Consider the following 72,089-nt stretch of genomic DNA (forward strand, 5'->3'; position numbering starts at 1 on the left):
GGAGGGGGCCAGACACCAGGTAACGGTCCTTACGGATCACAAGAATCTGGTTTTCCTAGAATCGGCCCGGAGGCTTAATCCTAGACAAGCTCGGTGGGCACTATTCTTTACCAGATTTAATTTCTTGGTTACCTATAGGGCTGGGTCCAAGAATATTAAGGCTGATGCTCTGTCACGTAGTTTCATGGCCAATCCTCCTTCTGAGAAGGATCCTGCTTGTATTTTACCCCCTGGTATAATCGTCTCTGCCACGGATTCTGATTTAGCTTCTGATATCGCGGCTGATCAGGGTGCAGCTCCCGGGAACGTCCCTGGGGACAAACTGTTTGTTCCCCTGCAATACCGGCTGAGGGTACTCAGGGAAAACCATGACTCCACTCTATCTGGTCATCCTGGCATCTTGGGCACCAAACACCTCATTACCAGAAACTATTGGTGGCCTGGGTTGCCTAAAGACGTTAGGGCTTACGTCGCCGCTTGTGAGGTTTGCGCTAGGTCCAAAACCCCTAGGTCCCGACCTGTGGGCCTACTACGTTCCTTGCCCATTCCCCAGAGACCTTGGACCCATATCTCCATGGATTTTATCACCGATTTGCCTCCATCTCAGGGCAAGTCGGTGGTGTGGGTGGTAGTCGACCGCTTCAGCAAGATGTGCCACTTTGTGCCCCTTAAGAAGCTACCTAACGCCAAGACGTTAGCTTCTTTGTTTGTGAAACACATCCTGCGTCTCCATGGGGCCCCAGTCAATATCGTTTCTGACAGAGGGGTACAATTTGTTTCCTTATTTTGGAGAGCTTTTTGTAAAAAGTTGGAGATTGATCTGTCCTTCTCCTCCGCCTTCCATCCCGAAACTAATGGCCAAACGGAAAGGACCAACCAATCCCTGGAACAATATTTAAGGTGTTTCATCTCTGACTGTCAATTCGATTGGGTCTCATTCCTTCCCCTTGCTGAATTTTCCTTGAATAACCGGGTCAGTAACTCGTCAGGGGTCTCCCCGTTTTTCTGTAATTTCGGGTTTAACCCAAGATTCTCCTCCGTCTCCCCTGGTTGTTCCAATAATCCTGAGGTAGAGGATGTTCATCGGGAACTGTGCACCGTCTGGGCCCAGGTTCAGAAGAACCTAGAGGCGTCCCAGAGCGCACAAAAGATTCAGGCGGATAGTAGACGTTCTGCTAACCCCCGGTTTGTCGTCGGGGATTTGGTCTGGTTGTCGTCAAGGAACTTGCGCCTTAAGGTCCCGTCCAGGAAGTTTGCTCCCCGATTTATTGGACCTTATAAGATCATTGAAGTCCTCAACCCTGTATCCTTCCGTCTGGAGCTCCCCCCATCATTTCGCATACATGACGTCTTCCATGCCTCCCTCCTTAAACGCTGCTCCCCGTCCTGGTCCCCCTCGAGGATACCTCCTGTTCCCGTTCTCACCCCTGAGGGGGTGGAATTCGAGGTGGCCAAGATTATGGACAGTAGGATGGTCCAGGGCTCCCTCCAGCAGGTTCTTTTCCTAAATATTATAACATCAGTTCATTTCTTATGCCAAGTACAAATTTCTGAAGAATAACAATAAACCAAAATGAGGAATTCAAAGAACTATTCATATGTACACCTGAAATATATGCCAGTAAGATATCAAAAATATACTCTTATGACTTGCAGTCTACAAACATACGGAATAAATTATATTAATATGATACTTTCATTCATACGAAACCATGCATGTCTGATTCCCTTAATACAACATAAACATACCTATAAGAGGAACATGATTTTTCATATTTCATACATACGCATATATGTTGAATTCCTAAACTCTAAGCCGAATTGGTCATAGTGGTAGGGAAAAAATTATTTTATTTTTTTTTTCTCTTTCCCCTTATTAATTTTATCTTTAATGACATTTGCCACCATAATGCTTGGTTCATATATCCAGATTTTATGTTGTATATGTTTAAATTTTTATGTGATTCAGAGAAGCAAGATTACCAGATCACGATCTGTAAATGTTCTTTTCACTTCTGTATTTGTTTTTATCCTTAATTTGTTAGTTGCATATTTGTTATGTTCCATTTACTTATGTTTGCCCCTTTTATGCTTAGTCTACATTTTCTTTCCAATGACTATTGTATTAGTTATTCCGGATTCAATTAGTACCAAAAGATCCAAGATTTGTTTAGTACAATCCGGGAAATAAAAGCAGTATAACAGTGCTTCAGTTTGCACAAACTCAGTTGATACTTAAAGTCAAACTCACTGTGCTATACTTAATAACACAAAGATACTCCTTCCGTTTTTAACATATGGGTTAAATTTTCCACCTGTGGAAGATAAGCATCAATCATTGTCAGCCTATGCCGACCTCTGAACGGCAGCTCGCTTTGTATATCAAGTAGACACAGCATTGGGGGCACTCATATTCTTTTTGCCATGATTAAGAGCAACACGCTTGCTCGAAACGCGTAGGCCAAGGCTATCTAGCCCGCTATATATACACACCTTGAGACTGCGTCTCCTGCAATTTTTAACCATTTTCCATAATAAACTTGGGAACGGATTTCCTTTTTAACGAAACACAGCGCCGGATCACTTTCTTCTTTTTCCTGATCTACTGACCGCCGGCCGTAGCGGGGATCCGTGCGAGGTGTTCGGAGACGCAATTACTGGTGAGCTGGAGGTTTCCTCCTTTTTTTCTTACTACAATCAAGTTTACGGCACATACCTCCGTGCCCACCGGACTATCTTTTACCTTTATTTGAATAATATTTCATGCATTATTGGAAGGATTTACACCAGGAATTCAACTGGATATATTAATCACTAGATGAATATTGTGAAATACGCATGAAATAATTGGAATACGTATTAAGGTGTCTCAAGGAGTTTATATTTGACATCTATTCAACTACTGCAATATATATAACTTAAATATGGCTTGTTTTTAACCACTATATGACCGACAGAATATATACTTGTACGAGTTATTTCTCTTCCAACAAATACTAGAACTGGTTTACTTAGGTGTAACTATGCCAACACTACCGAATCCCCAACGTTCCAGGGCTGAAATGGTTGCATTAGTATTTGGGGAACCTGGACACACAGATTTGTCCAGCCCCAACTTAAGTAGCAACTTCAAGGAATTGGAGAAACTCTCCTCACATGAAACCAGGTTATGGTGGGATCTCACCACCTTACGAAACTATATATCAAAGAACATGATCCCAAGAGGTCTCAGACTACGTAAAGTGCCAACCAACAAGTACTCAGAAGAATTCACAACTGATTGGAACAAAATTCTATCAGAATGTTCTATTAACCTCATGGTACTCATCACCAAACATGAGGAAATCAAGTTGTCCCAAATACAAAATGACATTTCCAAAATCAAGGAAGAAATAAATCTACACACCAGCTCACCAGATTTTTTGACCTTACAAAGAAGAACAGACGAACACCTTGCACAATTGGAAAAATCGATTGCGGACATCAAAAAATCAAAATTCTTGAGAGACAGTCAAGACTATAATAATGACGAGGTCTATACTTGGAACAAAGTCAGCTACCACAAACGTAGCAACAAGTCCATTCTCAAAAATCGCAACCATCCACGAAGATTCAACTCCAGCTCACACAGGGTGAGTTTTAGCTCCACAGAGCTGGAAACCACGGATGGGACAGAGGAAGAGTCTGATCAAGATTTCCCTCAGGGTCAACGTAAACTCAGATCCAGCTATGATGCCAACCCAGGTCCGTCAAAAAACGGGGGAAGAGGGGGGGCAAGAAACACAAGCACCCCGGAGAACGCACAATCACGGAGATTAAGGAACCACAGATAACCAAACATCTTGATGTGGTGAACCTATCCTCAGTGCCACTTTCCCCCGCACAAACGAAGGTCCTCTCATTAGGACTCAACTTTGTACCTAACCAGGACTTTGATATATTCAAAACCCTTTTGGATATAAATAAATTTGTCCGAAATTTAACGGTCAAAAGGCATTTTTTAACATCACAGCCTGAAAGTCCAATACAATCTGAGGAGACATCTACTACATCGGATGAAAATCATTATAGGCGACTCATGTTTGTGGAACAACAGACATTATTGCATTTAGAAGACCTTGCTGAGGAACACACTGAAGTTGCCATTAGCAACCAGTCAACCAAGTTTACAACCAAAAATCCTTATTACTATCCAGTACAGTCCCGTACAGAGTCCATGGACAGATTCCAATACATCATGGAAAGAGAGTTACACAGAATAAAAGATGGGACAAAAAATAACGCTCCTACCCACAACCTCACCTTGGCAGAAAAACACGCATTAAAATCTCTACAGGACAATGAAGATATCATCATAAAAATGGCAGACAAGGGTGGTTCCATCACCGTCATGGATAAGGACATATATATTGATCAAATCAACATACTATTAAGTGATACAAACACCTACACTAAATTACAACTAAACCCCACAAAGGTTTTTTCTTTGGAGTTGAATAAATTATTGGATAGGGGTTTGAATAGGGGTATACTTACCAAGAAACAATATGATTATCTGTTAGTGGAATCTCCCAGAATACCTATACTCCATGCCTTACCCAAGACACATAAGGGTACAAACCCCCCTCCTATGAGACCCATAGTCTCAGGTATAGGGTCTCTCACTGAGAAAACATCCGAATGGCTGGATTCCTTTTTACAGCCATTCGTATCCAGGGTACCGGGTCATTTGAGGGATACCAAGGATGTTCTATCCATCTTCCACAACAAAGTTTGGAAACACAACCATACATGGCTAACCTGTGATGTGGTGTCTTTATATACCAGCATTCCCCATCCAGTTGCCATTACAGCTCTCACCCATCACCTTCATAAATATAGCTCATTTGATGAAACACTACAAGAATTTTTGATAGAAATAACCTATTTCCTAATGACACACAATTATTTCAACTTTGCAGGTACCTTTTACTTACAACAACGTGGGGTGTCCATGGGAGCTAAATTTTCTCCATCTTTGGCAAACTTAGTTATGGCATGGTGGGAAGAGTCCTTTCTCTTTTCCCCCATCAATATGTATGCGGACAAAATCCACTGGTATGGCAGATGACCTTCTATTCATTTGGGAGGGAGATGTATCTGCCATTCCTACATTTCTGGAATTTCTAAATGGTAATGATCTCAACCTAAGATTCACCCACTCGTTCAATCAAAATACCATCAATTTTCTTGACATAAAATTTATATCTACTGTAGGTTCCTACATTGATACAGAAATCTTCCATAAACCCATCTCAGGGAACACTATCCTCCATGCCACTAGTTGCCATCCAAAACATACCATCATGGCAATACCTGTAGGTGAACTAACGCGTGCAAAAAGGAATTGTAGTACAGAGATGGGTTATGCTAAAGAGGAATCTGAGACGTGTCACAAATTACAAGCCAGAGGTTATAAACACTGGATATTAGACAGAGGCAAAAAAATTGTGGGTACCAAGACAAGAGATTCCCTGTTGGAGGTCGATAATAAAAAAGCTACCAAGTTGGTCGAATCTAATTCCAACATGCCGACCTTGGTACTGGAATACAGTAATCAATTCAATTTAATTAAAGAAACAGTGCTGAAATATATTCCGCTTCTATTTGAAGATTCCAAATTTGAACAAGTTTTGCAAAATGGGTGTAGAGTGGTATCCCGTAGAGGAACCACCTTAGGCAACAAATTGTCCCCGTCACTTCTGACATGTAGTGACACTAAACCTACTTGGTTAACACACAAGGGCTTTTTTAAATGTGGAACACATCCTTGCAAAACATGTAACATGTCCAAAACCATCAAACATTTTTCTAATTCCAAAGAAGATACGAAGTTTCAAATTAAATCATATATCAACTGCAACAGTACGAACGTGGTTTATATTATCGAATGCACCACATGTAAATTAAAATATGTAGGATGCACAACAAGGAAACTTAAAATACGCATATTAGAACATTTGGGCTATATTAGGAACCCCAATATAACCAATATATCTAACGCTGCCAGACATTTTATATCTTGTCACAACAGAAATATAGACTCTTTTAACACATATGCAATAGAGAAAATTAGGGGTACAACAAGGGGAGGAGACCTCAAACATCTTCTGTTGACCAGAGAGGCTTTCTGGATATACAATCTACAGACACGTTTCCCAGCAGGTTTGAATCTCAAAAAAGAGCTCATGTTTCATTATTAAACATGTCACTTGGTTAATTAACTCTATATAGTTTTAATACATGTCACCTTACCAACAAACTCTATATAATTTTTAGAGTCCCCGAGTGTCCATAAAATCCATAGGTTCCAAATACTAAGATAAATTATATCGCATAGATTTATACCTGACTAACCAGATTACAACCATTATCTCAAGTTTTTATCTCAATTGTCTACCTGGACAGTTTTTATATCAAGACACTCCTTTCCCCTCCCACCCCAGGTCTCATAATTTGGACATTTAGTTGCTATAATTTTGGTTACTTTCATAATTTGTCTCCCTGATCTATTGTACCACACAGATTTTTTGTTTTATATTAGGTCAGTGCCTTAATGTCTTTAAGATAATACTATATTGTATATCTATTCTCGGATACTTAGCAGCCACGGGTCCAGGTCTTGCACATTGGAGTCATCCCTGGTATCTTTTCCCTTGCCCTTTTTTGTATGTAACAACTTCATCGGAATTATGCCATAGATGGCCTGTTTCTATCCTTGATGTCTCATTGTTTGTTTTATGAAACTGAAAATGTAATAAAAACTCAATTTGAAAAAATAAAAATAAGGAAGGGAGGGACAGACTGGGGATAGAAGGTAGAGTAGTTTAAAGCAAAGGTGATGCCCTCGTTGCTCCAAAAAGCTCACTTGCATATAAGGAATAAAGTTATTATCGCTGCAACAGAGCCACTCATCTGAAAAATGAAAACAGCGTTATATTCAGGTGAGGCTACATTATATTAATGTGCTGCTGCTTTGACAGGCCAATTTCTGGTGACAGACTCCCTTTTAATGCACCAGCCCATAAGACTACTCAGACCCTGATAGATGGTCCCTTTTCTCCCAGGACTATTTATTTTGTGTTCAACCCGATTTAATTTCCTGCCAGTGTTATAGTATGTACTATATGTTCTACTCGAATGCACCCTTTCTTCCCTTTTATATTAGGTCAGTGCCTTAATGTCTTTAAGATAATACTATATTGTATATCTATTCTCGGATACTTAGCAGCCACGGGTCCAGGTCTTGCACATTGGAGTCATCCCTGGTATCTTTTCCCTTGCCCTTTTTTGTATGTAACAACTTCATCGGAATTATGCCATAGATGGCCTGTTTCTATCCTTGATGTCTCATTGTTTGTTTTATGAAACTGAAAATGTAATAAAAACTCAATTTGAAAAAATAAAAATAAGGAAGGGAGGGACAGACTGGGGATAGAAGGTAGAGTAGTTTAAAGCAAAGGTGATGCCCTCGTTGCTCCAAAAAGCTCACTTGCATATAAGGAATAAAGTTATTATCGCTGCAACAGAGCCACTCATCTGAAAAATGAAAACAGCGTTATATTCAGGTGAGGCTACATTATATTAATGTGCTGCTGCTTTGACAGGCCAATTTCTGGTGACAGACTCCCTTTTAATGCACCAGCCCATAAGACTACTCAGACCCTGATAGATGGTCCCTTTTCTCCCAGGACTATTTATTTTGTGTTCAACCCGATTTAATTTCCTGCCAGTGTTATAGTATGTACTATATGTTCTACTCGAATGCACCCTTTCTTCCCTTTTATTCATGGTGTTAATTATTATCTTTTTCTTTTTTTCCCCTTATAAAAATTGTGACATTTTCTTGTATCATCTTGTGCATGGAAGACCTGCTTGTTACTTTTTTCATGTGCCCAATAAAAAAAGAATTTACCCTAAAGGGGCCTCCTAACTTCACACATAATTTATAATACATGTGTCCTTCTATAAAGCAGTTGTTCTGCTGTGCCACCTTAAGCACCAGTTCCAAGGCGCAACTGCAACTCTTATGCAGTACAGGATGATGCAGCCAGTTTTCATGGTCACCTAGTTTACTATAGGATAGGAATAATGTGATATAGCCAAACGCAATTAACAAACACAGCGATGTCATAGTACTGGGATAATAAACACAGTGATGGCACAGTACAATGATAATAAAGACTGTGAAGTCATAGAAAATGGTTACTTATTGCACATAGTAAAGTCACAGTATGGGAATATTGTGAACAATGATGTCCCAGAACAGGAATAATGTCACAGCACACGGATAATAAACAGTGATGTCACAGTACAGGTATATTTAACAGTAATGTCACAGTACAGGTATAATAAACACAATGATGTTACAGTATAGACGTAATAAAGACAGTTAAGTCATAGGAAAGAGTTATTACACAAAGTGATGTCACAGGGTAGGGATTATAAAGACATCATCACAATACAAGGATAATGCAAACAGTGAGGTCACGTACAAAGGTAATAAACATAGTGATGTCACAGTTGTGAGATAAGAATTATAGAAATTACTCTTACACAGTATGAAGATATAGACTACAATGACGTCACAGTGATGCCCCAAACTTATAAATAAACCATTGTAGTCGGACTAGGTCTCGATTTATAATTGGTCACAATGTCTACAGACTGTGGAGGGTGTGAGAGCTCAACACTTTATATCCGGCACAAGATATATATATATTTTTTATTATTGTTAAATAATGTTAATCATCAGGAAGGCCGAAGTAAAATGTTATATAGGCAAAGCTTAATCATTGTATAATGAATTGTCCAGTAACTTTCTAATATACTTCCTCACCATTTTCAATATCTCTGTTTGTGTAATTTAAAGAGATTAACGAGGCTTTCCAGTTAATGACCTATCCTTAGTATAAGTGATCACTGACGCTAATCATCAGAATGAAGACGCATATCCCAGTTTACCTACTGGCGATTGTGTTGTGGTACAAAAAGTTCACATCATGGTATGTGGCATGGTATCCGCTGCTCCTCTTATAACACTGCTGCACTATTATACATACAAATATTAGATGTTGTTGTCCCTTTGATATTAAGATACATTAGAACATTGACTCTTGTTAAATTGAAGAATGAAGCGTCTATTTGGATGCAGATTAGCTTTAATTTTGTGAAATGTGGTCAGATTGATAATATGTGGTGGGGGGGGGGGGGGCGGACCAGAAGGGGATGGGAAGGGATAATAGATTCTGAATTCAGACTCCCTGATTAACATTCTCCCCTCAACCCTTGGCTGCTGCCGCCTGACAAAAGAGAACTCCTTCTAAGTTTTCCTTTTCCATATGCTGAGGCCTGATTTCCCGTCATTGTGCAGACCCCCTTCCCTTACAGGAATGGACACTCCACCCTGACACTGAAAGCCCTGACCCTCCGCAGCCTGGAGGATTTCACATCACACAGTTCTTGCCTCAAAAAGATAGAGTGTTATTACGGGAAATAATGGGAATTCCCAGTCTGTGGCTGCTGGTGTCTCTCTGCTTCCTCCTGCATGGTAAGCAAGAAATATTATTCTACAATAGTAGTAAAAACAATAATAATAATAATATGAAAACAATAGAATAGTATACTTGTTGTTATTAATATTAGTAGAAGCATATCATTATATTTTTTCAGTATTATACAATATTATTATTATGTTATTGTTATGCTTTTTAGTACATTATACAATTACATTATTATTCTAATTAATATATTGTTGTTTTTATTATTTTTATATTGTTATTATATCATATTATTTTACCTTGTTATTATTAGTATATTGTTACTGTTGTTTGTATTATTATTAATACTAGTAGTAGTTGAAGTCTTAGTATTTGTATTATTATTCCTAATATCCTATTATTATTAGTAGTAAAATTATTTATGGTATTAATCTACATTTACACAAAACCACACCACTGCCGCACCACAAAAAAACGCAGTAAAACCGAATGTGTTGTGGTTGTGGTCGCCTTGTCCATAGAGCTACTTCTTTTTTTTTTTTTAAATCAGACAAGTTTTTATTGAAAATACAACATGAATTATACATCTTTTTCATTTCTGATAAAGTACAAAGAATCAGTCAACAGGAGAAAAAGCAAAGTAACAGCATAACATCTTGTGCTTAGAACCAAATTCCCGTAATTTACGTTACACTTTGCCTTTCATCATCATTAGTTGTACCAGTATATATATCCCTTTCCCTAACCCTAACACCCGAACTCCCCCCCCCTTTCGCAGTACCTCCTCTGTTCCTTGATTCGCCAAGTCCCTCCACCTCTTCCCTCCTTCCTGTACGCCTACCCGTGATCCCACCATACTTTACACATATATATGCATCAGTCCACCTTCAAATCTCATCTAATGCGTCACATTACTATAGGTGTTCACCCATTTACTCCATTGCTTCTCATATTTATGCATTGCCCCTCTTTTTAGATATATTCGGTGTTCCAGTGATACCGTGTGATTAACATATCCAACTAGCTCAGTCACCTCCGGGGGATCCGCCTGTAGCCAATATTTTGCAATTAATTTCCTAGCATGGTACAGAACCTTTTTTATAGCCAGTAATTCTAGCCCATCTCCTCCTTCCCCCCCCATACAACCCAACAAAAAGATCTTAGGTTCCAGTGGGAAATCTCTACCATATACTCTAGATACCATTCCCTTAACTGCTTTCCAATATATATTCAGCCTTGGGCAACTCCAAAACATATGTTTTATATCTGCTCCATCAAACATACATCTGGGACACTCTTTTGTTGTTCTAATTCGCATTTGCCACAGCACCTTAGGTGTCCTATACACCCTATGCAGCAGAAAGAGTTGCGACCTCCTGTGTGCCACACTAATAGAGATTATTTTGGGCGATCCGATTAATTCCTCCCACTCTTCATCCGCTATCGTCCCTACATCCTCTTCCCATTTATGTCTAGTCTCTACCAACGGATCTCCTAGGAATTTAGCAAGTAGCATATTATATAGCACCGAAATAAGCCCCTTAGTGTCCTGGGCCTCCAGCACCCGTTCCATCCCTCCCATAGTGGAGCAGCTCAAATCCACCAGCCTCTCTTGTGTCTGCATCGCATGCCTGAGCTGAAGATATTGGTAGAACCGCCTATGTGAGAGTCCAAACTCTTCCTGTAGCTGCGCAAAAAGCTTAAGAGTACCTCCTTCATATATCTGGTGCACATACCTAATCCCTGCTTGTTCCCAATCCTGAAATCCTTCCAAAATATTAACCTCCCATAGATAAGGATTATCCCACAAAGGCATATAATTGGAGCATCCTGCAATCCCCAATATCTTCTTACTTTCCCACCAAACTTTATGTAATAGTAGCAGAGTCGGTTTCCCTCTCGCCTCCCTCCGTAATTTATGCGACTCCATGGCCTCTAATAAATTCGTTCTTTGACCCAGATAGTATACCAGTTTCCCACTAGAGTTCCAATCCTCCCTGTTCTTCCATCCTTTAAAGTGTTGTATTTGGGCTGCTAGATAATATATCCACGCATTTGGAATAGCTAACCCCCCCTGTTCTGCTGGTAATTGTAGCTTTTCCATTTTTATCCTGGGGACCCCCCTTTTCCACACTAAGTCTCTAAACAAGTTATGTATTCTCCTGAACCAGTATTTAGGTAACCACATTGGGGCATTGTGCATAATATAGAGAACCTGGGGCATCAGAATCATTTTGATGAGATTTGCTCGTCCCAGTGCTGACAGCGGCAACTCAAGCCAGACTTTGGTCCTATCTGTCAATTTATTCATTAATGGTATCACGTTCAACTCGACAAAGTCCTGCACCCTTGCTGATACCGTAATCCCCAGATATTTAAATTTCCGTACACACGGCACTTCAGTTCCTCCAATCATCAATGGTGTATTCACTGGCTGGAGTGGTAACAGCGCCGACTTACTCCAATAAATTTTTAACCCTGAAAACCTGCCAAACCTCTCCAATATCGTCATTATCACTGGCAGTGAATGATCTATCTCCCCCAGGAACAGCAGTATATCGTCCGCGTATAATGCTATACGCTCCTCCAACTCTCCACAACGAAACCCTTCTATCCCCGGATGTTGTCTTACCATATTTGCTAGTGGCTCAATCGCTAGCGCAAACAGTAACGGAGAAAGTGGGCACCCCTGTCTCGTCCCCCTCTCCAACCTAAAAGAGTCCGACATCCTTCCATTTGCTCTGATCCGAGCCACCGGTTCCTTATACAATAATTGTACCCACTTAATAAAATTCCTTCCAAAGCCAATCCGCTCCAATACAGCCCACAAGTAGTTCCATTCCACACTATCAAACGCCTTGGCGGCATCTAACGACAACACTGCTCTACACCGCATATCCGGGGCATCTGTCTGCAAATTTAAGAAAAGTCTACGTAAGTTAACTGCTGTAGAACGTGCTGGCATAAATCCCGACTGATCCATCCCTACTATTGTAGTCACTACGCGCGACAACCTATTAGCTAGTACTTTAGCTAAGATTTTTATGTCTGTAGTCAACAGAGATATCGGTCTGTAAGAGTCAGGTTGCGTCCGATCTTTCCCGTCTTTAGGAATCACAACTATAGCAGCTTCATACATTGTCTGCGGTAAACGCCCTCTGGCGAAACTATCCTGGAACACCTCCAGTAACTCTGGCAGAACCATCTCTCCATATGTCTTATACAGTTCAGTGGGTATACCATCTATCCCTGGGGCCTTTTCATTCGCCATAGAGCTCACCGCCTCCTGTATTTCCTCTAAAGTAATTGACTCCTCCAACCCCTCCTTTTCTTCCTCTCCCAAAGTAACCCATGTCATTTCTGCCAGATATTCTGACAGAAGATCCTCCGGATAGTCCACCTTAGTGCGATATAGCTCCTTATAAAATGATGTCAACACCCCTAATATATCTCCTGTTTCCTCCACCAGAGCCCCACTTACTGTCCTTAACTGATGGATGAACGCACTCTCCCGCGCCGGCCGTGCGATATTTGCTAACAATCTGCCTGTCATCTCGCCCTCCTCATAGTATTTTTGTTGCAGAAATAATCTTTTGTTAACTGCCTGCTCCATCTGATGTTCCCTAAGCAATTTTTGAGCCGCCTTCCATTGGGCTAAAGTTTCCGCATTATTATTGGTAACGTGGCTCGCCTCCGTTATTGTCACCCGGTCCGTCAAATGTTGACCTATTTGCCTTGTCTTAGTTTTTATGTGGGTAATCTCCCTTATATACACCCCCCTTATATTCGCCTTCATAGCATCCCACAGTATATCTGTAGGAACCGTACCCTTATTAAATTCAAAGTATTCTCTCAGGCTCATGGTTATGGTCTCCTCCCCCACCAAGCGTATCCAAAATGGGTTGAGCCTCCAGTGCATTCTCAGCCCCCCCGTCTGTACACCTGTTCGGAGCTTTAGCAACATTGGAGAATGATCAGACAGCGATCGTGACAAATATTCCACCCCCTCCACACATTCCATCCCTATTCCATTATTAAACATTAAATCTATTCTGGACAGCGATCCATATGTAGATGAAACACACGAGTATTGCATAGTAGACGGCCACTTTGCCCGCCAGATATCCGTGAGCCCAACTTCCGTCATGTATTTACCAAACCTTGTCAGACAAACATCTCTCCCCCCCCCCCCCCGTTTGGAAATTTATCCCACTCTTTATCCATTATATTATTAAAGTCTCCCATCAATATGGTCGGTATCATAGGCCAGCCAGCCAGTTTCTCCAACACCTCTCTCATTGGCACCACAGAGTACGGGGGAGGCACATACATTACCACAAGTATACATTCCCAATTAAACAATTTACAATGCACCCCAACATATCTCCCATCCCTATCTTTAAAGGAATCTAAACAGCTAAACGGTACATCTCTATGTACTAGGAGGCTAACCCCCCTCGAGTATGTAGAATGAAAAGAATGAAAGCTGTGTCGTATCCATACCCTATGTATCTGTTGCACCGTATCAGCAGTAAGATGAGTTTCCTGTAAGCCCATCACTCCAGCGGACTGCCCTTTCAAGTAATCAAATATAGCCCGCCTTTTAGCTATCTCCCCCATACCTCTCACATTCCAGGACAACAGATTTACCCTACCCTCCATCTGAACATTTCTTGCTTTTGACAGTGGCTATTCCTATTACCTCCAGTGGCTATCTGAGTGTACTGCGTTGCAAACTCCCTTTCCCTCCAGAACCTCTCCCCTCCCCCCACCCTAACCCTCCCAACCATCCATAAACATACCCTCCCAAGAGGGCCCGGGCCGATGAAGAAAACTTCACCTCTGCGACCATACAGCTTCCCACTCACTTTGCAAAAACACATTCTTTTTCCCTTACAGTGTTAACCTCAGAACCAAGAGCTTCCCGCTACCTCCTCCTCAATAAACAATTAGCATTTTTAATGACTCCAGCATCTCAGTCTGCCTTTGAACTGACAGCACTTTCCTCACCTCCAACTATCAATGACACATGAACTGCAGCCTAACCTTAGACCAACATAAAACTGCATAAAAACAAGGCCTTATGCCCTCATGTAACTCATCTTCCTCCTTTCATAGCAGAGTCCCTTCTTTAGCCATCCGCCTGTTGATCACGCCGCCGCTTCCTCACGATCGTGCCGTAGGCGATCATCATGACTGTCCAGCCATCTGAGTGCATCTTTCGGACTTTCAAAGAATTGCACGGATCCCAATGCCGCCACCCGGAGCTTTGCAGGATATAGCATAGAATATGGAACCCGATGATTCCTCAGCCGCCTTTTTATGTCCAGAAACTGCATCCTCCGCTTCTGGACTTCTGCAGAGAAATCCGGATAAAAAGACACCTTCACACCGTTCACCCGAATATCTTGCCTTTCCCGGGCCTGTCGAAGAATTATGTCTCTATCTTTATAATGGAGCAATTTTACCAGAACAGGTCGCGGTGGCCGCCCAGGTGGACCAGGACGTGTGGGTACTCTATGAGCTCTTTCCACTGCAAATAATGGGGTCAGTGACTCTTTTCCAAATACCTCCAATAGCCATTTCTCAAAAAAGGAATCCGGATTAGACCCTTCCACTTTTTCAGGGATTCCCACCATCCTCACATTATTTCGTCTTAAACGATTCTCCAAATCATCAGTTTTAGATAAGAGATACTTTACATCCTCCGCCACCGCATTTACATCCCGTCTCATGGGCAGCATGCCATCTTCTAAGTTGCTGACTCTGCCTTCCACCGCTGTTGTGCGTTCTGCCACCTTCTGCAAGTCATGGCGTATGATAGACAAATCCTCCTTAATTCCCCCCACCTGGCAAGTAAGCTTAGCCAGCGTAGTATTACTCAGGCTTACCGCCGAAAAAACATCTGCCAGCGTGGGGCCCGGCTTGTCCAAGTTCTGCATGCCTCCATTCAATCCTCCTCCTGAACCGCCTGGAGCGTCTCCTCCATTTTCCTCCTCCTCCTCCGACTCCATCTGTGCTCGCAGCGGCTCATATCTCGAGCCTGAGCTGCTAGCCTGCTCCTTCCCTCCATCCGACATTCCTCCAGCTGCCTCAGGTTTCATAGGGGCCTTCCTAGCAAAGCGTTCCAGCCTGGATGCTGCCGCCCCTCTCACATCCCTGCTCTCTGTATACGAGCACATGTCGGCGCCATCTTGCAGCCCCAGCTCACCGTCCTCTGCCGCCTTAGATTTCCTGGACCGGGTCATAACAGCTTCAATCAGCTCCAGAATTGTACCTGGAGGATCACCGTCTTCTCCCCTGTCACTACAGGTATGTCCGCGTTAGTATAGTGGAGTCTCAGGATAATTTCCAGGGTATCGGCAGCGGGAGCTCCGGTTCCTGCTTCCTCTCACATACGCCGCTAAGCCACGCCCCCCCATAGAGCTACTTCTATAAGAAACCGCAAGTGTTGTACCCATGACAAAATCGCAATGTGTTTTCCCATTTTATTTTTCTGCATTGATGTCAATGAGAAGAAAATTCTGTACAAGACAGGGAAAAACAGGGCATCACTACTGTGTAGGGGGCACAAACAGGGCATCACTGGTTGGGGGCACTAACAGGGTATCATTATTTGTAGGGGTTTCTAAGGGGGTGTGTGGGGTACTAATGGGCATACATCACTGTAAAGGGGCACTAAAGGGGCATTATTGCTGTGAGGGGGCACTAAGTAAACATTATTACTGTAAGGGGGCATTATAACTGTGGTGGGCACTAAGTGGGCATTATGAATGTGAGGGGACACTAAGGCGTCATGATTAGGGCCCCTAGACATAACTTTGCTTGGGGCCTCAGAAATATAAAATCTGGTTTTGAGCATATTCACAGGATATGCCATAAATGTCCAATAGACACCTCTGGAACCCACAGTTATCTCTAAAACATGGCCTCCTGTCCCCCATCCTACCTTGTCCCGCTGTCGCTGCTCTCCGTCCAGTGAGTTACGAGGTGCCCTGGAGTACGGAAATAGCTGAGCTGCGCTGTCTGTAACTCCCATAGAAGTTAAAGGAAGTTCCAGAAACAGCGTAGCACAGGGTGCTTGCTGTGTCCATAGCTTCTGAGTTCCAGAAACATCGTAACTTGTTGTGTTATGCGGTTTCCAGAACTCCCATTCACTTCTATGAAAGTTATGGACACAGCGTAGCGCAGTGAGCTCGGCTCTTTCCGTACTCCCGGCCACCATGTAACTCAGTGGCCAGAGAGCAGTGACAGCAGTATAAGGTAGGACGGGGGTCAGGGGGCCTTTTGGTTGCGATAGGTGCGGGTCCCAGAGGTGGGACCCGCATCTTTCAGCCATTTATGGCATATCCCATGGATGTCATACATGTCCAAGATGAGAATACCCCTTTAATAAAGACTGTTCAGCCGTCTACGGTATTGATTCCGACGGAACCCTTGCACAACAGAGACAAACGGAAACCATTGGCATCGGATTCGTCCCCATTGAAATCAATGGTGATGGAAACGGAAGCCTATGGTTTCCGTTTGTGTCTGTCAGGGTTCCATTCCGACGGAAAACTCAAACGGAACATCGGAACGGAGCTCTAGAGCAGATGTGAACAAAGCCTAACACTGTCCTTAGTAGACAGAAGGCAGACGGTGGGGTGGGGCTCCCGAACATTTTTGTGTATCTTAAAGCTGCACTATTATCTTGAATCCTTAGTTTGATCAGATGCAGCATTCTGGTTACCGACAAGGGATAGGGGACGGGAAGTTGCGGGCTCTCCGCTGTTAAGTTCAATTGGAGGAGGGATAACAGGAAATTTGATTCGACAGAACCTCCTGGCCCTCTTATTCCTATTTTTGGCAATCTATATTTCCTGCCAGGTTTACATGCTCAGGAGTATCTAGTACCTTTTAAGAACCGGAGATTAAATATTAAAGGGTTTTAACAGGTGGTTCTATTATACCTTTAGCTGAGTTCTATGAAGTGGGAAGGCTCGCATACCACCAGTTGCATATCCATGTGGCCTCTTTTACTAGGGGTAATTTTTTATCACTCCTTTTGACTCCCTTTGTAAACAGGCAGCAAAGCCGTCATGCTGTATGGGTTTCTTCTCTCAGAGTCTTCAAAGACTCTGTTGGCATTTATATATGGGTGGGAGAGGGAGCTAGGGAAAACGTTTTCTCTAGCAGATTGGGGCAAGCCTTTTCTTATCTCTTATCAAATCTATAGCCTGTAGAGTTCTGGGAAAATAGCTACAAAATATTGACCAGATGGGACGAGACTCCAGCTTGGCTGCATTCAATTTTCCCATCCCATCCCAATATGTGTGCTGGCGCTATTTGGGTGCTAGGGGGGGCCATGGAGCACATATGTTGGAGCTGTCCTCTTAGTCAACCCCTTTGGGGAGCTGTTATGGCTCTGCTTAACGCCTTATTTTCTTCAGGAGTCCAACCTTCCCCTGAAATGGCCCTTCCATCTATGCTCCCTTGTCCTGTCAAAGTAATTAAAAAGATTGGATTGCGCTACTGTTGACCATGAGAATGCTTATCCCCAAGTTTTGAAAGTCCACATCTCCCACAAAAAAATCAACCTATGCCTTTTCTGCTCAGTGCCTCCCTTGGACTACCTTAAGAGCCTCTGCTGGCTATCACTCCTGGTTATTCGGAGGCTCTCATCTTTAGTTTAGTGATACTTTTAGTTTTGCTACCTAATTTATTTTACTTCTTACAATTTTTTACTTTCCTTGGGATTTAAGGAATAGCTGCTGTCTGACTGAAGTTTGCCAAGTCATTCCAAATTAGTGCTACAACTTCTCGTTTCCCTCCAATTCCCTCTTTGTTCTTTCCTTTGTACTTCAGGGGTATTTGAGGTCTAACCCTTCATTTAATGTGGTTTAATGTATTTATTTTTGTATCTGTATAATTCTAGGCACTATCCAGTGTCATTTGTTTGTAACAGTTATTTTTATGTCAGTTTTCTTTTTCTGTATGCTGAAGACCAGATTGTTCTTGGCTGACTTTATTGTTTAAGTGCCTAATAATTGCTGATTTAATAAATATATTTATTGTATACATCAAAAAATTAACAATGTTTGCAATATATATGCTTTTGAAAAAGAACTTTCCAGTGAAGTGTTATGACATTTACATACATAGTATGGTGCCACCTGGTGTTCAAAGTGTACAGCAATGTGCATTGCTCAGTCACACTGCCAAAGGCAGTGCTCCTCATAGTGATCCTCCCTTCACTGCAGAGCAGCCAATAGATATAGCTTTCTACCCTGCTTGTCAGGGAAGGAGCAGAGCCTCTGCATGAGCATTGGAGTATAGCTGAGGAGACTCCTCAGCTTGCTAGGACCTTAAAGTTCTGCATCCTGGCAGTAGATATGAGACCCTGCACATAGCCCCTCAGCCTTTACTGTTTTATTTTATTATATTTGCATTGGTTTCTAAGGTAGTTCATACTATGGTTGTCCCACAGTACATATTTTAACTGTTCTGAATCCCATGTTACCTACCTTCAAGCAAAGGAATGAACTCTATTATCAGTTGTCAGAGGGGGAAGGAGACTAATTCTGGATTCTTTTAATCCTGTAAACATAAAAGCTGTATCGTTCGCTCTCAGACGATTCCATCAGTTCAGCTGAAGAGCGGGCCCTGCGTGTCTCTGATACACAAGAGCCACCTAATATCAATCACGTCTAAGTTAAAAAAGAAAATGCCATCTACAACAAGGGCAAGTTGGGCCTACAGTAAAACTACACAAGAACATAAACTAAGACTATGCAGTTGATACATATTCATACATTGTTTTATCAAAGCCCATTTGCCCATTTGAGTGGTCATCTTTTTCAGTTATGTCTGTTTCTGGGAAAGATGGCTGACAGCCAATATGGCGGCCATTATAGCTTACCCCGGATTTGTCACCCAGCTTTCATAGACACTTTCTGTATCCCTAGGGGTACTATTGTTTGGCAGTATTTAAGACACAATAGTGCTCAATATTGGTCAGTTGTGAACAAAACATTGGCAGGCATGCCATATAGTAAAATAAATTGAATGTGCTGCTCAGAAGAACCCAGATAAACAAAGCAGATAATAGAATGCAGAGGGGTTTTTCTTGCATAAAAAATATACATTTTTTATACAGTGACTTGGATTTATTGTTATTTTGCTATTCTGCGGAGTGTATCCAGGCAGGAGCAGGGATTTCCTGCCTGACGTCTTAATGTTACTGTTTTTTCCATGCTCTGAACGGTGAGACAATGGCTGTCCCTCTGGGCTCAAAACAACTTTAATCTATAGCAGCCAATGTTTCTATTTTATAGGAGTATATAGAAAGCTCACAATGTATGCCGCTGATATTAAAACAAATACATGCTTACGAATTATCACATGGGAAATTTTTTTCTAAATAAAAGTTTATAAAAAGAATTCCCATGTAGGCAAGAAAAACAGTGAGTGCATTCTGATATCACTGACGGTACATTGTAATATCAATCAGAGGTGGCACATGCTATTATCAACGATGGCGCATTGTGATATCACTGACGGGACATTCTAATATCAATCAGAGATGGCACATGCTATTATCAACGATGGCGCATTGTGATATCACTGACGGGACATTCTAATATCAATCAGAGGTGGCACATGCTATTATCAACGATGGCGCATTCTGATATCACTGACGGGACATTCTAATATGAATCAGAGGTGGCACATGCTATTATCAACGATGGCGCATTCTGATATCACTGACGGTACATTCTAATATCAATCAGAGGTGGCACATGTTATCAACAATGGCGCATTAGGATATCACTGACGGTACATTCTAATATCAATCAGAGGTGGCACATGCTATTATCAATGACGGCGCATTCTAATATCACTGACGGTACATTCTAATATTACTGACGGTACATTCTAATATCAATCAGATGGCAAATGCTATTATCAATGATGGCACATTCTGATGTCACTGACGGGACATTCTAATATCAATCAGAGGTGGCACATGCTATTATCAACGATGGCGCATTCTGATATCACTGACGGGACATTCTAATATCAATCAGAGGTGGCACATGCTATTATCAACGATGGCGCATTCTGATATCACTGACGGGACATTCTAATATCAATTAGAGGTGGCACATGCTATTCTCAATGATGGCGCATTCTGATATCACGGACGGGACATTCTAATATCAATCAGAGATGGCACATGCTATTATCAACGACGGCACATTCTGATATCACTGACGGGACATTCTAATATCAATCACAGGTGGCACATGCTATTATCAACGATGGCGCATTCTGATATCACGGACGGGACATTCTAATATCAATCAAAGATGGCACATGCTATTATCAACGATGGCGCATTCTGATATCACTGACGGGACATTGTAATATCAATCAGAGATGGCACATGCTATTATCAACGATGGCGCATTCTGATATCACTGACGGGACATTGTAATATCAATCAGAGGTGGCACATGCTATTATCAACGATGGCGCATTCTGATATCACTGACGGGACATTCTAATATGAATCAGAGGTGGCACATGCTATTATCAACGATGGCGCATTCTGATATCACTGACGGTACATTCTAATATCAATCAGAGGTGGCACATGTTATTATCAACGATGGCGCATTAGGATATCACTGACGGTACATTCTAATATCAATCAGAGGTGGCACATGCTATTATCAATGACGGCGCATTCTAATATCACTGACGGTACATTCTAATATTACTGACGGTACATTCTAATATCAATCAGATGGCAAATGCTATTATCAATGATGGCACATTCTGATGTCACTGACGGGACATTCTAATATCAATCAGAGGTGGCACATGCTATTATCAACCATGGTGCATTCTGATATCACTAACGGTACATTCTAATATCAATCAGAGGTGGCACATGTTATTATCAACGATGGCACATTAGGATATCACTGACGGTACATTCTAATATCAATCAGAGGTGGCACATGCTATTATCAATGACGGCGCATTCTAATATCACTGACGGTACATTCTAATATTACTGACGGTACATTCTAATATCAATCAGATGGCAAATGCTATTATCAATGATGGCACATTCTGATGTCACTGACGGGACATTCTAATATCAATCAGAGGTGGCACATGCTATTATCAACGATGGCGCATTCTGATATCACTGACGGGACATTCTAATATCAATCAGAGATGGCACATGCTATTATCAACCATGGTGCATTCTGATATCACTAACGGTACATTCTAATATCAATCAGAGATGGTACATGCTATTATCAACGACGGCGCATTCTAATATCACTGATGGTACATTCTAATATCAATCAGAGATGGCACATGCTATTATCAACGATGGCGCATTCTAATATTACTGACGGTACATTCTAATTTCAATCAGAAATGGAACAAGCTATTAGAAATGATAGTGTATTCTGATATTAATGATGGTACATATTGAAGGCACATACTATTATCACTGATGACACGTTCTACATTATAATCACTGACAGAACATTGTATTGTTACTTAAGGCACATTCTCATATCACTGACTGTACATTCTAATATCACAGGCAGCGCATTCTATTATCACCGACAGCAAACTATTATAACTGCACATTCTACTCTCACTTTAAGAGCATTCTAATATCAATCAGATGGCAAATGCTATTATCAATGATGGCACATTCTGATGTCACTGACGGGACATTGTAATATCAATCAGAGGTGGCACATGCTATTATCAACGATGGCGCATTCTGATATCACTGACGGTACATTCTAATATCAATCAGAGGTGGCACATGTTATTATCAACGATGGCGCATTAGGATATCACTGACGGTACATTCTAATATCAATCAGAGGTTTCACATGCTATTAAAAATGACGGCGCATTCTAATATCACTGACGGTACATTCTAATATTACTGACGGTACATTCTAATATCAATCAGATGGCAAATTCTATTATCAATGATGGCACATTCTGATGTCACTGACGGGACATTCTAATATCAATCAGAGGTGGCACATGCTATTATCAACGATGGCGCATTCTGATATCACTGACGGGACATTCTAATATCAATCAGAGATGGCACATGCTATTATCAACCATGGTGCATTCTGATATCACTAACGGTACATTCTAATATCAATCAGAGATGGTACATGCTATTATCAATGACGGCGCATTCTAATATCACTGATGGTACATTCTAATATCAATCAGAGATGGCACATGCTATTATCAACGATGGCGCATTCTAATATTACTGATGGTACATTCTAATTTCAATCAGAAATGGAACAAGCTATTAGAAATGATAGTGTATTCTGATATTAATGATGGTACATTTTGAAGGCACATACTATTATCACTGATGACACGTTCTACATTATAATCACTGACAGAACATTGTATTGTTACTGAAGGCACATTCTCATATCACTGACTGTGCATTCTAATATCACAGGCAGCGCATTCTATTATCACCGACAGCAAACTATTATAACTGCACATTCTACTCTCACTTTAAGAGCATTCTAATATCACTGAGGTTATTATATAATATCACTGGCGGCACAGTCTGATATCAGTTGCAGAGCATTCTAATATCATAGAACATTCAACAGTGCATTCAGTGGCAGTAAACCTTAATGCCACTAACCGCACATTGTGAATGTAATATTCTATGTTCAGGGTAATGTACCATCATCTATAAACTGCTGTTATCCATGTAAGAGAATTCTAATGTCATTGAGTGCATAATATACACTATATTGCCAAAAGTATGTGAACACCTCCCCTAATTATTGAGTTCAGGTTTTAGCCACACCCATTGCAAAAAAGCACACAGCCATGCAATCTCCATACACAAACATTGCTAGTGATATGGGTCGTACTGAAAGGCTCAGTGACTTTAAATTTAACTAACTGACTGGTGGCAAAGGGGGCATTGTCATGGAATGCCATCTTTGCCACAAGTCCGTTCGTGAAAATTCTATTCTGATAGAACTAAAGCTTCGTTCACATCTGCGTAGGGACTTCATTCATTGGTTCCGTTGGAGCTTTCTATCAGGGGCACCTATGAATGTAATCCAAACTGAAACAAACAGAAACCATAAGGTTTTCTCTTGCATCACCATTTATTTCAATGGTGACGGATCCGGTTCAAATGGTTTACGTTTGTCACCGTTGTTTAAGGGTTCCATCGTTTTTACGGAATAAATACCGTAGTCGACTGCGCTATTCATTCCATCAAATTGACGGAACCTGCCTGCCTCCGGCAGGGCTAAGCAGGGGCCTGTAAAAATTACAATATACTGCAATACATTTCTATTGCAGTGTATTGTACCAGCGATCTAATGATCGCTGGTTCAAGTCCCTTAGGGGAACTAACAAAATGTGTAAAAAAATAAAAAGTTAGATACATTTTAAGGGCATTAAAAAAAATAAAAATATTAAAAGTTTTTTTTAAAAAAACAGTCCAGTCCAGGAAGGTTGGACTACATTCCACAGTTTTTCTGCATTTTTGGGTTTTCCTCATAAACCGGATTTTTGATGTTGCCCCACAAGTTCTCTATGGGATTGAGGTCAGAGGACTGGGCTGGCCACTCCATTACCTCAATCCTGTTTGTCTGTAACCAGGATGTTTTTCACTTACTGGTGTGTTTTGGGTCATTGTCGTTTTGAAACACCTATTTCAAGGGCATTACTTTTCTTCACATAGGGCAACATGATCTCCTCAAGTATTTTGATATATTCAAACTGATCCATGATCCCTTGTATGCGATAAATAGGCCCAACACCATAGTTGGGCCGATATCATGATTTTTGCAGCACTATGCTCTACAGTCTTCAGGGTATGTGCACACGTAGTGACCAAAAACGTCTGAAAATCCAGAGCGGTTTTCAAGGGAAAACAGACCCTGCTTTTCAGACGTTTTTTGACCAACTTGCATTTTTCGCACCGTTTTCGCGGCGTTTTTTACGTCCGTTTTTTTAGCTGTTTTCATTGGAGTCTATGAGAAAACAGCTCCAAAAACGTCCAAAGAAGTGTCCCGCAACTTCTTTTGACGAGGCTGTATTTTTACGCGTCGTCATTTGACAGCTGTCAAACGACGACACGTAAATGACAGGTCGTCTGCACAGTACGTCGGCAAACCCATTCAAATGAATGGGCAGATGTTTGCCGACGTATTGTAGCCCTATTTTCAGACGTAAAACGAGGCATAATACGCCTCGTTTACGTCTGAAAATAGGTCGTGTGAACCCAGCCTAACAGTGTAATGTGGCTTGAATTCAGTGCTCGGGGTCGTCTGACATACTGTTTGCGACCACTAGACCCAAAAAGAACAATTTTGCTTTCATCAGTCCACAAAATGTTGCGCCATTTCTCATTGGGCCAGTCGATGTGTCCCTTGGCAAACTTTAACCTATTCAGTACATGTATTTTTTTCAACAACGGGACTTTGCGGGGAGTTCTTGCTGGTAACTTGGCTTCACTTAATCGTCTTCGGATTATAGCAATACTCACTGGTAACTTCAGATCTTCTTTGATCTTTCTGGAAATAATCATTGGCTGAGCCTTTGCCATTTTGGCTATTCTTCGATCCATTTGAACTGTAATTCCCCACTTCCTTCCGTGTCTTTCAGGTTTTGGTTGCCACTTCAAGGCATTTGAGATCATTTAAGCTGAGCAGTCTATAATTGGCTGCACTTCTCTATGTTTTCCCCTCTCCAATCAACTTTTTAATCAAAGTACGTTTTTCATCAGAACAATGTCTGGAATGACCCATTTTCCCCAGTATTTCAGAAGGAAATGAACTATAACCAACATGTGCAACATTTGCCACCCTCCTACCTTAAATAAGGGCCAAAACTGACACCTGTTATTCCACAGAATGAATGACTTCACCAATTCAACTCCTCACTGCTATTATTGTGAACAAGCCCCATTCAATTAATGAACAGGCCGCTTTCAATTAATGATTCAATTCCTCAGAATGAGCGGCATGCAGGTCCTAATTGTTGCCTCTGGTTTTTTTTTTTTAATGCTCTACTACACGTACAAGTAAATTATTTGCTTTGTAGAAATATAATTTCTACCAAAAACATTGATTTATCAGGTTAATGATGTTGGACTTTTTAACACTACTGTATATAGATGCGCACATACTGGAACATATATGCTGTACATACATAAAGGCACATAATTAAACATACAGGAAAATATATACACACATAAGGAAACATATACAAATACATAAAGGCACATATATAGACACACACACACACACATATATATATATATATATATATATATATATATATATATATATATATATATATAGCAAAAGAGAAGACAGAGGCACTCACACAGAAATCATTGACCAGGTGCCCAGCAAAACGTCCCGATCCTCGGACGGAATGTAAGATATAGCAAAAAGAAAATTTGCAGCACTCCAATATGACAAAAATGGTGGTTTATTCACTCCAGATACAACAGCAACGTTTCAATCCTACAATAGGATCTTTATCAAGCCTAGTGACACATCTAATACTGCAAACATATATAGGGTTGAGACCACTTTGCAAATAAAGATCATTTTTATTTTATTTTAAATGCCAGTGGCAGAGTGCAACATTTCGGTCTTAACGACCTTCTTCAGGCTCTGAGTCGTGCTGGGAATAAAGTATATACGAGCGCTCTGTAAAGTTGTAGCGGCTGGCCGCTGTATTGTGAGCGCCACAATACAGCGGCCAGCCGCTACAACTTTACAGAGCGCTCGTATATACTTTATCCCCAGCACGGCTCAGTGCCTGAAGAAGGTCGTTAAGGGTATGTTCACACGTAGTCAACCAAAACGTCTGAAAATCCAGAGCTGTTTTCAAGGGAAAACAGACCCTGCTTTTCAGACGTTTTTTTACCAACTCACATTTTTCGCGGCGTTTTTCGCGCCGTTTTCGCGGCGTTTTTTACGTCCGTTTTTGGAGCTGTTTTCATTGGAGTCTATGAGAAAACAGCTCCAAAAACGTCTGAAAGAAGTGTCCTGCACTTCTTTTGACGAGGCTGTATTTTTACGAGTCGTCATTTGACAGCTGTCAAACGACGACGCGTAAATAACAGGTCGTCTGCACAGTACGTCGGCAAACCCATTCAAATGAATGGGCAGATGTTTGCCGACGTATTGGAGCCGTATTTTCAGACGTAAAACGAGGCATAATACGCCTCGTATACGTCTGAAATTTGGCCGTGTGAACATACCCTAAGACTAAAACATTGCACTCTGCCACTGGCATTTAAAATAAAATAAAAATTATCTTTATTGCAATTGGTGTTCCGGATACTCTTTTCTTGCTGACCAATCAGCGTCATACACTTCTCATTGTTCCAGCCCAGCTTCTTTAACTGCACAGCGTGATTGTTACAGTGTGATTGTGCAGTGAAAGAAGCTGTGCTGGAACAATGAGAAGTGTATGACGCCGATTGGTCACGGATTGGTCAGCGTCATACACTCCTCTGTACAACACCCAGTTGGTAAAAAGTAAAAACACGCCCAGTTGTCTATTAAGAAATGAATTAGCATAAATCTAAAATTGTTTAGAACTTGCTCAAAAATGATAGTTTTTCAAAATAAAAACCACTGTTGTAATCTACATTACAGCGCCGATCAGATTATACAGGAGATAGGGCACTTATAATCTGGTGACAGAGCCTCTTTAACCTCTTCACGCGCTGCTCCGCAATAGTACGTCCTGCAGAGGGGTTGCTTCCCGCATCAGGACGTACAGTTGCGGAGTAGTTCCCGGCGCACACTGTCCTAGCGGACAGTGTCCGGGAACCGGTAGGTCAGCTATCCCAGACAGCTGACACTCCAGCCTTGCCGGTCAGCAGACCCTCGCTGCTGATTTTGGCAATTAACCCCATAAATGCGGCGACGATTGCGTTCGCCACCTTTAAGGGGTTTGAAGCACATCGGAAGCCCCCACAAAGTGATTGTGGGGGCTGCCGATGCTTGTCGTGGCAATCGCCGTTCCTCCGAGACTTCCTGTCAGTGTGACTGTCACGTCACAATGACAGTTGGAATGCATTACACTACGTAGGTAGTGTAATGTATTCCAGCAGCGATCAGAGCTGCAAGTCTAAGTGTCCCCTAGTGGGACAAGTGAAAAAAGTAAAAAAAAGTATACATTTTTTTTAAAAAAGTGTAAAAATAAAAGTTATAAGTTATATAAACAAACACTACATTTTTTTCCTATAATAAGACTTTCATTATAGGAAAAAAAATAAACACGTTAAAAAAAGTACACATATCTGATATCACCGCGTTCATAACGACCCCAACTATAAAACTGTAGTGTTATTTTTTCCCGCACGATGATCACCCCAAAAAAAAAAAATAAAAATAAAAACCGACACCAGAATCGCTATTTTTTGGTCACCACCCCTCCCAAAATAGAGAATAAAAAGTGATCAAAAAGTCCCGAAAATAGTACCGATAAAAACTACAACCTGTCCCGCAAAAAACAAGCCCTTACACAGCTTTTTTTGACTGAAAAATAAAAAAAGTTACGGCTCTCAGAATATGGTGACACAGAAAATAAATTATTTTTTTAAAAAAGTGATTTTATTGCGCAAACGCTGCAAAACAGAAAAAAAACTATATACATATGGTATCGCCATAATCGTATCGACCCGCAGAATAAAGTAAAATTGTCATTTATAGTGCACGGTGAACGCCGCAAAAAAGAAACTCAAAAAACATTGTCAGAATTGCTTGTTTTTGGTCACCCGGCTTGCAAAAAAATGTAATAAAAAGTGAAAAATAATAAATCGCACGTACCCCAAAATGGTACCGATGAAAACTGCAGATTGTCTGCAAACAAATAAGCCCTCACACGGCTCCGGTGGTGAAAAACTAAAGAAGTTCTGGCTCTTAGAGTATGGCGGTGCAAAATGTGCAGTGTTTTCTAAAAGCGGATAACATCCGACACCATTTATCAGTGCGACACATCTATGAATTATTATTTATTTACCGCATTATTATACCCTCTTATTATGCCCTGATGTTCTCCGCATAGATTACATATGCCCCCACATTATAAACTGAAATACCAGCGAAACCCAAAACAGAAAAACTACCAAGCAAAATCTGCGCTCCAAAAGCAAAATGGCGTCCCTCCCTTCTGAGCCCTGCAGCGTGCCCAAACTGCAATTTGTGTCCACATATATGGCATCGCCATACCCGGCAGAACCTGTTTAACGTTTTAGGAGGTATTTGTCTTCAGTGGCACAAACCGGGCACAACAAATTATGCACTAAAATGGCATATCAGTGGAAAATTGCAATATTCACACCATCCGCTGTGCATTAACCCCTTTGCGCACTATGACTTAATAGCACGTCATGGTTTGGGGGTTGGAGCAGGCTCACGTGCTGAGCCCGCTCCATACGCTGCGGGTGTCAGCTGTGGATTACAGCTGACACCCAGGACTAAACAGACACGAACAGCGATTGTGCGGTTACAGAAGCCTGTAAAAATAACAATATACTGCAATACATTAGTATTGCAGTATATTGTACCAGCGATCCAATGATCGCTGGTTCAAGTCCCCTAAGGGAACTAATAAAATGTGTAGAAGAATTAAAGTTATTAGTAGTGAGAAAGAAAAAAGTTTAAAGTTAAAAAAAAAAACCTTTTCCCATTTTTCTTCTAAAGTAATGTAAAAAAAATAAACAAAATTGGTATCGCTACGTCCGTAAAAGTCCGAATTATTACAATATACCATTATTTAACTCGCACGGTGAACACCGTAAAAAACGTAAATAATTTAAACCGCCAAAATCGCTGTCGTTTTTGTTTTTACTGCACTGCGAAAGCTGTAAAAACTAAAGCCCCAAAAAATGGAATCAGATTTTTCTCCTATATTACTATAATTTCCTATTTTTTTTCGGTTTCCAAGGAATTTTTATGGCACTTTAAATGGTGTCAATAGAAACTACAATTCCTCCCGCAAGAAATAAGCCCTCACATCACTCTACTGACGGAAAAAGAAAAAAGTTATGGCTCTTGGAAGGCGGGTGGTGAAAAACGAAAATAAGAAAGTAAAAAATGGATCAGTCCTGAAAGGGTTAATTCATTTCTAATGAAAAAAATGTATGACCACATATGGGGTATTTCCGTACTCGGTAGAATTTGCTTTACAAAAATTGGTTTATTTCTCCTTTATCCCTTGTGAAAATGAGAAAATGCAACATTTTAGTGGGAAAAAATTGTGATATTAATTTTCTCCGCCTAATTCTAATAAATTCTGCAAAAGACCCGTGGAGTCTAAATGCTCACTATACCCCTAGAAAAATTCCTTGAGGGGTGTTTCCAAAATGGGGTAACTTGGGGGGTTTCCACTGTTTTGGTCCCTCCAGGGCGTTGCAAAGGCAGCATGGCACCGAAAAACAATCCATCAAAATCCGTGCTCCAAAATCCAAATGGCGCTACTTCCCTTCTGAGCGCTGCCATAGGTCCAATCAGCAGTTTATTACCACATATGGGGTATTGCCGTAATCAGGAGAAAATGCTTTACAAATGTTGTGATTCTTTTTTTCCTTTATTCCTTGTAAAAATGTAAAATTTCTATGCTTTTTTTAGAAAAAAGTCGATTTTCATTTTCACTGTCTAATTCCACTAAATTCTGCAAAAAACCTGTGTTGTCAAAATGCTAACTATACCCCTAGATAAATTCCTTGAGAGATGTAGTTTCCAAAATGGGGTCTCTTTTGGAAGGTTTCCCCTGTTTTGGTCCCTCCAGGGTGTTGCAAACGCGACATGGAACCGAAAACCAATCCAGCAAAATCCGTGCTCCAAAATCCAAATGGCGCTCCTTCCCTTCTGAGCCCTGCTGTGGGTCCAATCAGCAGTTTATTACCACATATGGGATATTGCTGTAATCAGGAGACATTGCTTTACAAATGTTGGGGTGCATTTTCTTTATTATTTCTTGTAAATATTAAAAATGTCTATGTTTTTTTCAGAAAAAAAAGTAGATTTAAATTTCTACACAGACATTCTAATAAATTTAGCAAAAAAACGGTGTGGTCAAAATGCTAACTATACACCTAGATAAATTCCTTGAGGGGTGTAGTTTCCAAAATGGGGTAACTTTTGTGGTGTTTCCACTGTTTTGGCACCACAAGACCTCTTCAAACCTGACAAGGTGCCTAAAATATATTCTAAAAAAAAGGAGGCCCAAAATCCACTGGGTGCTCCTTTGCTTCTGAGTCCGGTGTTTCAGTCCATTATCACACTAGAGCCACATGTGGGATATTTCTAAAAACTGCAGAATCTGGGCAATAAATATTGAGTTGCATTTCTCTGGTAAAACCTTCTGTGTTACAAAAAAAAATGTATTGGAAATTAATTTTGGCAAAAAAAATAAAATTTGTACATTTTACCTCTACTTTGCTTTAATTCCTGTGAAACGCCTAAAGGGTTAAAACACTTTGTGAATGCTGATTCGAATACGTTGAGGGGTGCAGTTTTCAAAATGGGGATTTTCTAATATATAAGGCCCTCAAAGCCACCTCAGAACTGAACTGGTCCCTGAAAAAATGGCCTTTTGAAATTTTCTTTAAAATAGGAGAAATTGCTGCTAAAGTTGTAAGCCTTGTAACGTCCTAGAAAAATAAAAGGACATTCAAAAAACGATGCAAACATAAAGTAAACATATGGGAAATGTTAACTAGTAACTATTTTGTGTGGTATTACTATCTGTTTTACAAGCAGATAAGTTTAAATTTCAAAAAATTTACATTTGTGCACATTTTTTCTAAATTGTGGTGTTTTTCAGAAATAAATACCAAAATTATCGCCAAATTTGTCATTTTTTCACTAACATAAAGTACAACATGTCACGAGAAAACAGTCTCAGAATCGCTTGGATAGGTAAAAGCATTCCAACGTTATAACCACATAAAGTAACATGTCAGATTTGAAGAAATCGGCTGTGTCCTGAAGGCCAAAACAGGCTGGGTCCTGAAGGGGTTAAGTTCACTGGAGAGGTCAGTATAACTGGTTATTACACTCCAAATCTGGTTGTTACCAATTCAACTATCCAAATAATGTTTTGTTTCTGGTTGAAAAAAATCCTTGGTTGTATTAAGAGTGGACACTGTAAGAAGGTATTCACGTGTTTTATCTGAATATTTTTTTGCAAAAGCTTGAGATGATTACATTAGAGGTAAACTGGAATATGTTAGTGAAACATTGACGGAAAATACAGCTGTGTAGAAACCATCATCAGAAATGGGTTACAGTCATCCCAGCGAGCAATTAGTAACTTTTTGTTAAAAAAATGGAAATCCTGTAGATGAGATATTTTTCTCAGTAAAGTGTTATTATTTGTGAAAAAGTTTTTATAGAATGCTTTTTTTTTTTAATTAGATTTTTTTATCCACAGTCTCCCAGGGCCAGAATGTCATGATAAGAAATGCCCAGCTGGAGAAGTGTATCCATGCTGCTGATGACACTGGCAGAGTCTCACTGGCCAAGTGTAAAGTAAACTCCCATCATCAGCACTGGACCTGGGACCTGGGCACCAACTCCATCATCAATGTCCATAGTAACAAGTGTCTAACAGTGATGAAATCCCACAGCCTTCATACATTGAAGATAGATTCATGTGAGGGCAGAAGGAACCAGGTCTGGGTGTGTGACCAGAGGGGTTACCTGACGCTCTATGGTCATAATTTACATTTGACTGCCAAGCAAGGGACCAAAAAAGTGTTCATGTCAAGTGGAATGGACAAGTTCAGCAAATGGAAAACATTGCTGGATTCACCAGTTTGTGGAGAAACCCATACTCCGAGGAGCTTCAAACCAACATCTTATCTTGAGCAAAGTACCAGGAAAGATCCAGAGGAAGTTACAACTGCGTCTTATGAAAGTAAGAGGAGAAATGCATTATGGGGCCATCTTTTCAGCTAAACTGCATTATCATTGTTAGAACAAGCGTTACGATAATATACATGAATAGTCACCATGGACAATATTTCTCCTGCAGCGGACGCAAATATGTGGCTCGCCACAACTTCCCCTGTCAATAACAGCTGACCTGAGAGGGGGCTTAAATCACAGGGTTTTTCTGTGATTTGCACGAAATCCCGCCAAATGCTGCAAATTTGCCCTGATTTTGTCAAAATCGCTGCAAAAAGACGATATGACCCTAACCTTATGTGTTGGGCTACCAAATATTTCTTGCATCTTTTGACATGTATGGATGGTGGGCTTTTTTATACCATTTTACACAATAATATAATTTTCATGGTTTCATTAAAATATAGTATTAAAATGGATTTTCAAATCTATCCTACACTAGGTGGGGTTTAGTTGTCACATGTCTGGGCTCAGCTAACTTTTTAGGGAAAAGTCATTAACATGCAGCTGACACATTACGTTTCTTGGTATGGGAGAAAGTCTCTCTCAGAGATAAAAGCCAAGAGCTGCTACAATATAAGGCTGGGTTCACACGACCTATTTTAAGGCGTAAACGAGGCGTATTATGCCTCGATTTATGCCTGAAAATACGACTACAATACGTCGGCAAACATCTGCCCATTCATTTGAATGGGTTTGCCGATGTACTGTGCCGACGACCTGTAATTTACGTGTCGTCGTTTGACAGCTGTCAAACGACAACGCGTAAAATGACTGCCTCGTCAAAAAAGTGCAGGACACTTCTTTGGACGTTTTTGGAGCCATTTTCTCATAGACTCCAATGAAAACAGCTCCAAAATGGACGTAAAAAACGCCGCAAAAAACGCGAGTTGCTCAAAAAACGTCTGAAAATCAGGGGCTGTTTTCCCTTGAAAACAGCTCCGTATTTTCAGACGTAATTGCAGTTATCATGTGCACATACCCTGTCAGTCACTACAGGAAACACAAATCCTTTATAATGCTCCACTACGGGATCACATACACTCATTAGATGATCTTCAGACATTTCATTGTGACCGGAGACCCTCTTTTACCTCCCCTGGTCATCAGAATAAAATTTCATTATGTTTTTATGTTTTAAAAGCAAAATCCAGCAGCATCACAGATGAAATCAAATCTTCTCCCCGTCTTCCATACATGATTGAGAGGACCACCACAACGCAGAAACCTGGATATTCTTACACTACGGACACTGGTAAGTAAAACCTCTTTGAGACAACTAGCCAAAATTGTATTGAACAATTTTCTTCTAGGGGGGTGGTCTGCTCAAAGAAGATGGGCGGTATACATAGTATATAGTGGAACTAAACATCTGTCACAGCAAATCTAGTCTGGATAAAGGAATAGTCTTCTCAAATGGGTGGTCTTTTGGAGAGGTTTCACTGTATAAATCATATATAAGAGAGGTAATTGTGGAGCCAGGAGAGGAGCTGCAGGACCGGATGACCCTACTACAGATACATGGTAGGGTGGTCAGCTGGCCCTACATTAAACCCTCAACGCACCATGATGTAACTGCTTGCCATGGTGGGGGGGGGGTAAAGTATAGAGCGGGCTCTTGCGCGGAGCCTGTTCCATACGCTGCAGGTGTCAGCTGTGTATTACAGCTGACACCCCGCACTGACAGCCAGGAACATTGATCGCTCTGTTCTTGGCTGTTTAACCACAAAGATGCCATGGTCATCAGCAACCGTGGCATCTAAGCTGCTGGAAAGAGGGAGGCGGCAACGTCCAACACACCATTGGCCACACTGCGAAGGCGGGGTGCCGATGGTTGCTATGGCAGCCTAGGGGCCTAATGAAGGCCCCCAGGTCTGCCTTCTTTCTTCTCCTGTTAAAGGGGTTCTCCAGGAAAAAAAAAAAATCTAAAAAGTGTCCCACAGCCTTGGTTTGCCTTCCCTAATACCCCCTATTAAACTACTAACCAGTTTGTTTGATCTCCATCGTCACTGCTGTTCTTTCTGTTTGTTTACAACCCTTGATGTCCGTTTCCTGTCTTGTAACCCACCATACCCATGATCCTCTGCTGCATTTGAGGAGACAGTTGCACCCCCCCTTCCTCCAAAGCATCTCAGCTATTTGCATACTGCCACACCCCTCTATGTTCACTGGATCCTTCCCTGCTCTAGTTACAAATTACAGGCAGCCAGCTCCCTCCCTGCACACGGTCTTACACACTAATAATCATTTGGATGCCTCCAATTATCCCTGATCCAAGTACAGGCACTTATCTCCCTCCCCCGCCCCTTTCACAGCCTGATTAATGTAAGGCAGGGTTCACACTGAGTTTTTTGCAGGAGGAAAATCTCCATTTCATTTGGAATTTTGAGGCAGATTTTCGCCGCGGGCATAAAACACTGCCGAAATACGCTTTCTCTGCCTCCCGTTGATGTCAATGGGAGGTCAGAGGCGTAAATGCCTGAAGATAGGGCATGTCCCTTCTATCTCCCGCGAGCCGGTTTCTCCGCTCGCGGGAAAAAAATGCCTCCGAAAAATACCCCCAAATTTTGAGGCAGATTTTGACCTGCCTACACGTGGTTTGCCACGTTTTTTGCCCACGGCCATTGAGTGAAAAAGAAGCGACATGCCCTATCTTCGTGGTTTCCAAGGTCCATGCATGGCCCAGGAGCCTGGACCGCAGAAAGAACGGACATGTCTTATTACGGCTATTATGTTCTGCGGTCCAGGCCGACCCGAAAATCACGGCCGTGCACATGGCTACGGTCGTGTGCATGAGGCCTTAGTGTGTCTCACCATTATTTACTATATATATATATATATATATATATATATATATATATATATATATATATATATATATATATATATATATATATATATATATATATATATACACACAGATCAAGCAATATAACCACATCCTGTTATTGATACATATATATATATATATATATATATATATATATATATATATATATATAATTTTTTTTGTGTGTATATATATATATATATATATATATATATAAACCAGCATAGAAAATAGTAACGGCACCAGGACTTCAAGACGGATGAAAAACAGGGTGGATTTATTCACCTCAAACACAGCAACGTTTCGGTTCAACAGGAACCTTTCTCAAGCCATCACAAACTAACAATGGTGTCAAGTATAAATAGAGGGAACATACATCAGTTAACAGTCACATCATTAAATATGTAATACCCATTAAAAATGTGTGCAATACAAAAATATTATAGATTTTGGTATGAAAGTGAATATCTCTGAATTTTTGGAAAAAAAACGTTATATAAAGTGATACATATATATCAACAGTCATGTGAAAATATCACAAACAGTGTTAATAAGTGTCATTAGGGTAATATGGAAGGAGGCAGGGGCCAATTAAATCCAGGTGAAAGTTAAGTAAATTGAATAAACTTACAGTAAACAGTCTGTATGGAATGTCCACATAACCAGCGTGTGAATTCCGCGCGCGTCTCCAGTGCGCATGCTCAAAGATGGCGTCCAGACCGGATGTAAAATCCGGTGGAACGCATCAAAGCGAGCAGCTAACACTGCGCATGCGCGAACACGGAACTTGCGTTCCAGTGTCAATGCGCCGGCGCCAGCATCATCCGAAAGCGCTAAATAGATTACAAAGTACTGTAGTGTATAATATCTATACCTGCATATCGTTCACACCCTTCGTTTGGTGCTGCAATGCACCCACCATCGAAATTGGTGGAATATGCAGAGCAGCACAAAAAACACCATCTATAGTGATCTCCATACAGTGGCAATCAACGTCGGGTACATCATAGACCCCGTCCACAGATGTGATAATAGTCACACTAGGAGCATTTAAAGGGACCCCAATTGGAGAAATAAACATCATCCCATCAAGGGATGTAAAATATGTCGGACAGATAAGATGTCCAGACAATAGCAACCATAGGATCCCATATGTTTAGATTGCATGTTTGAAGCTGGTGTAATAAAGAACATTTTTTATTTTTTTACTTTTATATATAGAATCAAGCGGTGTAGAAGAAGATCTTTCAATTTTTACTTTGTTAATCTATGTAGCATGGGTTGCAAATGAATAATGTAAAGCAGCCACATCGCATAGTAATAACATCACAAAAAACCACGCAGGACATTACATAGAGGCTTATACTTGAATGACTGTAAGCTGATTTGATGATCCCGATGAATGGGCCTCCGCAGCCTTCCAATAACCTTTCATTGTTTGACAAAATACTGTGTATCTAAAAGTACAAAAAAAGATAAGTACACAAACCAAGATTACCAAACAATATTTGTAAAGACAAACACAGTACAATAAAGAATAGAGTTAAAAAATATACATATCTAAATATCGAGTCAAAATTAGACTCAAAAGGACTTATTTCCATAGTATATACAAAGGTAACACCAACTACACCAGAAAGGACACCGGCCGTAAAAATAACCCCCAAGATCATGGAGAACAGACCCCTCACTATATTAGATATGTGGGCCACAGGGATATTCTATATTCAATCCCTTGGGAGACATAGTATCTAACCTATAGATCCACTCAAGCTCTTTTCTTTTGAGAGCCAAACCTCTATCACCACCACGTCTCAACTGAGGCACAGAATCAATGACTCTGAATCTCAATTGTGAGAGACCATGTCCCTTCTCCACAAAGTGTCTAGACACCGGCAAATCCTGCCTCTTAGTTTTAATATTAGACTTGTGGTTCCTCAACCTGAGGCGCAATTCAGTTGTGGTCTCACCGACATATATACTATGGAAATAAGTCCTTTTGAGTCTAATTTTGACTCGATATTTAGATATGTATATTTTTTAACTCTATTCTTTATTGTACTGTGTTTGTCTTTACAAATATTGTTTGGTAATCTTGGTTTGTGTACTTATCTTTTTTTGTACTTTTAGATACACAGTATTTTGTCAAACAATGAAAGGTTATTGGAAGGCTGCGGAGGCCCATTCATCGGGATCATCAAATCAGCTTACAGTCATTCAAGTATAAGCCTCTATGTAATGTCCTGCGTGGTTTTTTGTGATGTTATTACTATGCGATGTGGCTGCTTTACATTATTCATTTGCAACCCATGCTACATAGATTAACAAAGTAAAAATTGAAAGATCTTCTTCTACACCGCTTGATTCTATATATAAAAGTAAAAAAATAAAAAATGTTCTTTATTACACCAGCTTCAAACATGCAATCTAAACATATGGGATCCTATGGTTGCTATTGTCTGGACATCTTATCTGTCCGACATATTTTACATCCCTTGATGGGATGATGTTTATTTGTCCAATTGGGGTCCCTTTAGATGCTCCTAGTGTGACTATTATCACATCTGTGGACGGGGTCTATGATGTACCCGACGCTGATTGCCACTGTATGGAGATCACTATAGATGGTGTTTTTTGTGCTGCTCTGCATATTCCACCAATTTCGATGGTGGGTGCATTGCAGCACCAAATGAAGGGTGTGAACGATATGCAGGTATAGATATTATACACTGCAGTACTTTGTAATCTATTTAGCGCTTTCGGATGATGCTGGCGCCGGCGCATTGACACTGGAACGCAAGTTCCGTGTTCGCGCATGCGCAGTGTTAGCTGCTCGCTTTGATGCGTTCCACCGGATTTTACATCCGGTCTGGACGCCATCTTTGAGCATGCGCACTGGAGACGCGCGCGGAATTCACACGCTGGTTATGTGGACATTCCATACAGACTGTTTACTGTAAGTTTATTCAATTTACTTAACTTTCACCTGGATTTAATTGGCCCCTGCCTCCTTCCATATTACCCTAATGACACTTATTAACACTGTTTGTGATATTTTCACATGACTGTTGATATATATGTATCACTTTATATTACGTTTTTTTTCCAAAAATTCAGAGATATTCACTTTCATACCAAAATCTATAATATTTTTGTATTGCACACATTTTTAATGGGTATTACATATTTAATGTGATTGTTAACTGATGTATGTTCCCTCTATTTATACTTGACACCATTGTTAGTTTGTGATGGCTTGAGAAAGGTTCCTGTTGAACCGAAACGTTGCTGTGTTTGAGGTGAATAAATCCACCCTGTTTTTCATCCGTCTTGAAGTCCTGGTGCCGTTACTATTTTCTATGCTGGTTTTTGTCTAAAAAGAGGAGGAATTGATTCATCCCCTGGTAACGAGCACATGGCCTGATGTTCCAGATTCGTGGAGTGCTGTGTTTTCTGCTCTTGTTGTATATCTGTTGAATCCAACACGTGCACCCTCTACAAAATGTTGTCTACTGAAGATGAATCGGATTTAGGTGTGATTACACCTCAAGTTTTTACCTACACCAGAGAGGACGCTGACCGTATCCTTCGGGGTCTATCGGGAGATGTTGCATTCCTAAGTGTACCCACTGTTGAAAATGTGAGGAGGAAATGGGAGGCAGATTCCAAGAGATTAATCTCCCTCGAATTACATCTTTCCACGCTTGGTGAATATTACAGATGCCTTCGAATACCACGCGGTATGCGTTCACATCTGAGACCAAATCTCTTCTCCACTAATGCTGCGTTTAAAGAGAGATTTGAAGCAATCTCTAATAAGTATTCTCAGGATCTTTTGCTTTTGAATCTTGAGTTTTTACAAAGAGAGATCGATGTGGTCAAAATACGTCTGAATGAGAGAGATGCTCAGCTGAAGGAGATGTTATCTTCACAAGATCTTGTAACCTTAAAGGATAAAGCTACCCTATATCTACAGAAATTCAGAGGGGATATCGAGAAGACAAAGCGCCAGAAATGGCAGCGCGATCTCGATGATTATGCCACGGGCAAAATTTACTGCTGGCAAGGAGAAGATGCTGACCTAAGGGGTCCTAGGAGGACCGAAAGAGGACCAAGAAGACGACAGAGGGGAAATGAGCCATACATCACAGATTCAGAACTCTCTGACGACCAATATGCCATGCCTTTTTTAGGCGACAATCTGGATACCCCTTTGGGGGGAGAAGGCGAACCCGCAGGGGCGGAAGGAAACATAGGAGGAAGATTGATTCACAACAAATCCAGGGGACGGATGACTTCAACACGGGGGACACGGCAATATCAGACCAGGAAGAGAAATCTCCAGACCTAGTGGTGAATATATCGTCATATGTGTTATCTGTCCCACAGGTCAAAGTTCTCAACCGTGGCCTGTCTTTCTGTCCCAGTTATCCCATTGATTGGTTTAAACTAAATCTTGATTTGGAAAGTTTCTTTAGGTCTTTAAGACTTAAGGTATACTTTTCAGATCAATCCAAATGTGTAAATAATTTGTCTGTAGATTCTACTAGTGAAATGTTCCATCTTAAGGATTATGGGCTATTTAATAAGAGTAAATTTCAACCACCCCAAAACATCCATGCTGTTGAGACCTACATCTCATTTGTTAGGGATCAGATCAATTCTTTGAAGAGAATACACAGTGGTCAATACATACATAGAAATTTGACACGTATTGAGAATGTGGCACTCAGGGAATTAATGGACAACAGCAGTTTGACCATTAAACCTGCAGATAAGGGGGGTGCCATTGTTGTGATGGACACCTCCTTTTATCTGCAGGAGATGACAAGACAACTTAATGATAACAGTATATACATGGCTTTATCAGGTGATCCTAAATTTACGTATCTACGTGAATTGGATACCCTGATTACCAAAGCATTTAAGAAGAAAACTATTGATAGAGGTCTTTGTGAGTTTTTACAGGTTAAATTTCCATTTACTCCTGTCCTTTATCTCCTGCCAAAGATTCATAAGGACCCTATTCGACCCCCTGGACGTCCGATTGTCTCGGGAAGTGACTCTTTATTTGTCCCGGCAGCCATGTTCAGTGATAAAATTCTTAGGCAGTTTGCCACTGGTGCAGACTCCCACATCAGGGATACCTCGGACTTCCTGGTCAGAATTCAGGATCTTTTGATCCCTGACCGGTCGGTCTTGGTTACCCTTGATGTGGGTAGTCTGTATACCTCAATTGTCCATCAAGAGGGCATTGATGCCTCCCTTTCTTATTTAGAAAGTTCAGGCTTTTCTGAAGACAAAATTGAGTTTATTAGGTCACTTCTTGAATTTATCCTTACAAAAAATTATTTCTTGGTGGGAGATAAATTTTATTTGCAGAAGAGGAACGGCTATGGGGTCCAATATGGCCCCGACTTATGCCAATATTTTCATGCGACGGATGGAGGAGGACCTTATCTATGTGTCCCACCACTTCAGTCAGGTTCTGCGGTGGTGGCGATACATAGATGATGTCTTCCTCATCTGGACGGGCTCTATTGGTCAACTACAGGATTTCCTTAGCTTTCTTAATAATCTTAACTCTACAATTCTATTCACTATGTCTTACTCCACTGATGCCATTGATTTTTTGGATACTCAAATTTCCATTAGTGGCAACAGACTGATCTCTGATCTTTTTTCCAAGCAAACGGATAGAAATAACCTTCTATACTATACTAGTGAACATCCGAGGGCAATGTTAAAATCATTGCCCTATAGCCAATTGATCAGAGTTAAGAGGGTGGTAAGTCAGGCTGACAGACTTCCCTCACGCCTTGATCAGATGTGCCAAAAAATTTCTGATCGGGGTTACCCTAAGCATATTTTGGAGTCTAATAGACGGAAGGTGGACTTACTTGACAGACAGGACCTCTTAGATGGGAAATTGACCAAGGTTAAGAAGGTTCGTTTGCCTTTTATCTCGACCTTTTCACATCTCAGTTCCTCTATTGGTGATATCCTGAGAAAGGATTGGAGGGTCTTGACTAGAGCATTTCCTGAGATTGTTGAATTTCAGGAAAGGCCTATGATGGCCTACAGGAGAGGCAGAACAATTAAAAATAATATTGTCAAAGCGGATATTGGGTCCAATCGTAAGAGTCAGACTTTCTTAGCACCCCCCAAAAATGGTTGCTACCCATGCCTTGGGTGCAATATTTGTGACAACATGATCAAGGGTTGCTCTTTTAAACATCCCCAAACTGACAAAATAATAAACATTAAGGGTTTTTTTACATGTCAGTCATCATATGTGATTTATCTCCTGAGCTGTCCATGTGGTCTACACTATGTTGGTGAGACCACAACTGAATTGCGCCTCAGGTTGAGGAACCACAAGTCTAATATTAAAACTAAGAGGCAGGATTTGCCGGTGTCTAGACACTTTGTGGAGAAGGGACATGGTCTCTCACAATTGAGATTCAGAGTCATTGATTCTGTGCCTCAGTTGAGACGTGGTGGTGATAGAGGTTTGGCTCTCAAAAGAAAAGAGCTTGAGTGGATCTATAGGTTAGATACTATGTCTCCCAAGGGATTGAATATAGAATATCCCTGTGGCCCACATATCTAATATAGTGAGGGGTCTGTTCTCCATGATCTTGGGGGTTATTTTTACGGCCGGTGTCCTTTCTGGTGTAGTTGGTGTTACCTTTGTATATACTATGGAAATAAGTCCTTTTGAGTCTAATTTTGACTCGATATTTAGATATGTATATTTTTTAACTCTATTCTTTATTGTACTGTGTTTGTCTTTACAAATATTGTTTGGTAATCTTGGTTTGTGTACTTATCTTTTTTTGTACTTTTAGATACACAGTATTTTGTCAAACAATGAAAGGTTATTGGAAGGCTGCGGAGGCCCATTCATCGGGATCATCAAATCAGCTTACAGTCATTCAAGTATAAGCCTCTATGTAATGTCCTGCGTGGTTTTTTGTGATGTTATTACTATGCGATGTGGCTGCTTTACATTATTCATTTGCAACCCATGCTACATAGATTAACAAAGTAAAAATTGAAAGATCTTCTTCTACACCGTTTGATTCTATATATAAAAGTAAAAAAATAAAAAATTTTCTTTATTACACCAGCTTCAAACATGCAATCTAAACATATGGGATCCTATGGTTGCTATTGTCTGGACATCTTATCTGTCTGACATATTTTACATCCCTTGATGGGATGATGTTTATTTCTCCAATTGGGGTCCCTTTAGATGCTCCTAGTGTGACTATCACATCTGTGGACGGGGTCTATGATGTACCCGACGCTGATTGCCACTGTATGGAGATCACTATAGATGGTGTTTTTTGTGCTGCTCTGCATATTCCACCAATTTCGATGGTGGGTGCATTGCAGCACCAAACGAAGGGTGTGAACGATATGCAGGTATAGATATTATACACTGCAGTACTTTGTAATCTATTTAGCGCTTTCGGATGATGCTGGGGCCGGCGCATTGACACTGGAACGCAAGTTCAGTGTTCGCGCATGCGCAGTGTTAGCTGCTCGCTTTGATGCGTTCCACCAGATTTTACATCCGGTCTGGACGCCATCTTTGAGCATGCGCACTGGAGACGCGCGCGGAATTCACACGCTGGTTATGTGGACATTCCATACAGACTGTTTACTGTAAGTTTATTCAATTTACTTAACTTTCACCTGGATTTAATTGGCCCCTGCCTCCTTCCATATTACCCTAATGATACTTAACACTGTTTGTGATATTTTCACATGACTGTTGATAGATATGTATCACTTTATATTACATTTTTTTTCCAAAAATTCAGAGATATTCACTTTCATACCAAAATCTATAATATTTTTGTATTGCACACATTTTTAATGGGTATTACATATTTAATGATGTGATTGTTAACTGATGTATGTTCCCTCTATTTATACTTGACACCATTGTTAGTTTGTGATGGCTTGAGAAAGGTTCCTGTTGAACCGAAACGTTGCTGTGTTTGAGGTGAATAAATTCACCCTGTTTTTCATCCGTCTTGAAGTCCTGGTGCCGTTACTATTTTCTATGCTGGGTTTTGTCTAAAAAGAGGAGGAATTGATTCATCCCCTGGTAACGAGCACATGGCCTGATGTTCCAGATTCGTGGAGTGCTGTGTTTTCTGCTCTTGTTGTATATATATATATATATATGTGTGTATGAGGGGGCGTGTTAGAGGAGAGACAAGGTGGCCAGGCAGCACAGAAAATCCTTGAGTGAAGGAAGAGGAGGTATGGACGACGAGATAGGAGGAGGGGGGCGTGTTCTGTGATTGATGACGCTTCGTGTCTTTGCTAAGACTGCACTTCCGACTGTGTAGAGACACGGCGCGGCATCAACTACCTTTAGGCTCTATTCACACGACAGGGTCCGAGTGTTGGTCGATAAAAACTGCGGTTTTGGTCCGTTTTTCTCTGCCGTTTTGCGTCCGTTCCGGGCCATGTTTCCGTTTTGAACGGCGGATTTTGACCTGTTTTTCATCCATTTTTTTCCTTGTCCGTTTTAAAAACGGATGAATTTCATTTGTAAATTTTCTACCACACACTGCCCTCTGGACATAATGGCGCACACTACCCTCTATATATAATGCCACACAGCCCCCCTGTAGGTAATGCCACACAGCTCCTCTGTAAGCAATGCCACACAGACCCCCTTGTAGGTAGTGCCACACAGACCCCCTTGTAGGTAGTACCACACAGACCCCGTGTAAGCAATGCCACACAGCCCCCCTGTAGGTGGTGACACACAGACCCCCCTGTAGGTAATGCCACACAGCCCCCGTGTAAGCAATGCCACACAGCCCCCGTGTAAGCAATGCCACACAGCCCCCGTGTAAGCAATGCCACACAGCCCCCCTGTAGGTAGTGCTACACAGCCCCCTTGTACATAGTCACCCCCCGTAGATGCCCCCCCCACTTTCCTGTAGGGAACGGCTCCAGGAGATGTCCCTCACTTCACTGTCCGTATGGACAGTGAAGTTTGGGGCTTCTCCTGGATCGGAATCCCCAGCAACAGTTGTGGGGATTCCTCTTCAGAAGTCCCTGACGTCACTGTGTCCATACATGGACAGTGAAGGCAGGGACTTCTCCTGGAGCGGAATCCCCGGCCACATCGCCAGGGATTCCGCTTCAGAAGTCCCTGATGTCACTGTGTCCATATATGGACACAGTGAAGTCAGGGACTTCTCCTGGAGCGGAATCCCCAATCCCCGTCACAGCGTTGCCGAAGCCATGGCCGGGGATCGGGGCTTCTGCTCCTACAGGGAGCAAAAAAACACCCTCCTCCTCACATGTACTTCACACTGTGAGGAGGAGAAGGAGAGAGCGAGTGACTGAAGACACGGCCGTCACACTACACGCCGACACCAAATAGTTCAAATTGAAGACGCAGCCATATCATTTAACAGAACATGCGTGGTGGAGTGTGTATCAACCACGCATGTTCTAAGCAGATGGAGAAACACGTGGTACAGTTACGTCATTTGTGACGTAACCGTACACTCTGAAAACCGGAAACAGGAAGTTAGCTAGCCGAGCTAATGGGCGGATCTGCAGAGGAAGTGCCAATTTTGGATTACCAAGCGGTCACGTGATTGAAGATGGGATACGCCGCTACATTCATCTGATCAAACATAAGTATATTGCAAAGTTACTTGTTTTCCATTGTTTAGTTGAACTAAATGTGATTTTTTTTGCTTCCAGAAAACCCCTTTAAAGAGGCTCTGTCACCACACTATAAGTGCCCTATCTCCTACATAAGGAGATGGGTGCTGTAATGTAGGTGACAGCAGTGCTTTTTATTTAGAAAAACAATCCATTTTTACCACTTTATGAGCGATTTTTAGCTTTATGCTAATTAGTTTCTTAATGCCCAAGTGGGCGTGTTTTTACTTTAGACCAAGTGGACGTTGTACAGAGGAGTGTATGACGCTGACCAATCAGCTTCATACACTTCTCTCCATTCATTTACACTGCACTAGCGATATAGCTATATCGTTATATGCAGCTACATACACACACTATAACATTACTTCAGTGTCCTGACCATGCCCTCCAGCCAGGACGTCATGTGTATTCAAAATCCTGACACGTCTGAATCTTTTCTGTCAGATTTCAAGCAAGGCAAACGTAATCTCGCGAGATTACGATGTAAACGAGATTACGTTTGCCTTGCTGGAAATCTCACAGAAAAGATTCAGACGTGTCAGGATTTTGAATACACATGACGTCCTGGCTGGAGGAAATGTATATTCATTATCAGGACACTGCAGTAACGTTATAGTGTGTGAATGTATCTGCACATAACGATATATCTATATCGCTAGTGCAGTGTAAATGAATGGAGAAAAGTGTATGACGCTGATTTTAAAGCCATCTACTGTCCCTGCTGTGACCAGCTCCTGCGGTAGACTATTCCATTGATTCACAGTTCTCACCGTAAAGAAGACTTGTCTCCTCTGCAGGTTGAACCTTTCTTTCTCCAGACGGAGGGAGTGCCCCCTTATTTTTTGAGTGGGTTTTACATGGAACAGGATTTCACCATATTTTTTGTATGTGCCATTCATATATTTATATAAGTTAATCATGTCCCCCCTTAGTCGTCTCTTTTCAAGACTAAATAGGTTTCATTCTTTTAATCTTTCCTCATAACTTAGATTCTCCATGCCCCTTATTAGCTTCGTTGCTCTTCTTTGTATTTTTTCCAACTCCAGGGCATCCTTTCTATGAACTGGAGCCCAGAACTGAACTGCAAATTCTAGATGAGGCCTCACTAATGCTTTGTAAAGTGGTAATATTATATCCCTGTCCCGCGAGTCCATGCCTCTTTTAATACACGACAATATCTTGCTGGCCTTTGAGGGTATGTGCACACACACTAATTACGTCCGTAATTGACGGACGTATTTCGGCCGCAAGTCCCGGACCGAACACAGTGCAGGGAGCCGGGCTCCTAGCATCATAGTTATATACGATGCTAGGAGTCCCTGCCTCTCTGCAGGACAACTGTGCCGTACTGTAATCATGTTTTCAGTACGGGACAGTAGTTCCACGGAGAGGCAGGGACTCCTAGCATCGTACATAAGTATGATGCTAGGAGCCCGGCTCCCTGCACTGTGGTCGGTCCGGTACTTGCGGCCGAAATACGTCCGTCAATTACGGACGTAATTAGTGTGTGTGCACATACCCTGAAGCAGCTGATTGACATTGCATGCTGTTATTTAGTTTATGATCTACAAGTACACCCAGATCCTTCTCAACAAGTGACTTTCTCAGTGTAGCTCCCTCGAGGACATATGATGCATGCAGATTGTTGGTACCCAGATGCATAACTTTACATTTATCTACATTAAACCTCATTTGCCAAGTGGATTCCCAAACACTCAGTGCATCCAAATCAGCTTGCAATTTACGAACATCTTCCATAGACTGAACTATATTACATAGCTTGGTGTCATCTGCAAAAATAGAAATAGTGCTATTAATCCCATCCGATATCATTAATAAATAAGTTGAATAATAGTGGTCCCAGAACTGAACCCTGGGGTACACCACTTATAACCGGGGACCATTCAGATTAGGAATCATTGACCACAACTCTCTGGATACGGTCCTTGAGCCAATTCTCAATCCAATTACAAACTATACTTTCTAAACCTATAGTCCTTAATTTACCCATTAGACGTCTATGAGGGACAGTGTCAAATGCCTTTGCAAAGTCTAAAATCATTATATCCACAGCGGCCCCTCTGTCTAGGCTTCTGCTCACCTCTTCATAAAAACAAATCAGGTTGGTTTGACAACTACTGTCCTTAGTAAAACCGTGCAGGCCATCACTGGTAATACTATTTTTGTCACATAATCCTGTACATAGTCCCTCAAACATTTTCCTCACAATGGATGTTGAGCATACTGGTCTATAATTACCCGGGGAAGACCTAGAGCCCTTTTTGAAAATAGGCACCACATTTGCCCTGCGCCAGTCCCTTGGCACTATACCAGTCACTAGAGAATCTCTAAATATTATGAAGAGGGAAACAGAAATAACTGAACTAAGCTCTTTAAGAACTCTAGGGTGTAACCCATCTGGTCCCGGGGCCTTGTGCACATTTATTTTATTTAACTTTGCTTGGACTATATCTACATTAAGCCAATTGAGTCTATGAACTGATATATTAACAGCACTGGCATCGGCTACATCAGCTGCTCTTTCTTCTTTTGTATATACAGAGCTAAATAACATACTTAGTAACTCTGCCTTCTCTTGATCCCCTGTGACCATCTCCCCATTACCAATATTCATGGGTCCTACATGTTCAGACCTTGGCTTCTTTGCATTTATATACTTGAAGAATTTTTGGAGGATTTATTTTGCTATCCTTGGCCACCTGCCTTTCATTTTGTATTTTTGCAGATTTCATTAAGCTCTTTATAATTTACAAAGGCTACAGCTGTACCCTCAGATTTGTATTTTTCAAATGCCCTTTTTTTTTGCCATATATTGCCCTATTTACAGAAGGTGTAAGCCATGTGGGGTTTAATTTTAGTCATTTATAGTTACCTATAGGAATAAATTTTGCACTGTAATTATACAAAGGGAATTTTAAGATTTCCCATTTATCATTTATACCATTATTTGACATCAGTTGTTCCCAGCCTATATCCTGAATTGCAACCCTCATCCTGTGGAAATTGGCCTTCTTAAAATTAAGTGTTTTTTTCCACCTACCCGGGGTTTGTTTTTTACAGTATAGGTAAAATATAACTATATTATGATCACGGTTACCAAGGTTTTCACGAACATTGACATTCCCAACAAGCTCCGCATTATTAGAAATGACCAGATCCAACAGAGCTTCACCTCTAGTCGGGTCTTCCACAAGCTGGCCCATAAAATATTCCTGCAACAGGTTGAGGAAATTTCTCCCCTTCAAAGTTGAAGCCGAACCATGACGCCAATTAATATCCCGGTAAATAAATAGATCTCAGCCCCAGCCTACCATCCCAAAAGAGGTCTGGAATTAGTATTTTAGCTCACACACTTTTGATCTACTAACAATAGACTGAAGGTCTGAAGATTAGAAAGATTCTTAGGACTAAAAATACTCTTACACGGGCCGACGTGGGCCATGTAAAAGAGCACCGATCAATGAGACCGCTCGTTGATTGGCGCTCATTTGCTCCTTCCACAAGGAGCTAGTATGGGGACGAGCGCTCTTTACTACGATCGCTCGTTCCCATACATTTCTACCAGGTCAGCAGCACATATCCCTGTTTACACAGGAAGATGTGCTGCCGACAACAATAATAATATCGGCATTTAAAACGATACAATCTTGTATCGTTCATGCAGCAAGAAATATTATCGTTGTCGGCAGCACATCTCCCTGTGTAAACAGGCAGATGTGATGCCAAACTAATAGAAATGTATAAGGACGACCGATCGTAGTAACGAGCACTCGTCCCCATACTACCTCCTTGTGAAAGGAGCAAACGAGCGCCAATCAACGAGCTACCTCGTTTGATTGGCGCTCGTTTTCACGGCCCATATTGGGCCGCGTAAGAGGACCTTTACGTCCACACAAATTATTATATGTTGGAGTCACATCTAGTTAAAACTTTTATAGGTGGTGAGCAGTTTGTCAGTTCCTGGGACAGGTTGACTGAAAGGATTTACGTCCTGGAGGAAGATGGTGAGTAATACTCTAGTTCACCTCCAAAATCATTGTTTCCACTGAAGGAATTAGCTAAACATGTAAAAATTGTATTAAAAGAGAACTCTAACCCAAATGCAGGATTGGCCTGATGGAGAGTTGGATTATCCATGCTTTACTCATGCAACTATTTCTCCCAAAATCCACCATGTTCACTAAGAGCGAAAGGGCCAATTAATTGTGACGGAAAAACACAACGGTTTCTCGAGAGATTGTAACAGCTGAAGTGTTTTAGGGTCATGATTTTATAGATAAGTGATAAATGTTCCAGGTAGTAAACCCACTACCGGGAACATTTATCACTTATCCATAAAATTAAACCTGTTGCGATCTGAGCCTGGGGATAGTGGTCACTTATTGACAGATGATAAATGAAAATTCTTTAAAATTCTGACATGTAAAACATATATAATATATGTGAAAACTCACCTGGAAAACTGCAGGCAAAAATGAGGATTTGTACTCTGCAGTCGCTGTTACAGTATGGTTTCCACATTGTAGCAATAAATTACGTTACCCTAAAAAAGAGTTAGTTGAAACATGCATCCAGTGATGTGACAACTAAGCCTCACCCAAGTGAAAGTTTTGCATCATAAGATGTAACTAAAATCAAAATAAGAGATACCGGTTTTTATTCTACGTAGTCCTATCATTATTAGTTCCCTATGGGAGCCAATATATTTATTTATATTATTATTTCTATCTTCTTTACGGTATGCACACACGTTTCCGCAGACTGTCTGCAGGGTTTCCGCAGCAAAATCCGCATTTTGCTGCAGATTCAGATTGGATTTCACCTCTTCTACATTGAAAATGGTGAAATCCGCTGTGGACATCCATAACAGAATGTAAAAATCTGCAGCACACCATAATTTCTATGTGGAAATTATTCTGCCAGCATCACTCACATCCTGCCGCCACCACTAGGTGGAGTTTACGCAAGACGGATTCATTATTGCATTCATTGGGTGCTCCCCCTAGTGGTGGCTGCAAGAAGACAGAATCATGTAACTTTATGACTATTTGAAGTAAAGTTTATTTTAAATTAATCAGCAAAGGCTAAACGATACTCATAGTTGGAAATACACTATCAAGCACCGTATTAGCTTCGAACAAAAAAAAGACACCAAAATGTAAGGAAAGGAAAATATAAGACATTTTACTACATTACATTTTTCTTCTCTTCAAATCCGCTTCTCTATGCCTTTTGAAATGATAAATTCTGTTTCAGTTTGAAAAATGATTGAACATTTATTTTTTAACCTTCCTTCTCTTCTCATAGGCAGTGGATGGAGAACGGCCATGCTGATCCTAAGCCCCTTCACATTTCTAATGGGGGTAATCATACTAGTACTGAATGTCCGTGTTAACAAGTAAGTCCAACTTAATCACTTGCTATAAGAATGATACAGGAGATTATACACATTCCATTTCATGTTATTTTACCTTACAGGAAACGGAAAGTTTTATCTGCATTGCCAAGCCATGCCAAACCTCACCATAAATTTGGTTCTGCCTATGAGCAATCCCCTTTAACCAGCAAAGTTGATCAGTCTGAGTACCCAGGACCGGATTCCAGCCCCACGACCCTGAGACATGGAGAAATCCTGATTGAGTGGAAGGATGGTACAATAACTCCTCTATATGACCATTAGTAAAAGGGCCACAAAACAATGGAACAACCTAGTTTTGTGTGGATGTTTGTATCACCAAACTCCCCAGCCAATACAACCCAAACTTTTGTGTAGTCGTGAAGCAATAACAATCTACTGTATATCTCTTCTGGACCTTCTAACAATCGCTTGGGCATAAACTTTGGAGGGAATCTTGAGTTTCATACGCCAGTCTTAATAGAAAGAAAAGTTGGAATAAGATGTGACACATTTATTAAGAGGCGAACGCCTCTTAATAAATGTGTTGCATCTTTCAGCTGGCCGTGCATCACAAATGTGGCGCAACGGCCACGTGCCATCTACCCCCCCCCCCCCCATCGGCCATTAAATAGACATAACAGATACTCACCTCACTGCTTCTCTTCTCCCCTCTGGGTTCTCTCAGCATTCCAGCGTGGCTCGTACAAGGTCCCGATGTCGAGAATCGTCAAAGCGCTTCAAAATCATCAGTGCTGTGTCACATACAACGTCCTGATGCTGCCCAGTGTCAGTACGTTGTATGAACCGGGTTATGTTGAGGAGACCCAGGGGAAAAAAAGAGGAGAGTAAGAGGAGGTAAACGTAATATTTTACTTAACTGTTCAATGGGAGTGCAGGGGGGTAGTCTGGGGGGTGGCATGTTACGAGGCCCAGCATGGGCCTCTACCTTGCAACACCCTACAGAGGAGCTGGTGTAGATTTCCACTATCATTTACGCCACTTTTCTGCCATAAATGATAATACATTTGTTGGGCCGCTGTGGCCCCGTCCCCTTTTCCACAGCCATGCTTCCTTTCCACAAAAGTGGCGAGGGCAGGATATAAAGGTCGTAAGTCGCATTTGCGATTTTTAGACGCCAGAAACGTCTATAAATTTCCCCCTTTATTTATTGCCAACTAATAATGACCATCCTCCCATTTTCAGTTGCTGAAGTAATAAGAATCTATGGGGGAATTTATTAATGACTTTACGCCTCTTTTGTAGTGTTATAAAGACGCAAATTATGGCACATGCTTTAATTGCCGTTTTATGCTTTTCTCGTCACCATCTTAAAAAATATATTGCATCTTAGGCAGGTTGTGCGCCACAAACTGAGCTGGTGTCGATTCCCGCTATAATTTACGCCAAATTCTAGCATAAATTATAGTCAATTTGATGGGCCATGTGTGGACTTTTTTTTTTTTTTAATACGAAAAGTGCCTTGAGCAGCGTAAGTGTAAAAAGTCACAAATTTTGTGCAAAACAAGCTTACTGTTAAGAATACTGTTAGAAATGCCATAATAAATCTCCCCCTAAGTCTCTTCTAACCCTAGCAAGAGTTGTAGGACCATTAAATTCCTGACTTCCCATCCAATTTATGACCATTCACCTGTCTTTAGTAGCTGGAGTAACAATAATCTACGTCTTCTATAGACCTTTCTTGGGTTGCATGACAATTTGATTTGGTCCTTCCAACTAATAAATAAACCTGTCTTCAGTATTTGAATTAATGATAATTTAGGTCTTTCCTAGTTCTTCCAGGGATGCCTTACTGTTATATTTCTGACTCTCCAACCAATATATGACCATCCTACTGTCTTTACTAGATGGAGTTCCAGTCTACGCCTCATAGAGACCAAGGGGCACATGACTATATAATAATAGTCAGTCTCTAATCTCCCTAATAAATTGATGACCTGTACAATGTATTGAATCAGCTCTATTATGGCAAACGGATCACCCAGCTCGCAAAAGGTACACAGCGTATCAGCCCTGGAGCCCGCATGGAATTCTGGATGAAAAACCGCACCAAATTGTGGTGCAGTTTTTCGGCTGGAATGTCCGCTGCGGAAAACAGCATGTAAAAAAAAACTTTATACTTGCCTATAGCCATGACATCCCTTTTGCGGCAGAATCGCAGCTTTTCCGCTGCAAAAATTGTAACATCTCCTATTTGTTGTGGATTTGACCTCCCCATTAAATTCAATCAGCAAAGTCCACAACAGAAAACCAGCGATTCCACACCATAAATTGATGGATGAGATTTATTCAAATCACTTTACGGTTTCTGTAATACACTGCGGATTTTCCGCAATGAAATCCGTTGTGGAAAATCTGCCGTATTTATGCTATGTGTGAATCTGGCCTTACGAGTATATATGTCCAGTATATGAAGGTGAATGACAAATAAAGGGGAGAAATGTACGTGTAGAATAATGTGTACATCATGTTTGGTCTAGAGCAGCTATGAAGATTTTATATACAGTATATGATGTTCTCCAGTAGATGTGAGTCCTTCATAGGTGGTAAATCCACGACGACGTCTCCTACTAAGAGCTCCAGTGGATCTTTCATCAGATCATCTACATTGAAATGGACAGATTATGACCAAACCTGAGACCTTTAAGACTTAGCGGTAGGTGTGTAGCCACCAACAAAGGTGTCAAATTGGGGTTGATGAGAATTTAATTCTAACTATTCCCAATTTTGTGTATGTGTTTTGATAGATATCTTGATTTTGCCAACAATTTGTAATAGCTAGCAAAAGTTAGAGATGAATCGATTCCTTGTAAATCACAGGCGTGGAAAATTCATTCACCCAATGTTTTTTCTTGGTCGACGGATTAGAAATGTGTTCGTAAATTAACAAATCTTGAAGTGGGCCATCTATGAGCTCAGTAATGGTAAAAATTATGGAAAGATAATAAGAAAACAATCATTCACATCTATGGATGTCTCTTTTTGTCACGTTTGTTCTACATCTAAGAAATTCCTTTATGAAAAATAGCCAGATCAGAGCCCATCATAGGTTGTCATCCAGCTCTCCACAAATCCTGAAAGCCATAATAATCGACATTGACTCACTGGAGCACTGCAGCCCCTTCGTTCTGCTGATCAGTAAGGGGTACCACTCATCATACTTGCCATCAATGTATTTTCCCATAAAGTTTCTAGAAAGAATTAGTGGGGCAGCTTTGGGTGAATGCTTCAGTACAGTTCCCTCCCTCTTACATGTTCATTGTATTTTCACCATTCTATTCATGAACCAGAAGGCTCAGGATGAACAAAGCTGAACAAAGATGAACAAAGTTCTCCTAACATGGGATTAGATTTGCATACTTCATTGAGGGTGATATTCATATTTAATTTTTCTCTGAAGGCAAAAAAAATCCCATAAAATTATTCCCATCCCAGCACATTATTTGGGTAGATGCACAGATTGTCCAAATAATGAATCATCAGAATATTATAAACATTGTACGGTTATAATCGCAGATATTGACCAGATGAATAACCCTGGCTGTCTGAATTATAATCCTAATTTTGGAGATATTTTTTATATAGGGGTCGGGTGTCTTTGCTGGTAACAGGACATGTAATCCCCCTGGTGCTCTGCGTGGTTACATTCACTGGGAGCAGCTGAAAACAGATGGTGCTTTGCTGTTTTAGATATTTGAGAACAGTGTATAGTGATACGTCCAGACAGGATAAGACATGATCGAAAGGAATATTTGCCTGCTGACATTCATTTTTCATGTAAGATTTTAAAGGGGTTTTCCAGGACTTAAAAGGAAAGTATCATCAAAAAATTACCTATTGTTTAAATCAAGCTTTTGTTAAAGAGGCTCTGACACCACATTATAAGTGGCCTATCTCTTACATAATGTGATTGGCGCTGTAATGTAGGTGACAGCAGTGGTTTTGATTTAGAAAAACGATCTATTTTCACCAAGTTATGAGCGATTTTAGCTTTATGCTAATTACTTTCTTAACCCCTTAACGACCGGCGTATAGTGTTTTTACGTCGGCCGTTCAGGGTAGTTCTTCTGAAGCGCCGCCTTTTCCCGTCGGCACTTCAGAAGAACTTTCTCCACATCGTGCAGGGATCTCCTGAAGCCCGTGCTGTTGCTAACAGCCTCGTGCTTCAGGGCAACGATCGGAGACCACTAGCATATTTAACCCCTCAGATGCGGTACTCAATAGCGAGCACCGCATCGGAGTGATTTTAGAGGGAGGGGGCTCCCTCTCTCATCCCACTGGCATCCCCGCGAGCATCGCGGGGAGCCGATGGGTTCTATGGTAGCCTGGGGGCCTAACAAAGGCCCCCAGGTCTGCCTTTAGTGATTGCCTGTTCGGCTATGCCAGAGGCATGACCTAGCAGGTGCCTGTCGGTTTTACACTGACTGGCAATAATACACTGCAATACCGAAGTATTGCAGTGTATTATAATAGCGATCAAAAGTTTGCACAGTAAAGTCCCCCCGTGGGGCTAAAAATAAGGTAAAAAAAAAAGTTAAATAAAGTTTAAAATAAATAAATAAATGTCCCAAGTAAAAAAAAATAAAACCCCCCACTTTTTCCCCTTACAAAATACTTTATTATGAAAAAAAAGTAAAAAGTTACTCATATTTGGTATTGCCGCGTCCGTAACAAACTCAACTATATAACTATTACATAATTTAACCCGCATGGTGAACGCCGTAAGAAATATAATAAAAAAACAACGCCAGAATTGCTGTTTTCTGTTCATCCTGCGTACAAAAGAATTTGATAAAAAGTGATCAAACGTCGCATCAACTCCAAAATGGTACCAATAAAATCTACAAGTCGTCCCGCAAAAACGAACGCCCTCATACAGCTGTATCGGTCAAAAAATAAAAGAGTTATGGCTCTTCAAATATAGCGACACAAAAGCAAATAATTTTGAAAAAAATGTGTTTTTACTGTGTAAAAGTAGGAAAACATAAAAAAATCCATATAAATTTGGTATCGTCGCAATCGTAACGACCCGCTGAATAAAGTTGTTATGTTATTTATACCACACGGTAAACAGCGTAAAATTAAGACGCAAAAAAAATGGCGAACTTTCTGGTTTTTTTCCAGTACCCCACTAAAAAAGTTAATCAATAAATTATATGTACCCAAAAATGGTGCTCTTACAAAATACAACTTGTCCCGCAAAAAAAAAGTCCTTATACAGCTATGTCGACACAAAAATAAAAAAGTTATAGATCTTTGAATGAGACGATGGAAAAACTTAAAAAATTGCTCGGTCATTAACCCCTTAGTGACCAACAATACGCCTTTTTACGTTCGTCACTAAGGGGCCTTAGGCTAGGCTGACGCCTTTTTCACGTGAGCCTAGTCTAAGTTCTGAACGGGTCTCTTCCGCAGGCTGGAGCCGGGGCTCAGCTGTCTAATGACAGCTGAGCTCCTGCTCCAACGCCCGCGATCAAAGTTTACTTCGATCGTGGCCGTTTAACCCGTTAAATGCTGCCGTCAATAGCGACCGCGGCATTTAACTTTGTTTACAGAGGGAGTGCGCTCCCTCTGTCACCCATCGGCGGCCCGCGAATGCAATCGCGGGTCTCCGATGGGGTGTCATGGCAGCCGGGGGCTTGATAAAGGCCCCCAGGTCTGCCCTGGAAATATGTACCCAAAAATGGTGCTATTAAAAAGTACAACTAATCCCGCAAAAAACAAGTCCTCATACAGCTATATAGACGAAAAAATTAAAAAAGTTATAGCTCTTTGAATGCGACTATAGAAAAACAAATAAAATAGCTTGGTCATTAGGGCCTAAAATGGGCTGGTCACTAAGGGGTTAAGGTTTAAAATACCTTCGGCATTAAGGGGTTAATGCCCAACTGGGCGTGTTTTTACTTTTGACCAAGTGGGCGTTGTGGAGAGAAGTGTATGACGCTGACCAATTAGCGTCATACACTTCTCTCCATTCATTTACTCTGCACATAGTGATCCTGCATTGTTCACTATGTGCTGTCACATACTCAGACATTAACGTTAATGAAGTGTCTTGACAGTGAATAGACATCACCTCCAGCCACGACGGGATGTCTATTCACAATCCCAACACTTCGGTAACGTTTGTGTGGGACTTACAGCACAGCAAGCGTGATCTCGCGAGATCTCTCTGTAAATGACAGCTTACAGCAAGATCATGCTTGCTGTGCTCTAAGTCCCACACAAACGTTACCGAAGTGTCGGTATTGTGAATAGACATCCTGTCCTGGCTGGAGGTGATGTCTATTCACTGTCAAGACACTTCAGTAACGTTAATGTCTGAGTATGTGACAGCACATAGTGAACAACGCAGGATCACTATGTGCTGATTACATGAATGGAGAGAAGTGTATGACGCTGATTGGTCAGCGTCATACACTTCTCTCCACAATGCCCACTTGGTCAAAAGTAAAAACACGCCCAGTTGGGCATTAAGAAAGTAATTAGCATAAAGCTAAAATCGCTCTAAACTTGGTGAAAATAGATCGTTTTTCTAAATAAAAACAACTGCTGTCACCTACATTACAGCGTAGATTTCATTATGTAGGAGATAGGGCACTTATAATGTGGTGACAGAGCCTCTTTAAACTTATTTTTTTAAGAATTTTGGGTGATTTTTTTCTCTCCTTTGTCAGTGTCTATATTAAAGATTATCCTAAAATCTTGAATTTTTTACTCTGGCCACTAAGCCTCATAATGGACTGACACTTCCTGTACTGTAGCGATCACTTCTCAGCAGTCATCTCATTATCATCACAGGCAGGATTACAATAATAGGTAACACCTCTATATAGAGAACCTATCCTAAAATCTTGCATTGTTTACTCTGGCCACTAAGCCTCAAAATAGACTGACACTTCCTGTTCTGTAGAGATCACTTCTTAGTAGTCATCTAATTATCATTACAGGCAAAATGACAATGATGGGTAACACCTCTATATAGATAACACAGGACCCACCACTGACAATAGACTGACACTTCCTGTTCTGTAGTGATCACTTCTCAGCAGTCATCTCATTATCATTACAGGCAAGATTACAATGATAGGTAAACCCCTATATAGATAACACAGGATCCACCACTCATAATAGACTGAGACTTCCTGTTCTGTAGAGATCACTTCTCAGTCATCTCATTATCATCACAGGCAAGATTAGAATGATAGGTAACACCTCTATAGATAACACAGGACCCACCACTCATAATAGGTGATGAACACAGCTCCCCTCCTATCCCTTCTTGCACAATGACTTCTGCAGAGGTCACAGAGCATGCCTAGAAAACTCTCCCATAGAAGTCAATGGGTCCCCTCCTGTTCATGAGTTCCCATGGTCCGAGTTGCTGCTGTAAAGCATATCTCTAAATGCTGTTAACAGCAGCTCAGGCAAAATGGCTGCTCCCATAATCATGTACAGGAAATAGAATAAAAAAATCTACAATAAAAACAGACCAGAAAAAAAGATTGTTTTACGATCTGGTTTTAATTATGAAAAAATAAATATAGGTGATACTTATAATAAGTAATATACCAATCTTATTTCTTTATAAATCTGCACCAAGTGCCTACAAATAAAAGTCAGTGGCCAAGTGTAAACAAAATGGTCACATGGCCACATGGCACCACATCATGTCACAGACTCCCAATGATAGGCATAGGGTACCAAATTTATCAATACAGTAGATTAGTTAAAAAAATATATTTATAAGTAATTTACTAGTTCCCATCAATAAACAAATTTCTCAATTCTCAAAAACCTCTTTTACTACACATGAAAGAATTGTAATTTTAATAATTAACCGCTTCCCGACCGCCCACAGTAAATTCACGTCGGCGCTTGCTGGGCTCTGTGCAGTGCTAACGTGAATTCAAGCGATCTAAGAGAAGCGCTGACACACGGATCGCGCTGTTATCCCCTGCCTCTGGTCCCGGAGACATGATCGGAACCGAATTGGTTCAGGTCCCGGTCATGTGATCGCAGGGAAAGTTTGTAGTAGCAACGTACTGGAAAGTTTGTTACTATAACAAACTGTAAAGTTTGTTGCTACAACAAATTTTCCCGGGGACCGATTCCGGGTGCCGCAGTCGGATACATGGCAAAACCGGAGGCCATACAACAGCCCCCGGGTCTGCCATGCACGGCAGCCTATGAGAACCAGCCGGAGGCCGGTCCTCATAAGCTTCCTGTCAGTGTGACTCTCAGCATCACACTGACAGTTTATAATACGTTACACTACCTAGGTAGTGTAATGTATTATAGCAGCGATCAGTGCTGCAGGTCTTCCAGTAAAAAGTTTTTAAAAAAAAGTAATAAAAATGTTTTATAAAAGTGTAAAAACAAGTTATGTTACAAAAACAAAAAATGCTTTTTTTCCTATAATAAGTCTTTTATTATAGGAAAAAAATGAAAATGTTAAAAAAAAAGTACACATATTTGGTATCACCACGTTCATAACGACCCAAACTATAAAACTATAATATTATTTTTCCCGCACGGTGAACGCTGCAAAAAAAATAATTAAAAAACAATGTCAAAATCACTATTTTTGGTCATTAACCCTCCCAAAATATAGAATAAAAAGTGATCAAAAAGTCGCATGTACCCCAAAATAGTACCGATAAAAACTACAACCCGTCTCGCAAAAAACAAGCCCTTACACAGCTTTTTTTACTGAGAAATAAAAAAGTTACGGCTCTCAGAATATGGGGACACAAAAAAGATATAATTTTATCGAAAAGTGATTTTATTGCACAAACGCCACAAAACATAAAAAAACGATATACATATGGTATCGCCGTAATGGTATCGACACGCAGAATAAAGTAAAATGTCATTTATAGCGCACGGTGAACACTGTAAAAAAAAAAAAAAAAATTGTCAGAATTTATGTTTTTTTGTCACTTTGCTTGCAAAAAAATCTAATAGAAAGTGATAAAAAAAATATACCCTAAAATGGTATCAATGAAAACTACAGATTGTTCCGCAACAAAAAAGCCCCCACACAGCTCCGGTGAAGAAAAAATAAAAAAAGTTCTGGCTCTCAGAATATAGCGACAGAAATTGTGCAGTGTCCAAAAGCGGATAAGATCGGGTGCCATTTATCAGTGCGACATCGGCCACATATCTGCGGATTATTATTTACTTACCCCATTATTATAACCTCTTATTATGTCCTGATGTACCCCGCACAGCTCACATATGCCCCCACATTATAAACTGAAATACCAGCAAAACACCAAACAGAACAGTTACCAAGCAAAATCTGCGATCCAAAAGCCAAATGGCGCTCCCTCCTTTCTGAGCCACACAGCGTGCCCAAACACCAGCTTACGTCCACATATATGACATTTTATATCCGGGAGAACCCGCTCAACATTGTATGAGGTATTTGTCTTCAGTGGCACAAACTGGGCACAACATATTGTGCATTAAAATGACATATCAGTTAAAAATTTAAATTTTCACTTTGCACCATCTGCTGCGCATTAACGCCTTCGCGCACCACGACTTCATAGCATGTCGTGGTGCGGGGGATTATATATGGAGCGGGCTCATGCGCTGCGCCCGCTCCATATTCTGCAGGTGTCAGCTGTGTATTACAGCTGACACCCGGGACTAACGGACAGGAACAGCGATCGCGCTGTTACAGGAGCCTATAAAAATGATATTATAGTGCAATACATTAGTATTGCAGTGTATTGTACCAGCGACCTAATGATCGCTTGTTCCAGTCCCCTAAGAGGACTTTTGGGAGGTTTCCACTGTTTTGGTACCTCAGGGGCTTTGCAAATGCGGCACGACACCCGAAAACCATTCCAGCTACATTTGAGCTCCAAAAGCCAAATATTGTTCCTTCCCTTCTCAGTCCTGCCGTGGGTCCAAACAGCAGTTTATTACCACATATGGGACATGGCTGTAATCAGGGCAAACTGCTTTACAAATTTTGGGGTGATTTTTCTCCTTTATTCATTGTAAAAATTAAACATTTCAATGTTTTTTCAGAAAAAAGTAGATTTTCATTTTCAAGGCCTAATTCCACTAAATTCAGCAAAAAAAACTGTGGGGTCAAAATGCTAACTATACCCATAGAAAAATTCCTTGAGGGGTGTAGTCTTCAAAATGGGGTCACTTTTGGGGGGTTTCCACTGTTTTGCTCCCTCCAGGGCGTTGCAAACGCGACATGGCACTGAAAACCAATCCAGCAAAATCTGCGCTCCAAAATCCAAATGGCGCTCCTTCCCTTCTGAGCTCTGCCGTGGGTCCAAACAGCAGTTTAGTACCACATATGGGGTATTGCTGTAATCGGGAGAAGTAGCTTTACAAGTTTTGGGGTGCTTTTTATTCTTTATTCCTTGCAAATATTATTTTTTTAGATTTTCACTTTCACAGACTAACTCCATCAAATATAGCAAAAGACCTGTGGTGTCAAGATGCTAACTGTGCCCCTAGATAAATTCCTTGAGTTGTGTAGTTTCCAAAACCGTGTCACTTTTGGGGGATTTCCACTGTTTTGGCACTACAAGACGTTTTCAAACATGACATGGTGCCTAAAATATATTCTAAAAAAAGGAGGCCCCAAAATCCACTAGGTGCTCCTTTGCTTCTCAGGCCTGTGTTTCAGTCCATTATCACACTAGAGCCACATGTGGGATAAAAACTGCAGAATTTGGGCCATAAATATTGAGTTGCATTTCTCTGGTAAAACCTTCTGTCTTACAGAAAAAAATGTATTACAAATGAATTTCAGCAAAAAAAATAAAATTTGTCAATTTCCTCTCTACTTTGCTTTAATTCCTGTGAAGCGCATAAAGGGTTAAGAAACTTTCTGAATGCTGTTTTGAATACTTTGAGGGGTGCAGTTTTTAATATGGGGTGATTTATGGGGTCTATCTAGTAGATAAGGCCCTCAAAGCCACTTCAGAACTGAACTGGTCCCTGTAAAAATAGCCTTTTGAAATTTTCTTGAAAATGTGAGAAATTGCTGCTAAAGTTCTAAGCCTTGTAACGTCCTAGAAAATTAAAATAATGTTCAAAAATCAATGCAAATATAAAGTAGACATATGGAATATGTGAAATAGTAACTATTTTGTTTGGTACTACTATCTGTTTTACAAGCAGATACATTTAAAATGAGAAAAATCATAATTTTTGCTAATTTTCTTTAAATTTTGTTGTTTTTCACAAATAAGCAATGAATTTATTGACCAAATTTTTCCACTAACAAAGTACAATATGTCACGAGAAAACAATCTCAGAATCGCTTGGATAGGCAAAAGCATTCCAGAGTTATTACCACATAAATTGACACGTCAGATTTGAAAAAATGGGGCTGGTCCTGAAGGCCAAAATGAGCTCGGTCCTGAAAGGGTTAAGAACATTATATAACAATTTCCCAGCGTTTTCATGTTTTACAGCAATTTCCAAAAATCATTACTTCACTTTGGCCACTAGAGGCAATTTATCATTAAAAAATGCTTTTGTGTCGCCATATTCAAAGACAAGAAGGTAGAAAAACCGCAGCACACACGTTATCCAGGTATCAAAAAAGAGGTGTCTTTATTTCACCATAAAAAGCGACATTTCGACCCCAGTGAGGGTCTTTTTCAAGGCTTGCGATTTTTGTACTGCTTGCTCTATATACTGCAATACTGATGTATTGCAGTATATAGCGATTTTCACAGGCTCCTTTGAGCCCTGGCAGGGCCTAATAGGTGTACAAAAATGGCAGACTTGAGCACCCCGCAAACACGTAGTGGATAGGCCGATGGCACGTCAGAGGGGGACGTCCCTCTATTTGTAATGCCTTAGGTGGTCGCAATTGACTGTGGAATGCAAGGGGTTAAACGGGCGTAATCAAAGTGATCTTTGATTCCACCTGTTGCAGTGAGGTGTCGGCTGTATTGCACAGCCAACACCCGCTGAGTATGGAGCAAGCTCAGCCCGTGAGCCCACTCCATACTTCCTCTTAATGGCTGCCATGTACATGTATGTGGCATGTCGGTAAAGGATGAAAGAGTACCTGAATTTACAAAAAAATTAGATATGTCCTAGAGACATATCAGAAGTTTTGATCGGTGGGGTCCGAGTGCTGAGACCCCCACCATCGCTGAAACAAAGGTGCAGAAACACCCCATTTTGATCCCCTGAGGACGCTGTGTTTACAGCGAAAGATGTCGGGGGGCTAAGTTACTTTTAAACAGCCATGTCCCACTAGCATCCACAGCACGTATATCTGCAATTATTGCCATATCTACGTAGATTCAGCAGTCTGCAGCTGCTGTTCTAATACATTCATACTTTCCTACTCCTTACACTCTGTCCTGCCACAGTGTAGGCAGAGTTTATATAGAGCGTGTGCTAGCTGACATTGGCCATAAATTTTAACTCGTGTTCATCGTGTGTCCCTCCATGGACATCTTAATAGTAAAACAATAAAAGTTATATTTTATTATTATTTAGTTAGTAGTTGGGAAATTGGGTTTTCAGTGTGCCTCAGGCACATTTGTCTTGTTCTGTACGAAACGCTCCATTGAGCTCGCTCCATACTCAGCGGTGTCGACTTCTGATATGTCTCTATGACATATCAAAAGTTTTTTGAAAGTGAAGTTACCCTTTAAAAATAAAAACAAATTTAACCCCTTCCCGCTGTGGCCACTTTTGACCTTCCTGACTTATTTTTTCATGAACCAGTTCAAGTGTAGCTAAACGTTTGACAAACTTCTGACATGTCATAGAGACATGTCAGAAGTTTGGATTGGTGGGGGTCCGAGCACTGAGACCCCCACCAATCGCTAGAACGAAGCAGCTGAAGTGCTCGTGTGAGCGCTCAGCCGCTCTGTGTCTGTTCGGCTTTTTCCGGAAAGCCAATGTACGGGCTCATAGACTTTCTTTACGGATTTCTTTACGGATACATTTACGGATATAGCTGAACAGACAAGAATCGGCTAAGAGCTCACATGAGCGCTTCATCTGCTCCCTTCTAGCGATTGGTGGTGCTCGGACCCCCACCAATCTAAACTTTTGACATGTCACTATGACATGTCAAAAGTTTGTCAAACGTTTAGCTACACTTTCAGTTCTGAAGTGGTTTTGAGGGCCTTATTAGAAGTCCCCCATAAATCACCCCATTTTAAAAACTGCACCCCTCAAAATATTCAAAACAGCATTTAGAAAGTTTCTTAACCCCTTAGGCGTTTCACAAGAATTAAACCAAAGTAGAGGTGAAATTTACAAATTTCCTTCTTTTTTTGCAGAAATTCATTTAAATTAATTTTTCCTGTAATACTGAAGGTTTAACAAGAGAAACACAAATCAATATTTATTGCCCAGATTCTGCCGTTTTTAGATATATCCCACATGTGGCCCTAGTGCGATAATGGACTGAAACACCGGCCTCAGAAATAAAGGAACACCTAGTGGATTTTGGGGCCTTCTTTTTATTATATTTTAGGCACCACGTCAGGTTTGAAGAAGTCTTGTGATGCCAAAACAAAGGAAACTCCCCCCCCCCCCCCCAAAAAAAAAAAACATTTTGGAAACTGCACACCACAAGGAATTCATCTAGGGGTGTAGTAAACATTTTGAACCCGCATGTGTTTCATAGATTTTATTAGAATTTGGATGTGAAAATAGTTCTTTTTTACATTTTTCCAATAAGATGTAATTTGAACTAAAAAAAAAAAAAATTCCCACAAGGAATAAAGAAAAAGCCCCCCAACATTTGTAAAGCAACTTCTCCAGAGTATGTAAATACCCCATATGTGGTGATTAACTGCTGTTTGGGAACACAGCAGGGCTCAGAAGGGAAGGAGCGCCATTCGGCTTTTGAAGTACAGATTTTGCTAGATTGGTTTCTCGGCACCATGTTGCATTTGCAAAGCCCCTGAGGTACCAGTACAGTAGAAACTACCCAAAAGTGACTCCATTTAGGAAGCTACACCCCCTGAGGAATTATTCTAGGAGTGTAGTGAGCATTTTAACCCCACAGGTGTCTCAAAGTTTTTATTAGAATTGGGAAATGAAAATAAAAATATTTTTTTCCCGTAGGACGTAGCATTAACTCAAAATTTCTCAACAAATAAAAGGAGAAAAAGCACCCTAACGTTTTTAAAGCAATTTCTCCAGCGTATGGAAATACCCCATATGTTGTCATAAACTGCTGTTTGGGCACATGGCAGGGCTCAGAAGGGAAGAAGTACCATTTGGAGTGCAGATTTTGCTGGATTGGAATCCCGTCGCTATGTCACGGGGTGTAGTGAGCATGTTAAACCCGCAGGTGTTTTCCCAGAAATTAGTGTGCACTAGATGTTGCAGAGTGAAAATGAGAATTTTTCCATAGATATGGCAATATGCGGTGCGCAGCTTGTGCCACCATGATAAGACAACTCTCAAATTATTATGCTGTGTTTCCCGGATTTAGAAATACCCTACATGTGGCCCTAATCTTTTGCCTGGACGATCGACAGGGCTCAGGAGTGAAAGAGTACCATGTAAAATTGAGTCCTAATTTGGCGATTTACAAAGTATTGGTTCACAATTGCAGGGGCTCTGATGTGAAATAATAAAAGAAACCCCTGAGAAGTGACCCCATTTTGGAAACTACACCCCTCAAGGCATTTATTAGGGGTGCAGTGAGCATTTTCACCCCAGAAGTCTTTTCCATACATGATTGCGCTGCGGATGGTGCAAAGTAAAAAAAGATTGATTACTTACCGGTAATCCGTTTTTCAAGAACCTATGACAGCAGCCCTGGAGAGACATCCCATCCGCTGGACAGGAAACCTGAGGATATAAAAAGGGACACACCTCTCCACACACCCAGTCTTTAGGAAGAACTCAGGATGAGAATTAGTTTATTTTTTATATATATTATATATATATATATATATCTTTTTTTTTTTGCGCCACCCAAGTGAAATTACCACACACCTTCATATATACAATATTTACAAGGAATCCCTTTGTATTCATGTTGGCAATTTACCTTATAAGGGCTCTATATGCTACGAGAATTAGGGAGGTTAACAGAGGGGTGCTGTCATAGGTTCTTGAAAAACGGATTACCGGTAAGTAATCTATCTTTTACCCTTTCCCCTATGACAGCAACCCTGGAGATATACAATATAAATCAGTATTTAGGGTGGGACCACAGCTTGTAGCACCTTTCTACCAAAGGCCAAGTCAGAGGCTGTATGCAGTTGTAATCGGTAATGCTTGAGAAAGGTGTGAGGAGAACTCCATGTGGCAGCCTTGCATATCTGCTCTAAGGATGCCTCTGCTCGCTCAGCCCAGGAAGTGGACACAGCCCTGGTGGAGTGTGCCCCGAAGAACTCTGGAGGTTGGAGTTCCTGATTTATATAGGCTAATTGTATGGCCTGTTTAATCCACCTCGCTATAGTGGCTTTACTGGCTGCCGAACCCTTGTTAGGACCCTGAAACTGGACAAACACATTTTCTGAGGATCTTAGGTCCTTGGTGATCTTTAGGTACTGGACTAGGCATCTCCTTACGTCTAGGAAGTTAAACTGTTGTCCCCTCAAATTTTTTGGGGAGTCGCAAAAGGAGGGAAGAATAATCTCTTGGTCTAAATGAAAGGGAGAGACCACTTTAGGAAGAAATCCTGGTAAGGTTTTTATGAGGACTCTATCCTCTAATAGTAGAGTATGTGGAGGAAAGGCAGAAAGGGCCTGAATCTCGCGCTTTCTACGGGCCGATGTAATGGCTAACAAGAATGTCATTTTGAGTGTCAGCATTTTTGTGAATATAGAGTCTAGTGGTTCAAATGGTGGATTTGTCATAGTCTGGAGAATGATGTTTAGGTCCCATGGAGGAACTGGTGATCTTATCTGGGGTTTAAAGTGTAGCTAAACGGTCAGCAAACTTCTGACATGTCATAGTGACATGTCAGAAGTTTGGATTGGTGGGGGTCCGAGCACGGAGACCCCCACCAATCGCTAGAACGAAGCAGCTGAAGTGCTCGTGTGAGCGCTCAGCTGCTTCGTGTCTGTTCGGCTTTTTCCGGAAATAAATGTATCGTGTACGGACTCAATAGAAAGTCTATGAGCCGGTACTCCGGAAAAAGCCTAACAGAAACAAAGCAGCTGAACGCTCACACGAGTGCTTCAGCTGCTTCTTTCTAGCGATTGGTGGGGGTCTCCGTGCTCGGACCCCTACCAATCCAAACTTCTGACATGTCACTATGAGTCTCTCGAACGTTTACATACTCTTTAAGTCTGCAGAAGGCTGTTAGGAATCTCTTAATCCAGGGGTGTTCTGCTAATTTAGAATTAAAAAAGGAACTTAGTGCAGAAATCTGAACCTTTAACGTGCTAGGCCTAAGGTTCTTATTTAATCCTGCCTGGAGAAAATCCAATATTGAAGGGATATCTGGTTTGGCTAAAGGATTAATATCCCCGCATGCAAAATTCAAAAATGCTTTCCAGGCCCTCAGATATATTTTTGAGATAGCCTGTTTCCTACTAGCTAGCAGGGTGGAAATGACGGACTCTGAGAATCCTCTCTGCCTGAGGATTATCCTTTCAGTTTCCAGGCTGTCAGATGGAGTTTCTGAATCTCGGGGTGCATTACTGGGCCCTGGTATAGATTTGGTACATTCGGGAGAACCCATGGTTGGTCTGAGGACATTTTCCTTAACCACGTGAACCATGGTCTCTTTGGCCAGAAGGGGGGCTATTAATATCACACTGGCCTCGTCTTTCCTGACCTTTCTGATTACTCTTGGGAGAAGGTTGAGGGGGGGAGGCATAGCCCCTCTCTTGACTCCAACATTGGGAGAATGCGTCTATCGCTGTTGGGTGTTCTGAGGGGTCTAGGGAGAAGAATCTTTTGGTCTTTCTGTTTTCCCTGGACGCAAATAGATCTATTGAGGGGGTCCCCCATTTGAGGATGATCTTCTGAAACACTGTTGTATTCAGACACCATTCTGACTGGCGAAGCCTTTCTCGGCTTAGGAAGTCTGCCACCTGGTTGTCTCTTCCCTTCAGATGGACAGCTGATAGGGTCAACAGGTGCTGTTCTGCCAGAGAAAAGATCTGGGAGGATAAGTCCATCAGCAAGGCTGATCTCATACCCCCTGAGAATTTATATAAGACACTGTGGTCGTGTTGTCAGAATAGATTTTTAAGTGCCGACCTGAAATCGCCGGTATGGATTTTTTCATGACCTGAAGAACTGCTGCCAGTTCCCTAAAGTTGGAGGATCTCTGAATGGTCTGTTGATCCCACTGACCCTGAAGAAAAGAGGAGTCGTAATGAGCTCCCCACCCCCGAGGACTCACGTCTGTGGTAATGTTGAGAGTAGGGGCTAACTTCCATGGAATGCCCCGCATGAGGTTCTCCCTGTTCAACCACCATCTGAGAGACATCCTGGCTGCGAATGAGATGTGTAGAGATTGATCTAGGGAGAGACTGCTCCTGTCCCACTAACTTAGAATGTCCCACTGTAGAGCCCTGGATCTGAAGTGAGCCCATAGTACAGCTGGGATACATGACGTCATCTGGCCCAGGAATGACATAGACCATACGACCTCTTTCAGGAAGGCTAAATATAATTCTGAGACTCTGTCTATCAGGGGATTGATTTTCCCTTCTGGAAGGAAGGACATCTGCTTGGAGGAGTCTATCAGAATTCCTAGGAATATACATCCGTTTGATGGGTTTAAATTAGATTTTTTTAAATTTATGTTCCATCCTAACATTGTTAGTATAGCGCAAACTATCTTTATTTGTAGGGTCAAGACCTGAGATGTTTCTGTGACTATTAAAAAATCCTCCAGGTACGGGATCAGGAGGATGTCCTTCGTCCTGATGTAAGAGGTACTTTCCGCTATTCGTTTAGAAAATACCCTTGGGGCTTGTGAAATGCCAAAGGGGAGGGCTCTGTATTGTAAGTGAAGTAAAGACCCTTTGAGGGTCACCGCTACCCTCAGATATTTTTTGAGGACAGCATATAGGTACGTGGTAGTAAGCATCCTCTAGGTCTATTGATGCCATCACACAATCCCTGGAGAGGAGATTTATAGTTGAAACAATGCTCTCCATGTGGAATTTTTTGTAGGTCAGATAAAGATTCAATCTTTTTAGGCTTATTATGACCCTGTGTTTTCCTCCTGGTTTGTTCACGAGGAAGAGAGGGGAATAAAAGCCCTGACCTGTCTCTGTGCTTGGGACCTGAATTAGGACTCCATTTTCTATGAGTGATATGACTTCTAATTCTAAGACTCTCTGCTCCTCTGGGTCCCTTAGGGGTCTTGTGGGAAGAAATCTGTCTGGGGGAAGAGACCTGAACTCTAGCATGTACGCTGTCTTTATGATTCCTAATATACAAGGATTCGCTGATATTCTCTGCCAATCCTTGAAAAATAGGGAAAGACGACCACCCATCATGGACCTTTTGGCGTCATTGTTGGTCTCTATTTTTAGGGTCATTCTGGGGCCTGAAGAGGAAGCCCTTATTTTTCCTTGTAAATTTTGAGGCTCTAAAATCCTGTCCCCTAGGATTAGGTCTTTTGTTATAAGGCCTTTTGGGACTAAAGGAATCTTTTGTTGGTCTTGTCTGGGTAGGGAACCCCTTTCTGCTATCGGACGCTTTTTCTAGTAAGTTGTCAAGCAAGGGCCCAAATAGATAATCTCCAGAGCATGGAATAGCGCACAGCTTCCCTTTTGACCCAGTGTCTCCTTTCCAGGTTTTCAGCCAGATAGCCCATCTAGCGGAATTTGACAGGGCTGCTGATCTGGCGGAAAGGCGTACATAGTCTACTGAGGCATCTGCCAAGAAATCTGCGGCCATGGAAAGGAGGATAGGATTTGAGCCCTAGAGGTCTTGTCTTTCAGATGAATCTCTAATTGTGCGAGCCATATTTTTAAAGATCTGCAATGCCCGGTTTAAAGGCCCCCGTAGAAGCTTCCAAAGTCTTTTTTAGATAGAAGTCGGCCTTTCTATCCATGGGATCAGACAAGGAGCCTAGATCCCCGAAGGGAAGTAAAAGTTTTCTTGAATTTTTTGCCACTGGGGCGTCAAGTCTAGGGGTATTATCCCAGTCTTTAAATACATCATCCTCAAAGGGATATTTCCTTATGAGGAATTTGGGAATACCCGCTTTCAGGATTTTTCCATTCCTTTTAACCCTTTCATGCCGACAATCTGTAGATTCACAACCTTTTCGCACATACTCTGTGCTGCCAGTGCGTGAATATACAGATCTATGTTCCAGCCGGCATAGCGCTGTGAAAAGCGCTCGGACGCTGGCTGTGTCAGTGTCCCTGTTTCCACAGCAACCTGTTCACTGACAGCCGAACCGATTGGTTCGGCTACAGAGAATATGATCACCGTTATTACCTGCTTCCTGACTGCCCACAGTAAATTCACGTCGGCGCTTGCTGGACTCTGTGCAGCGCCCACGTGAATTCACTGTGGGTGTTAAAAGCCCGATCCGGGGGTCTCAGAGTAGCGCTGACACCTGGATCGTGCTGTTAACCCCTGCCTCTGGTCCCGGAGACATGATCGGGACCTGATTGGTTCAGGTCCCGATCATGTAATCATAGGGAAAGTTTGTTGTAGCAACAAAATGGAAAGTTTGTTGCCACAACAAACTTTCCCGAGGACCGATTGCGGGTGCTGCCATCGGTTGCATGGCAAAACCGGAGGCCATACAATGGCCTCCGGTCTGCCATTCAAGGAAGCCTATGAGGACCAGCTGGTCCTCATAGGCTTCCTGTCAGTGTCACACTGACCGTTTATAACATGTTACACTACCTAGGTAGTGTAATGTATTATAGCAGCCATCAGTGCTGCAGGTCTTCAAGTAAAAAAATAAATAATAAAAATGTTTTATAAAAGTGTAAAAACAAGTTATAAGTTACAACAACAAAAAATGCTTTTTTTCCTATAAGCCTTTCATTATAGGGAAAAAAAAAGTACACATATTTGGTATCACCGGGTCGTTACGACCCCAACTATAGAAGTATAATATTATTTTTCCCGCACGGTGAACATCGCAAAAAAACATTAAAAAACAATACTAGAATCACTGTTTTTTTGGTCATCACCCCTCCCAAAATAAGGAATAAAAAGTGAATAAAAAATTTGCATGTACCCCAAAATAACACCAATAAAAACTACAACCCTAGGTGGATATGTGGCAAAAGTTGGAGGGAGACTAGTCTGAATTGAGAAACACTTGGACTTTCCTCAGTCATTGAACTTAAACTGGCCAGCTGTGAGTTAATTCCAAACTTGACAACTTTTTGGTGACCCAAAAAATTAATAATTTTATAGAAAATTAATTTTATTGCGCAAACGCCACAAAACATAAAAAAAACTATATACATGGTATCACCGTAATCGTACCGACCCGCAGAATAAAGTAAAATGTCATTTATAGCGCACAGTTATTACTGTAAAAAATAAATAAATAGAAGGACAAAAAACATTGTCAAAAAGTATGTTTTTTTTGTCACCTTGCTTGCCAAAAAGTGATAAAAAAAAAAAATCACATGTACCCTAAAATGGTACCAATGAAAACTACAGATTGTAATGTAACAAATAAGCCCTCTCACGGCTCCGGTGGAGAAAAAATAAAAACAAGTTCTGGCGCTCAGAATATAGCGACAGAAATTGTGCAGAGTGTCCAAAAGTGCGACACCGGCCACACATCTATGAATTATTTATTTACCCCATTATTATACCCTCTTATTATGCCCTGATGTACTCTGCCCAGCTTACATACGCCCCCACATTATAAACTGAAATACCAGCAAAACCCCAAACAGAACTATTACCAAGCAAAATCTGCGCTCCAAAAGCCAAATGGCGCTCCTTCCCTTCTGAGCTCTGCCGTGGGTCCAAACAGCAGTTTATTACCACATATGGGGTATTGCTGTAATCGTGAGAAATCGCTTTACAAGTTTTGGGGTGCTTTTTTATTCTTTATTCCTTGTAAAAATTACATATTTTTTTTAAGAAAAAAAGTAGATTTTCATTTTCACAGACATATTCCAATAAATATAGCAAAAGACCTGTCGGGTCAAGATGCTAACTATACCCCTAGATAAATTCCTTGAGGTGTGTAGTTTCCAAAACCACTTTTGGGGAGATTCTACTGTTTTGGCACCACAATACCTCTTCAAACCTGACATGGTGCCCAAAATATATTCTAAAAAAAGGAGACCCCAAAATCCTCTAGGTGCTCCTTTGCTTCTGAGGCCGGTGCTTCAGTCCATTTTCACACTAGAGCCACATGTGGGATATTTCTAAAAACTGCAGAATCTGGGCAATAAATATTGAGATGCATTTCTCTGGTAAAACCTTCTGTGTTACAGAATTTTTTTTATTACAAATGAATTTCAGCAAAAAAAATAAAATTTGTAAATTTCACCTCTACTTTGCTTTAATTCCTGTGAAACTTTCTGAATGTTGTTTTGAATACTTTGAGGGGTGCAGTTTTTAAAATGGGGTGATTTATGGGGTCTATCTAGTACATAAGGCCCTCAAAGCCACTTCAGATCTGAGCTGGTCCTTGACAAAATAGC

General features: G+C 41.1%; 1 protein-coding gene across 2 annotated transcripts; it reads left to right on the forward strand.

Moving 5' to 3' along the window:
- Nucleotides 1–9,313: 9,313 nt before the first annotated feature.
- Nucleotides 9,314–51,940, forward strand: LOC142746842 (uncharacterized). 2 transcript variants are annotated; one of them, XM_075854945.1, is made up of 6 exons: nt 9,314–9,589; nt 32,043–32,528; nt 33,663–33,773; nt 49,022–49,087; nt 50,391–50,481; nt 50,562–51,940. In XM_075854945.1, exons 1-6 carry the CDS (start codon nt 9,538–9,540, stop codon nt 50,761–50,763), a joined length of 1,008 nt encoding a protein of 335 aa, XP_075711060.1. In that variant the 5' UTR covers nt 9,314–9,537; the 3' UTR covers nt 50,764–51,940. The 2 variants fall into 2 exon arrangements, with proteins under 2 accessions (XP_075711060.1, XP_075711061.1); XM_075854946.1 differs by lacking the exon at nt 49,022–49,087.
- The last annotated feature ends 20,149 nt before the right edge of the window (nt 51,941–72,089 follow it).

This window comes from Rhinoderma darwinii, chromosome 1, assembly GCF_050947455.1.
Source record: "Rhinoderma darwinii isolate aRhiDar2 chromosome 1, aRhiDar2.hap1, whole genome shotgun sequence".
Classification (NCBI taxonomy): Eukaryota; Metazoa; Chordata; class Amphibia; order Anura; family Rhinodermatidae; genus Rhinoderma; species Rhinoderma darwinii.

Bases quoted from the DNA above. Each gene is read 5' to 3' on its own strand.
- LOC142746842 (XM_075854945.1), top strand. From the start codon at position 9,538: ATGGGAATTCCCAGTCTGTGGCTGCTGGTGTCTCTCTGCTTCCTCCTG. The intron at 32,529-33,662 runs GTAAGAGGAGAA...ATGTTTTAAAAG, and splicing joins TACAACTGCGTCTTATGAAA to CAAAATCCAGCAGCATCACA. The intron at 50,482-50,561 runs GTAAGTCCAACT...TTTACCTTACAG, and splicing joins CTGAATGTCCGTGTTAACAA to GAAACGGAAAGTTTTATCTG.